The sequence below is a fragment of the Anomalospiza imberbis genome, unplaced genomic scaffold (genome assembly GCF_031753505.1).
Source record: "Anomalospiza imberbis isolate Cuckoo-Finch-1a 21T00152 unplaced genomic scaffold, ASM3175350v1 scaffold_192, whole genome shotgun sequence".
Taxonomy (NCBI): Eukaryota; Metazoa; Chordata; class Aves; order Passeriformes; family Viduidae; genus Anomalospiza; species Anomalospiza imberbis.
The window spans coordinates 86,303-155,855 of NW_027099825.1; the positions used below are offsets into that span (position 1 = coordinate 86,303).

General features: G+C 55.4%; 2 long non-coding RNA genes across 5 annotated transcripts; both read left to right on the forward strand.

The window, feature by feature from the left end:
* The first annotated feature begins 26,131 nt into the window (after positions 1 to 26,131).
* On the forward strand, positions 26,132 to 39,814 carry LOC137466374 (uncharacterized). 3 transcript variants are annotated; one of them, XR_010995135.1, is made up of 4 exons: positions 26,132 to 26,716; positions 38,726 to 38,797; positions 38,885 to 38,986; positions 39,445 to 39,814. It is a non-coding gene; the product is annotated as an uncharacterized lncRNA (long non-coding RNA). The 3 variants fall into 3 exon arrangements; XR_010995134.1 differs by having other exon boundaries at positions 39,448 to 39,813; XR_010995136.1 differs by lacking the exon at positions 26,132 to 26,716 and adding an exon at positions 28,350 to 28,674 and having other exon boundaries at positions 39,448 to 39,814.
* An 11,405-nt stretch (positions 39,815 to 51,219) lies between these two features.
* Positions 51,220 to 52,655, forward strand: LOC137466375 (uncharacterized). Of its 2 annotated transcripts, none has more exons than XR_010995138.1 (3): positions 51,220 to 51,323; positions 51,782 to 51,889; positions 52,566 to 52,655. It is a non-coding gene; the product is annotated as an uncharacterized lncRNA (long non-coding RNA). The 2 variants fall into 2 exon arrangements; XR_010995137.1 differs by having other exon boundaries at positions 51,221 to 51,323; positions 51,785 to 51,889.
* The last annotated feature ends 16,898 nt before the right edge of the window (positions 52,656 to 69,553 follow it).

Consider the following 69,553-nt stretch of genomic DNA (forward strand, 5'->3'; position numbering starts at 1 on the left):
AGAAGAGGTGGACAACTCATTCTATAAGCAGCTAGAGAATGTTTCAGGATCATCAGCCCTTGTTCTTGTAGGCGACTTCAACTTGCCAGACATCTGCTGGGAACTCAATACAGCAGAAAAAAAGCAGCCCAGGAAATCTGTAGAGTGTGTGGAGGACAACTGTTTGTTGCAGCTGGTGGGCGAGCCCCCCAGGGGAGGAACTATGTTAGATCTGCTGTTTGCAAATGGAGGTGGACTGGGGAGAGATGTGGTGGTTGGAGGCTGCTTGGGCCACAGTGATCATGAAATGATAGAATTTGTTGCATGGCAAGCTGATCTGTAGTCAGCATTAATCAAGTTATAATAAGCAGTCCAGCTCTGCTCCGTGTACCAGCCTCTGTGTTTGACTGACAGAAGCACACAGCCAGTGGGAGCTCTCCTAGGATGCAGGCATTGTATAGGTTCAGAGTCTCGGGGCACACAGATAGACCAATGAGCTGTCTCGACCTGGGAGCTTTGAATGGGCTATAAAAGAAAGCTCCGGACAATAAACAAGGCTGTTTTTCTGAGGAAACACGAGTGGTCTGCCTTATGTTACGTCTCAGACATGGGAACACCGTGGTATCAAGATGTCTTGCTATTTTGTGAAATCAGGAGGAACGTCAATAAGACTTTTACATTGGACTTCCAGAGGGCAGACTTTGGCCTGTTTCGGAGACTTGTTCAGAGAGTTCCTTGGGAAGCAGCCCTTAAAAACAAAGGAGTCCAGGAAAAGTGGGCATGCTTCCAAACAGAGATCTTGAGGGCACAGGAGCAGGGCGCCCCTGGGTGCCGAAAGATGAGTCGACGAGGCAAATGCCCAGCCTGGATGGGCAAGGAGGTTTTGGAGGAATTTAGGAATAAAAGGAGGATGTATCATCTTTGGAAGGAGGGTCGGGTCTCCCCGGAAGAATTTAAGGGGGCTGCTAAAGCATGTAGGAAAAAAAAATTAGGGAGGCCAAAGCTCAGTTTGAACTTAAAATGACAACTTCTGTAAAGGGTAATAAAACTGTTTTTGCAAATGCATCACTGGTAAAAGGAAGGGTAAGACCAACCTTTGTTCTTTATTAGATGTGGGAGGGAACTTAGTAACTGCAGATCAGGAGAAGGCAGAGGTGGTTAACGCCTTCTTTGCCTCAGTCCTTAGTGGGAATGACTTGTCCCCAGGACAGCTGTCCTCCTGGGTTGGTTGATGGAGCCAGGGAGCAGAATGGGCCCCCTGTTATCCAGGAGGAGGCAGTCAGAACTGCTGAGCTGTTTAGACGTTCATAAGTCCATGGGAACAGATGGGATGCAGCCCAGGGTGATGAGGGAGTTGGCAGATGAGCTTGCAAAGCCACTCTCCATCATTTACCAGCAGTCCTGGCTCACTGGTGAGGTTCCAGATGGCTGGAAGCTGCACAGTGTCACACCCATTCACAACAAGGGCAGGAAGGAGGGTCCTGGTAATTACAGGCCACTCAGCCTGACCTCAGTACCCGGTAAGGTCATGGAACAGTTTATATCGAGTGTCATCACACAGCATCTACAGGATGGCCAGGGTATCAGACCCAGCCAGCAGGGGTTTAGGAGGGGTAGGTCATGTCTGACCAACCTGATCTCCTTTTATGACCAAGTGACCCACCTGGTGGATGCAGGAAAGGCTGCGGATGTTGTCTGTTTGGACTCCAGCACGGCCTTTGACACTGTCTCCCACTGCACACTCCTGGAAGAGCTGCAGCCCACGGCTGGGACAGGAGCACTCTGAGCTGGGTTCAGAACTGGCTGGATGGCCGGGCCCAGAGAGTGGTGGGGAGCGGTGCTGCATTCCAGCTGGCAGCCAGCCAGCAGTGGTGTCCTCCAGGGCTCTGTGCTGGGGCCAGCTCTGTTCAATGTTTCTATTGACCCCATGGATGAGGGGATTGAGTCTTTCACCAGTAAATCTGCAGACCACACCAAGCTGGGAGTGTGTGTCGATCTGTTGGAAGGCAGGAGGGCTCTGCAGGGAGACCTGGAACGGCTGGATGGATGGGCAGAGTCCAGTAGGATGAAGTTTAGTAAGTCCAAGTACCCACTCCTGCATTTTGGCCACAATAACCCCCTGCGGCGTTATAGGCTGGGGACGGTGTGGCTGGGCAGTGCCCAGGCAGAAAGGGACCTGGGGGGAACTGGTTGACAGCCGGCTGAACATGAGCCAGCAGTGTGCCCTGGTGGCCAAGAAGGCCAATGGCTCCTGGCCTGGATCAGCAGGAGCAGGGAGATCATTCTGCCCCTGTGCTTGGCGCTGGTCAGGGCACACCTTGAGTGCCGTGTCCGGTTCTGGGCCCTCCGTTTGGGACGGACATTGACACACTCGAGCACATCCAGAGGAGGCAACGAGGCTGGTGAGGGGCCAGGAACACAAGCCCTGTGAGGAGCAGCTGAGGGAGCTGGCGGTGTCCAGCCTGGAGAAAAGGAGACTCAAGGGTGGCCTTATCACTCTACAACTTCCTGAAAGGTGGCTGTGCTCAGGTGGGGTTGGGCTCTTTCTCCAGGCAGCAACTGACAGAACCAGAGGACACAGCCTCAAGCTGCACCAAGGGAAATGTAGATTGGACGTTAGGAAAAGGTTTTTCACGGAAAGAGTGATAAAGTACAGGCATGGCCTGCCCGGGGAGGTGGTGGAGTCACCGTCCCTGGACGTGTTTAAAAAAACACTGGACGTGGCACTCGGTGCCATGATTTAGTTCAAGTACTGGGACATGGGTTGGACTCGATGATCTTGAAGGTCTCTTCCAACATGGTCATTCTGTGAATTTTGTATGAATTCTGTGAATTCTGAGCAGCTTCAGGCACACAGCCTGACCAGCAATGTCAGCAGGCAAAACAAAGGTTTTGCTGAGAAATGGCCCTTTGATGAAACAAAACATTTACAGTCAGGGCAGTCCGTTTATATAGATGGGGGTACACTCTGGGGGTACAGCCAAGGCCATGAGGTCACAGCAGGCTCTGGGGTCACAGCAGGCTGAGGTCACAGCAGGCTCTGAGGTCACAGAGGTGCCAGAGCCCCGTGGTTGCACAGCACCACAACAACCGAGCAGTCAGTCCTTGAGCACAACTGTTGCGGCAGCAGCGGCGCTGGCAGCAGTGGTGCTGACACTGGGACAGCGGTGTCAGGACAGCGGTGGCAGCAAGAGCTGCGGGACTGGCAGAGGGCAAGGCAGCATGGCCCTTGCTCTGCGCCTCTTCCTCCTGCTCCTCCTGGCCGTGGCCCTGCCTGCCAGGGCTTCCCAGGCTGCTCCGCTGCAAGCGCGGGGAGCAGGTGAGCCGGCAGCCTGGCTCCCCTTTCCCGGGACAGCGCTCCCTGCTCCCCGGGAAGCACTGGGGGATGCTTTTCCCTGGGCTTTAGGGAGGGTTTCTGCTGTGGGAGGGAGAGAGACCCCGGGGACCCCGGCAGCCCCATTTTCCTCTCCAGAAATGTCACACAGGGCAGGGAAAGAGGGTGAGGTGTGACCAGGAGCCAGCCCAGAGTTTCCCAAGCCCCTATGCAGCTTTGGCCATGTCCATTCAAATCTGGATCCCATAGCCATACCTGACCCCCTTGCAGTGCCCAGTTCCCCAATGCAGAAGGGATCCCAGCACACCGTGGAAATGGGTCTGGTCGCTGCTTCCCTCTAGATTTGGATCGCAAATTGAATTATTTCCAAGTGCTGATGAAGGACACTTTAAAGATCGTGGAGAATGCTGGAGAGAAGTTCTAACTTTCTTTTTTTACTGACAGAATAATCAGAGTCAAGGAGGCAAGAGTTCACTCATCTGCCATTTTCATTAGGGTTAAGTCAGGGTTGAAGGATTCTGGAAGCCTTGGCCTGCTCCTTTCTGGAGCCCTGAGGGATCCCACAGGATCGCTGTCAGTGGGAGGAAGGAGCATTTAGCTGTTCATCTTCCTCCCGTGTGCAATGCCAGTGTGTGCTTCCATGAGCTCTGTGCAGCCACGGGGAAGAGCAGAGAGGGAAGGGGCCGGGCCCAGGGCTGTGCCCCGGGGCTGAGCCTTGGTGCAGCCTGAGGATCTCCTACAGCGCCACGGGAGCTGTTCTTTCCTGCCTTTCTTTGCAGCTGAAGCTGTTGGTGAAGGTGGTGCAGCTTCCCAACCCATACCCATTACTGAGCCTCTGGGAGGTGGTGAGGGTAGGTCAAGGCCTTTCCCCCTGGGAGAGCCGCCAGCTCAGAGCCCAAAGCTCGGCCAGGGGGCCATGGCTGCAGGTGCCAGGACAGAACCATGCGCGTGTGTGCCCTCGCCCTGTGCCATCCCCTCACGAGTTCTCCTGCGGCTCCGTGCTGCCCGTGCAGATCTGCAGAGATGACAGGAGCTTCTGTGGCTGTTGAGTTACAGGTGTGTCTGCAGGGAGGGCTGTCCCAGGTCCTTTGCTGGTTACTGCACGCAAGCCCAGCTCCCGTCGCAGGGGTGAGTAGTGTTTCCCTGGTGACCCCACAGGCTGAGCACTGGCTTTGTGGGATCCATTCCTGGGAAACGGAACTATGTTGCCCTAAGGTCCTCCGACGGGAAAGAACAAAGCTACAGGACACAAGAAACCCCATGGGCCATCCGAACACATGAGGCAAATCCTGAAAGGATTGCTCCAGGGAGGAAATGGTGAGAGCATTTTCCTTAGCCTTCCCCTGGGACTCAGCAGCCGGGGGCTTTCCCTGCACATCTGGACACGCCGTGCCCGGCACAGCGGGAAGGGATCCAGGGCAGTCTGGCTGCCCTGCTGCTGCTTTCACGGCCTGCAGGGCTGTTTGCCAGCCTGGCCTGGCTGCAGCTTCTCCCCGGCCTCTTCAGGAAGGCATTTGGCACCAGCTGACAGGAACCCCAACTGCACCATGGGCCATGCACTCCCTGAGATCCCCTGCAATTTCCCAGTGCCCAGGAAGATCACGAGGGGTGGTGGTTTGGAAAAGAGAGAGCCCTGTCACAGCCCCAAGTGCCCGGGCCTTATCCTGATCCTTTTCCATGTCTTTGACAAGTATTGCCTCCTGAAGTTTCCACCTTCCCGATGTGTAATGGCTCCATCTGATCCAGCTGTGCCTCTTCCTTTCTCAAGGGATGGACAGAGAGGCTTTATGGAAGGCAGCATTTCCTGAAGGGAGGGAGGCGATTCCAGGCATGGGCACAGTCACGGGAGGTAATTGCTGTGCTGGGCTCAGCCCTTGGTGAGGCTGTGTGGCAGAAGCTCTTCCCCAAGGCCCTGACCTGTGTGAGAGGGTCTGACTGTTCCTTGGCCTGCCTGAGCTGACCGAGCAGAGATAGGCAAGAAGGGAGAGTTGTGGCACTGCCTGCTGCAGATTACCTCAGGGATTTAGTGACGGTTTCCTCTGTGGGAGGGACAGAACCACCATGGGCCCCGGGCAGGTCCAGCCACTCCTCCAGGGATGTGGCACAGGGCCTGCAAAGAGGGTGGAGAGTTGCCAGGAGCCAGTCCAGAGCTCCCCAGGCCCCTGTGCATCTTTGGCCATGGCCATTCACATCTGGCTCCCATGGCCTTACCCGACCCCCTCGCAGTGCCCATTTCCCTGAGGCAGAGGGGGACTCCAGCACACCATGGAAATGGTTCTGATCTCTGCTCCTCTCTAGACTGGGATCGTGACATGGCTTATCTGGGAGGCCTAGCACAAGACAGTGTGAAATCCATGGAAAATTCTGCAGGCAAGTTCTCAATGTCCTTTTCCTGAGAGAATAATCAGTGTCAGTGTGGCAAGACCTCACTCATGTGCCATTTACCTTAACAGTCTGAAGTTTGTTGAGACTGGGAAAACCTGCCCTGCTCCATTCTCAAGCCCTGAGTGATCCCACAGGATCGCTGTCAGTGGGAGGAAGGAGCATTTAGCTGTTCATCTTCCTCCCGTGTGCAATGCCAGTGTGTGCTTCCATGAGCTCTGTGCAGCCACGGAGAAGAGCAGAGAGGGAAGGGGCCGGGCCCAGGGCTGTGCCCCAGGGCTGAGCCTTGGTGCAGCCTGAGGATCTTCTACAGCGCCACGGGAGCTGTTCTGTCCTGCCTTTCTTTGCAGCTGAAGCTGTTGGTGAAGGTGGTGCAGCTTCCCAACCCATAGCCATTACTGAGCCTCTGGGAGATGGTGAGGGTAGGTCAAGGCCTTTCCCCCTGGGAGAGCCGCCAGCTAAGAGTCCAAAGCTGGGCTGCAGGTGCCAGGACAGAACCATGCACGTGTGTGCCCTCGCCCTGCGCCATCCCCTCACGAGTTCTGCTCAGGCACAGCAGCTGTTTGGAGGTGGGAGGGTGCTGGCCCAGTCTCAAAAACCCCGATGTTTGTCTGATCCTTAACCATGACTTTGAAAAGCTTTGCCTCCTGAAGATGCCCCCTCCCTGAATGGTGGATGGTTCCATCTGATCCTGCTGTCCTTTTTCCTTTCTCAAGTGATGCACACAACATCTCTGCAGAAGGAGGCGCATCCCGGAGGAAGCAGTGGCTCAGTGCCCACCTCTGCTGGAGGAAGGAAGGCAATGCCAGGCACGGACACAGGCACGGGCACAGGCACAGGAGGTAATTGCTGTGCCGGGCTCAGCCGGGCTCAGCCCTCGGCAGGGCTGTGTGGCAGCAGCTCTTCCCCCAGGCCCTGCCCTTGCACGGCCCGGCAGCAGCCAAAGCTGGAGGCGCCTCGGCTTCGAGGCCTCTGGAGCTCATTCCCAGCCCCGGGGAATCGGGACTCGGGCACCAAGGCCCCTCCCGCGGCAGCTGCTCCCGCAGCTGGCCCTGAGCGCCCAGAGGCCCAAGGCACAGGAGCAGCCCCGAGCGGGAGCCCTGCTGCGAGCCCAGGGCCAGAGCCAGCCCTGGCTCCTGACTGGGCAGGGGCTGCACTGGCTCCTGACAGGGCCTGACTCTGTCCCCTGGGGCTGGGGGAGCTGTCACGGGGCAGGGAGGGCCAGGGCTGGCAGGGGCTGCTCAGGGATGGGTTTGGCCCGGGTCCCTCCAAGCAGCGACTGCCCAAGCAGCTGTGCTGGCCCCGGGCTCTCCTCCCGGCCGGCTGGGCTTTGCTGGGTGGCACAGCCTGTGCCGAGGGGCGGCAAGGTGCCTGCAGGCCCCAGCTCTGGGGGAAGCAGAGAACGTCCTGGCCGTATCCACCGTGCTGCCAGCTCAGCAGTGCAGCACAGCGCTGGCTCACGCTCCCCACTGCTCCCACAGATGCAGCCGGCACCACAACACGGGTTCCCGATTCCCAGAACGGCCTCAGACATGGTTGCTATTGGGAAACACACTGTTTGCTACCGTTAATGGCAGGTCTGCTTTTTTTGGAGCTGGTCTTTATTTTATGCTGTGTTGGAATCTGGTGTTGCTGGAAGAGAAAATGGTGAGTGTTTTTATAACCTTTCCCTCAAACAGCTTCTTTAAAAATCGAATATGGATGGGAAACATTTCCAGTGAGGCTGCAGTGGAGTTGTGGCCGGTCTGTGGTTGTCCAAAGAGCTCTGCTGAGGGTTCTGCTGCTGCCCAGTGCTTTCATTGGCCTCTTCATTGCTGGGCCTTGTCCTGGGGGGCCCGCTGGGGCTGCAGCCAGTGCTGGCTCCCACTGAGGCTGCCTGGCCAAGAGCAGCCCCAGGGCCACAGGGCAGAGGCAAGGCAAGGTGGGGAGCAGAAAGAGCGGGGACGAGATTGCCCTTGAAAGGCAGACGCGATCTGGGGCCCGCTCCTGGCCAGGGAGCCTGCCCAGAGCCGTCCCCTGCTTGCCGGGGCCTTGAGGGGCAGCTGTCCAGCTGGGCCAAGCTGTGCCAGCCGCTCCAGCCGTGCTGGGGAGCCTTGCCAGCTCTGGGCCCTGCTGTGCAGGAGGGTCCCAGTGTGCCAAAGGCAGCCGGGGGCCTCAGCCGCTCCTCTCTGCACAGGAGCGCCTCTGCAGCTTCACAAGAACAGCCAAACACCTCAGTCTAGGAGAACTGGACCTGTCATCCTGCACCTCCTTACCAGTGTCTATTGTCCCTTCCACCGCTGCATTGCGAGCCTATTGATGGAAGTACACTGCAACTACCACCCAGAACAGGACCCTCTCTCCCAGAAGGGACTGGCCCTGCTGTCCTGCCAGGGCAAGAGGTGCAGCCCTCCAACCAGGGAATGGTTCGTCAGAAAAGTTATACTGACTGCTAAAAATGCAGGAGGTTTATTAAAAATTTATTAAAAATACAACCGGAGACTGAATACATAAAATATTAGAGTGCCCAGCATAGAGGATTTTCCCCTCCATGTGCTCATCCGCACAATGGAGGGTTTGCCTTTTCATTCTTTTGCCCTTCTTAAAGTTCTGTCCATCAACTCCTTTTTTACTGTCCAGTGGTGGAGTTTACTTCCTTACATCTCGATTGGAGCTCAGGTGCTGCTCTTGTAACAAGGTGACCCTCTTCAATGTCCCGAACTCAGGTCGCTCCATGAGAACAACACAAAGGGGGGTAAAACAGAACTCTGTAAAACTTCTCTTAACATACATACATTATATTTGTCTTTTAATTGTGAGAGTCAACTATCACATTACTCATCTGTCACAGGCTTGATTCCAGCAACATATTTGGGCTTCAGCTCATGTGTCTGTGTGCTACCTCCAGCACTGGCGCAGCTGCTTGTCTGGTGGACAGGCAGCAGCCAGGCATGGGGCTCCAGAGGCTAACAACAACCTCATGTTATCTTTGTTTTGCATTTTGAAACATTTAGATAAGTTTTTCATTTGTAGCATCTAATAAAAGTTTTTCATGGAATGGAGACGCCAGATGTTTGTTCCACTTTACTTCAAGAGTTCTGTGTTTGTCAAAGGAGTTTTACAGTTGCAGATACCTAGAATCTTCTGACACTTTGGCAATACAAACATAAAAATTGTTTTTAATTCATAATGTTTACTCTTGCCCAGCCGGGACAAGACCAGCCCAGCCCACGGGAATTGTTATGCTCCGGGCACTTGGGTACTGAGCAGTCCTGCTGGGGTCCCTCTGGGGGAGATGCGTCCCAAAACCTGGGAGAGACTGCACGGGGTGCCCATGGTGGGGAAAGGGCAGAGGGCGAGAGCAAGGCTCCAGTGTGTCCTGAGAGGGCCTGGCTATGTGCCCTTAGGCTGGAGGAGCTGTCACAGGGCAGGGAGGGCCAGGGCTGGCAGGGGCTGCTCAGGGATGGGTTTGCCCCGGGTCCCTCCAAGCAGCGACTGCCCAAGCAGCTGCGCTGGCCCCGGGCTCTCCTCCCGGCCGGCTGGGCTTTGCTGGGTGGCACAGCCTGTGCCGAGGGGCGGCAAGGTGCCTGCAGGCCCCAGCTCTGGGGGAAGCAGAGAACGTCCTGGCCGTATCCACCGTGCTGCCAGCTCAGCAGTGCAGCACAGCGCGGGCTCACGCTCCCCACCGAACCTGTAGAGGCTCAAAGCAAGACAGGAACACATGCCCTGAATCCACTTTGATGAATCTCAAGGATTTTCTGCTCGCAGCATGGACACAAGCAGTGCATGATAGGTACAGCATAGACTCTGTTCACTGTGTCACTTGCCATGGCCTCTTTCACAGTCATATCCTTCCCCCTTCACATGTCCTGCCAAACACCTAAGGGAGAACTGGACCTCTAATCGCACATCTCCATGCCCATGCGTAATGTCCCTGTCACAGCTGCTTTATCAACTTGCTGCTGTGCGGATGCTGCCACCAGCCAAACAAGGTCCTCTACCCCTGAAGGCACTGGCCCCGCTCTCAGGCCCTTACTGAAGGTGAGTAGGGCTTGGCCCAACTCCTCTGTTACCATAAAGACATGGAGCTGTCACCCCAGTGTCCGGGTGGTACCACCAGCAAAGCCCAGCCGGCACCAGCTCTGGCTGAGCTCCATGCCCAGGAGCAGCCGTGGATGCCCACGGTGAGGGCAGGCAGGAGCCAGGCAGGGGCTGCTGTGAGCAGCAGCGGGGCCCCGAGGGGCTGGGCGAGCCCATGCTGAGCGTCCCTGGGCTGAGGGCCCATTTCCTTCAGTGGGATCATCTGGGCCTGCAGCTCCTCCAGTGGCATGCCCAGGAAAAGAGGGAAGCCATCAAGAGCCTGTGAGTCACAGGGACGGGGTGTGGCTTCCTCCCTCCTTGGGTAGCGGGCTGGTTAAAAGAGGCCTCTAGGGAGCGCGGCGAACAGGAGCGGGCAAACAGGGCTGTGGCTCGCCTCTGAAGGGCAGTTCGCGAGGCAGTTGGCACAGGCAGGGCAAGCAGGAAGGGTTGCAGCTTTTCTTTCTAGTCAGGTTTACTGTGTGTTGTTTGCAGCGTTTCTGTTGGTTGATTGGTTTTGGGGTTACTGGTAGTAATGGTTTTTACGTGATTGAAAAGTGTAGATAATACGAGTGTATGTAATCAGATGGAACCCTCCAAAAAGGATGCATCTGTCCAGACCCATTCCTGTGCAGAGTGTTTGAGCTCAGCGGTGGATTCAGGGGGAGTTGTGGAGAAAACCTGCCTGCGGTGTGAACAGGTGAACAATCTCCTTTCACTGGTGGCCGAGCTTAGGGAGCAAGTTGAAAGACTCAGGAGTATCAGGGAAAGAGAAAGGGAAATAGATTGGTGGAGTTCAGCCCTTCCATCCTTAAGGGAGACCCAGCAAGAGTCAGAGGACTCCCATGCCTCTCCCTGTCAGGCAATAGAGGGGCACCTGGTAGATGAAGGAGAGTGGAAATGGGTCCCTGCCCAGGGAGGGTATGATAAAAATTCCTCCCGACCCCCATCCCCTAGCCAGGTGCCACTTCAGAATAGGTATGCGCCCCTGGATCTAGAGACTCAGCCAGATGATTTAGAAGAAGCTTATCTGCCCAGTCAGCCTCCCAGTTATCATTAATCTATAAGATGGATCTAATATCAAAAAGATAAGAAGGGTAATAGTAGTGGCTGATTCCCTTCTGAGGGGAGCAGGGGGCCCCGTACGTCGACCGAACCCACCCCACAGGGAGGTCTGCTGCCTCCCTGGGGCCCGGGGACGAAAGATCACTGAGACACTGCCTGGGCTGATTCAGTCCTCTGATTATTACCCACTGCTGATACTCCAGGCTGGCAGCGATGAGATTGAAAAGAGGAGTGTCAGGACAATTAAAAGGGACTTTAGGGCACTGGGACAAGTGGTTGATGGGACGGGGGCACAGGTAGTCCTTTCCTCAGACCCTTTGGTGGCTGGGAAAAACGGTGAAAGGAACAGGAGAGCTCAAACTATCAATGAGTGTTGCAAGGGTTGGTGTCAGCAGCAGAATTTTGGATTCTTTGATCATGGGGCAACTTTTATGGCACCTGGCCTGCTGTAAACCAGATGCTCTCCATCTCTCTGTTAAAGGCAGAAGGCTTTTAGCTGATGAGCTAGCAGACCTTGTTGAGAGGGCTTTAAACTAGGTTTCAAGGGGGAAGGGGATATAGCTGGGCTCTCTGGAAGCAGGCCCAAGGATGGTAAGCCTGAGTTAGGGATGGAATCAGCAGCCCAGCTGAGGTGCATGCACACCAATGCACACAGCATGGGCAACAAACAAGAAGAGCTGGAGGCCATGGTGCAGCAGCAGAGCTGCAGAGCTATGCTATGATTGCCATCACAGAAACAGGGTGGGATGACTCACATGGCTGGAGCACTGCCCTGGATAGCTACAAGCTCTTCAGGAGAGACACGAGAGGGAGAAGAGGTGGAGGGGTGGCCCTTTATTTAAAGAATAAAAAAGGGAGGCTTTGGACACCATGGATATTGGAACTAATTGGCAGAATGTTGAATGCCTATGGTAAGAATTAGGGGGAAGGCCAACAAGGCTGACATCCTACTGAGAGTCTGTTATCATCCACCCAGGCAGGAAGAAGAGGTGGACAACTCATTCTATAAGCAGCTAGAGAATGTTTCAGGATCATCAGCCCTTGTTCTTGTAGGCGACTTCAACTTGCCAGACATCTGCTGGGACTTCAATACAGCAGAAAAAAAGCAGCCCAGGAAATCTGTAGAGTGTGTGGAGGACAACTGTTTGTTGCAGCTGGTGGGCGAGCCCCCCAGGGGAGGGACCATGTTAGATCTGCTGTTTGCAAATAGAGGTGGACTGGGGAGAGATGTGGTGGTTGGAGGCTGCTTGGGCCACAGTGATCATGAAATGATAGAATTTGTTGCATGGCAAGCTGATCTGTAGTCAGCATTAATCAAGTTATAATAAGCAGTCCAGCTCTGCTCCGTGTACCAGACTCTGTGTTTGACTGGCAGAAGCTCAGAGCCAGTGGGAGCTCTCCTAGGATGCAGGCATTGTATAGGTTCAGAGTCTCGGGGCACACAGATAGACCAATGAGCTGTCTCGACCTGGGAGCTTTGAATGGGCTATAAAAGAAAGCTCCGGACAATAAACAAGGCTGTTTTTCTGAGGAAACACGAGTGGTCTGCCTTATGTTACGTCTCAGACATGGGAACACCGTGGTATCAAGATGTCTTGCTATTTTGTGAAATCAGGAGGAACGTCAATAAGACTTTTACATTGGACTTCCAGAGGGCAGACTTTGGCCTGTTTCGGAGACTTGTTCAGAGAGTTCCTTGGGAAGCAGCCCTTAAAAACAAAGGAGTCCAGGAAAAGTGGGCATGCTTCCAAACAGAGATCTTGAGGGCACAGGAGCAGGGCGCCCCTGGGTGCCGAAAGATGAGTCGACGAGGCAAATGCCCAGCCTGGATGGGCAAGGAGGTTTTGGAGGAATTTAGGAATAAAAGGAGGATGTATCATCTTTGGAAGGAGGGTCGGGTCTCTCCGGAAGAATTTAAGGGGGTTGCTAAAGCATGTAGGAAAAAAAAAATAGGGAGGCCAAAGCTCAGTTTGAACTTAAAATGACAACTTCTGTAAAGGGTAATAAAACTGTTTTCGCAAATGCATCACTGGTAAAAGGAAGGGTAAGACCAACCTTTGTTCTTTATTAGATGTGGGAGGGAACTTAGTAACTGCAGATCAGGAGAAGGCAGAGGTGCTTAACGCCTTCTTTGCCTCAGTCCTTAGTGGGAATGACTTGTCCCCAGGACAGCTGTCCTCCTGGGTTGGTTGATGGAGCCAGGGAGCAGAATGGGCCCCCTGTTATCCAGGAGGAGGCAGTCAGAACTGCTGAGCTGTTTAGACGTTCATAAATCCATGGGAACAGATGGGATGCAGCCCAGGGTGATGAGGGAGTTGGCAGATGAGCTTGCAAAGCCACTCTCCATCATTTACCAGCAGTCCTGGCTCACTGGTGAGGTTCCAGATGGCTGGAAGCTGCACAGTGTCACACCCATTCACAACAAGGGCAGGAAGGAGGATCCTGGTAATTACAGGCCAGTCAGCCTGACCTCAGTACCCGGTAAGGTCATGGAACAGTTTATACCGAGTGTCATCACACAGCATCTACAGGATGGCCAGGGTATCAGACCCAGCCAGCAGGGGTTTAGGAGGGGTAGGTCATGTCTGACCAACCTGATCTCCTTTTATGACCAAGTGACCCACCTGGTGGATGCAGGAAAGGCTGCGGATGTTGTCTGTTTGGACTCCAGCACGGCCTTTGACACTGTCTCCCACAGCACACTCCTGGAAGAGCTGCAGCCCACGGCTGGGACAGGAGCACTCTGAGCTGGGTTCAGAACTGGCTGGATGGCCGGGCCCAGAGAGTGGTGGGGAGCGGTGCTGCATTCCAGCTGGCAGCCAGCCAGCACTGGTGTCCTCCAGGGCTCTGTGCTGGGGCCAGCTCTGTTCAATGTTTCTATTGACCCCATGGATGAGGGGATTGAGTCTTTCATCAGTAAATCTGCAGACAACACCAAGCTGGGAGTGTGTGTTGATCTGTTGGAAGGCAGGAGGGCTCTGCAGGGAGACCTGGAACAGCTGGATGGATGGGCAGAGTCCAGTAGGATGAAGTTTAGTAAGTCCAAGTACCCACTCCTGCATTTTGGCCACAATAACCCCCTGCGGCGTTATAGGCTGGGGACGGTGTGGCTGGGCAGTGCCCAGGCAGAAAGGGACCTGGGGGGAACTGGTTGACAGCCGGCTGAACATGAGCCAGCAGTGTGCCCTGGTGGCCAAGAAGGCCAATGGCTCCTGGCCTGGATCAGCAGGAGCAGGGAGATCATTCTGCCCCTGTGCTTGGCGCTGGTCAGGGCACACCTTGAGTGCCGTGTCCGGTTCTGGGCCCTCCGTTTGGGACGGACATTGACACACTCGAGCACATCCAGAGGAGGCAACGAGGCTGGTGAGGGGCCAGGAACACAAGCCCTGTGAGGAGCAGCTGAGGGAGCTGGCGGTGTCCAGCCTGGAGAAAAGGAGACTCAAGGGTGGCCTTATCACTCTACAACTTCCTGAAAGGTGGCTGTGCTCAGGTGGGGTTGGGCTCTTTCTCCAGGCAGCAACTGACAGAGGCAGAGGACACAGCCTCAAGCTGCACCAAGGGAAATATAGGTTGGACGTTAGGAAAAGGTTTTTCACGGAAAGAGTGATAAAGTACTGGCATGGCCTGCCCGGGGAGGTGGTGGAGTCACCGTCCCTGGACGTGTTTAAAAAAACACTGGACGTGGCACTCGGTGCCATGATTTAGTTCAAGTACTGGGACATGGGTTGGACTCGATGATCTTGAAGGTCTCTTCCAACATGGTCATTCTGTGAATTTTGTATGAATTCTGTGAATTCTGAGCAGCTTCAGGCACACAGCCTGACCAGCAATGTCAGCTGGCAAAACAAAGGTTTTGCTGAGAAATGGCCCTTTGATGAAACAAAACATTTACAGTCAGGGCAGTCCGTTTATATAGATGGGGGTACACTCTGGGGGTACAGCCAAGGCCATGAGGTCACAGCAGGCTCTGGGGTCACAGCAGGCTGAGGTCACAGCAGGCTCTGAGGTCACAGAGGTGCCAGAGCCCCGTGGTTGCACAGCACCACAACGACCGAGCAGTCAGTCCTTGAGCACAACTGTTGCGGCAGCAGCGGCGCTGGCAGCAGTGGTGCTGACACTGGGACAGCGGTGTGAGCACAGCGGTGGCTGCAAGAGCTGCGGGACTGGCAGAGGGCAAGGCACCATGGCCCTTGCTCTGCGCCTCTTCCTCCTGCTCCTCCTGGCCGTGGCCCTGCCTGCCAGGGCTGCCCAGGCTGCTCCGCTGCAAGCGCGGGGAGCAGGTGAGCTGGCAGCCTGGCTCCCCTTTCCCGGGACAGCGCTCCCTGCTCCCCGGGAAGCACTGGGGGATGCTTTTCCCTGGGCTTTAGGGAGGGTTTCTGCTGTGGGAGGGAGAGAGACCCCGGGGACCCCGGCAGCCCCATTTTCCTCTCCAGAAATGTCACACAGGGCAGGGAAAGAGGGTGGGGTGTGACCAGGAGCCAGCCCAGAGTTTCCCAAGCCCCTATGCAGCTTTGGCCATGTCCATTCAAATCTGGATCCCTTAGCCTTACCTGACCCCCTTGCAGTGCCCAGTTCCCCAATGCAGAAGGGATCCCAGCACACCGTGGAAATGGGTCTGGTCGCTGCTTCCCTCTAGATTTGGATCGCAAATTGAATTATTTCCAAGTGCTGATGAAGGACACTTTAAAGATCATGGAGAATGCTGGAGAGAAGTTCTAACTTTCTCTTTTTACTGACAGAATAATCAGAGTCAAGGAGGCAAGAGTTCACTCATCTGCCATTTTCATTAGGGTTAAGTCGGGGTTGAAGGATTCTGGAAGCCTTGGCCTGCTCCTTTCTGGAGCCCTGAGTGATCCCACAGGATCGCTGTCAGTGGGAGGAAGGAGCATTTAGCTGTCCACCTTCCTCCCGTATGCATTGCCTGTGTGTGCTTCCATGAGCTCTGTGCAGCCACGGGGAAGAGCAGAGAGGGAAGGGGCTGGCCCAGGGCTGTGCCCCGGCCTGAGCCTTGGTGCAGCCTGAGGATCTCCTACAGCGCCACGGGAGCTGTTCTGTCCTGCCTTTCTTTGCAGCTGAAGCTGTTGGTGAAGGTGGTCCAGCTTCCCAACCCATAGCCATTACTGAGCCTCTGGGAGGTGGTGAGGGTAGGTCAAGGCCTTTCCCCCTGGGAGAGCTGCCAGCTCAGAGCCCAAAGCTCGGCCAGGGGGCCATGGCTGCAGGTGCCAGGACAGAACCATGCACGTGTGTGCCCTCGCCCTGCGCCATCCCCTCACGAGTTCTCCTGCGGCTCCGTGCTGCCCGTGCAGATCTGCAGAGATGACAGGAGCTTCTGTGGCTGTTGTGTTACAGGTGTGTCTGCAGGGAGGACTTTCCCAGGTCCTTTGGTGGATGTTGCAAGCAAGCCCAGCTCCCGTCGCAGGGGTTAGTAGCGTGTCCCTGGTGACCCCACAGGCTAAACAATGATTTTGTGGGATCCATTCCTGGGAAACGGAACTATGTTGCTTGAAGGTCCTCCGACGGGAAAGAACAAAGCTACAGGACACAAGAAACCCCATGGGCCATCCGAATACATGAGGCAAATGCTGAAAGGATTGCTGCAGGGAGGAAATGGTGAGAGCATTTTCCTCAGCCTTCCCCTGGGACTCAGCAGCCGGGGCCTTTCCCTGCACATCTGGACACGCCGTGCCCGGCACAGCGGGAAGGGATCCAGGGCAGCCTGGCTGCCCTGCTGCTGCTTTCACGGCCTGCAGGGCTGTTTGCCAGCCTGGCCTGGCTGCAGCTTCTCCCCAGCCTCTGCAGGAAGGCATTTGGCACCAGCTGACAGGGAGCGCAAACTGCAGCATGGACCATGCACTCCCTGAGATCCCCTGCAATTTCCCAGTCCCCAGGCAGATTAGGAGGAGCAGTGGTTTGGAGGAGGGAGTGGGTCGTAGCCTACCCAAAAAGTTTATAGGGATTTCCTGATCCTTAACCATGCTTGCCTTTCACAAGCATTGCCTCCTGAAGATGCCACCTCCACAATGGGCAGCAGTCCCACCTGATCCAGCTGTCCCTCTTCCTTTCTGCAGAAGTGGATGGAGAGGCTGTGCTGAAGGCTGAGTTTCCCGGAGGAAGCAGTGGCTCATTGGCAGCCTCTGCTGCAGGAAGGGAGGCGATGCCAGGCACAGGCACAGGAGGTAATTGCTGTGCCTCTGGGCCTGCTGAGCCCTGCTGAGGCTTGAGCTGCCCTCTCTGCTGCTTGGCAGTGCGGGCACAGCCCGGACAAGACCGGCACAGCCCAGAGGAATTGTTATGCTCAGGGCACTCGGGTACTGAGCAGTCCTGCTGGGGTCCCTCCGTGGGAGACACGTCCCTAAACCTGGGAGAGACTGCACGGGGTGCCCATGGTGGGGAAAGGGCAGAGGGCGAGAGCACGGCTCCAGTGTGTCCTGATAGGGCCTGGCTATGTGCCCTTGGGCTGGGGCAGGTGTGCCAGCAGAAGGAGGGCGGGTGGTTGGTAGGACAGGAGGGAGGGAGGGAGGGAGGGCGTTGGGGAGGGATATTTGCGGCACTGCCTGCTGCAGTTTTCCCAAGGGATTAAAAGAAAGTTTCCTTTGTACAAGTGAGAGAATCCCCATGGGCCGTGGGCTGCTCCAGTTTCCTCTCCAGGGATGCTGCACTGGGCCTGCAAAGAGGATGGGGGTTGACCAGCAGCCAGCCCTGAGCTCCCCAGGCCCCTGTGCAGTTTTGGCCATCTCCATTCTCCTCTGGCTCCCACAGACTTACCTGACCCCCTTGCAGTGCCCAGTTCTGTGAGTGAGTAGGGGATCCCAACACACCATGGAAATGGCTCTGATCTTTGCTCCCTTCTAGACTGGGATCAGGACACGGATTATCTGGAAGCCCTGCTGGATTATGGCTTGAGACTCTTGGGAAATGCTGGAGGCAAGTTCTCAATGTACCATCTTGTCAGAATAAGCAGAGACAAGGAGGCCAGAGCTCACACATTTGCCCTTTCCCTTAAGGCACTCTCAGGGCAGATGGATTCAGGAAAATTTGCCCGGCTCCCTTCTCAAGCCCTGAGGGATCCCACAGGATCGCTGTCAGTGGGAGGAAGGAGCATTTAGCTGTCCAACTTCCTCCCGTGTGCAATGCCAGTGTGTGCTTCCGTGTGCTCTGTGCAGCCACAGAGAAGAGCAGAGAGGGAAGGGGCCGGGCCCAGGGCTGTTCCCCGGGGCTGTGCCTTTCGCAGCTCCTTTGCTGGCCCCAGGGAGCCTGAGCTGCTCCTGCTGCTGCTGCCAAGCCCTGGCCCAGGCTGGGGCTGGGTTTAGAGCTGCTGGCAGCTCCAGGGAGTCCTTTCTCCCCTGTCTGTCCTGCAAGGGGCTCCTTCCATCCCAGTGTGGGGCCACCGCAGGCACATGGTCCCCCTGCCCCTGCTGCTGAGTGGAAGGCAGAGCTGAGGGAGTGCCTTGGAGGGCACCAATCACCCAGGGACACTCACTGCCACTCTGGCCTGAAGGAGAATCTTCAGCAGAGTCACAGGAGCTGTTCTGTCCTGCCTTTCTTTGCAGCTGAACCTGTTGCTAAAAGTGATCTGGCTTCCCAACCCACGTTCAGGACTGAGCCTCTGGGATATGGTGAGGGTAGGTCAAGGCCTTTCCCCCTGGGAGAGCTGCCAGCTCAGAGCCCAAAGCTGGGCTGCAGGTGCCAGGACAGAACCATGCACGTGTGTGCCCTCGCCCTGCGCCATCCCCTCAGGAGTTCTGCTCAGGCACAGCAGCTGTTTGGAGGTGGGAGGGTACTGGCCCAGTCTCAAAAACCCCGATGTTTTTCTGATCCTTAACTATGACTTTGAAAAGCTTTGCCTCCTGAAGATGCCCCCTCCCTGAATGGTGGATGATTCCATCTGATCCTGCTGTCCTTTTTCCTTTCTCAAGTGGTGGACACAACATCTCTGCAGAAGGAGGCGCATCCCGGAGGAAGCAGTGGCTCAGTGCCCACCTCTGCTGGGGGAAGGAAGGCAATGCCAGGCACGGACACAGGCACGGGCACAGGCACAGGAGGTAATTGCTGTGCCGGGCTCAGCCGGGCTCAGCCCTCAGCGGGGCTGTGTGGCAGCAGCTCTTCCCCCAGGCCCTGCCCTTGCACGGCCCGGCAGCAGCCAAAGCTGGAGGCGCCTCGGCTTCGAGGCCTCTGGAGCTCGTTCCCAGCCCCGGGGAATCGGGACTCGGGCACCAAGGCCCCTCCCGCGGCAGCTGCTCCCGCAGCTGGCCCTGAGCGCCCAGAGGCCCAAGGCACAGGAGCAGCCCCGAGCGGGAGCCCTGCTGCGAGCCCAGGGCCAGAGCCAGCCCTGGCTCCTGACTGGGCAGGGGCTGCACTGGCTCCTGACAGGGCCTGACTCTGCCCCCTGGGGCTGGGGGAGCTGTCACGGGGCAGGGAGGGCCAGGGCTGGCAGGGGCTGCTCAGGGATGGGTTTGCCCCGGGTCCCTCCAAGCAGCGACTGCCCAAGCAGCTGTGCTGGCCCCGGGCTCTCCTCCCGGCCGGCTGGGCTTTGCTGGGTGGCACAGCCTGTGCCGAGGGGCGGCAAGGTGCCTGCGGGCCCCAGCTCTGGGGGAAGCAGAGAACATCCTGGCCGTATCCACCATGCTGCCAGCTCAGCAGTGCAGCACAGCACGGACTCATGCTCCCCATTGCTCCCACAGATGCAGCCGGCACCACAACACGGGTTCCCGATTCCCAGAAGGACATCAGAACGGGTGTCTGTAAGGGAACAGGCTGCTGGCTAGGGTTAACGGCAGGCCTGTTTCTTTTGGAGCTGGTCTTTATTTTATGCTGTGTTGGAATCTGGTGTTGCTGGAAGAGAAAATGGTGGGTGTTTTGTTCATCATTCTTTCAAATAGTTTCTTTTGAAAGCCTAATGTAGACAGGGAACGTTCCCAGTCAGGCTGCAGTGGAGTTGTGGCCGGTCCGTGGTTGTCCAAAGAGCTCTGCTGAGGGTTCTGCTGCTGCCCAGGGCTTTCATTGGCCTCTTCATTGCTGGGCCTTGTCCTGGGGGGCCCACTGGGGCTGCAGCCAGTGCTGGCTCCCACTGAGGCTGCCTGGCCAAGAGCAGCCCCAGGGGCACAGGGCGGAGGCAAGGCAAGGTGGGGAGGAGAAAGAGCGGGGACGAGATTGCCCTCAATAGGCAGACGCGCTCTGGGGCCCGCTCCTGGCCAGGGAGCCTGCCCAGAGCCGTCCCCTGCTCGCCGGGGCCTTGAGGGGCAGCTGTCCAGCTGGGCCAAGCTGTGCCAGCCGCTCCAGCCGTGCTGGGGAGCCTTGCCAGCTCTGGGCCCTGCTGTGCAGGAGGGTCCCAGTGTGCCGCTGGCAGCCGGTGGCCTCAGCCGCTCCTCTCTGCACAGGAGCGCCTCTGCAGCTTCACAAGAACAGCCAAACACCTCATTCTGGGAGAACTGGACCTGTCATCCTGCACCTCCTTACCAGTGTCTATTGTCCCTTCCACCGCTGCATTACGAGCCTTTTGATGGAAGTACACTGCAACTACCACCCAGAACAGGACCCTCTCTCCCAGAAGGGACTGGCCCTGCTGTCCTGCCAGGGCAAGAGGTGCAGCCCTCCAACCAGGGAATGGTTTGTTAGAAAAGTTATACTGACTGCTAAAAATGTAGGAGGTTTATTAAAAATTTATTAAAAATACAACCGGAGACTGAATACATAAAATATTAGAGTGCCCGGCGTAGTGGATTTTCCCTGTCCATGTGCTCATCCACACAATGGAGGTTTTGCCTTTTAATTATTTTGCCCTTCTTAAAGTTCTGTCCATCAACTCCTTTTTTGCTGTCCAGCGGTGGAGTTTACTTCCTTACATCTCAATTGGAGCTCAGGTGCTGCTCTTGTAACAAGGTGACCCTCTTCAATGTCCCGAACTCAGGTCGCTCCATGAGAACAACACAAAGGGGGGATAAAACAGAACTCTGTAAAACTTCTCTTAACATACATACATTATATTTGTCTTTTACTTGTGAGAGTCAACTATCACATTACTCATCTGTCACAGGCTTGATTCCAGCAACATATTTGGGCTTCAGCTCATGTGTCTGTGTGCTACCTCCAGCACTGGCGCAGCTGCTTGTCTGGTGGACAGGCAGCAGCCAGGCATGGGGCTCCTGGGGCTAACAGCAACCTCATGTTATCTTTGTTTTTCATTTTGAAAAAGTTATATAAGTGTTTCATTTGTAGCATCTAATAAAAGTTTTTCATAGAATGGAGACCCCAGATATTTGTTCCACTTTACTTCAAGAGTTCTGTGTTTGTCAAAGGAGTTTTACAGTTGCAGATACCTAGAATCTTCTGACACTTTGGCAATACAAACAAAAAAAAAAATTGTTTTTAATTCATAATGTTTACTCTTGCCCAGCCGGGACAAGACCAGCTCAGCCCAGCCCACGGGAATTGTTATGTTCCTGGCACTTGGGTACTGAGCAGTCCTGCAGGGGAACCTTCGTGGGAGAGATGTCCCAAAACCTGGGAGAGATTGCACGGGGTGCCCATGGTGCGGAAAGGGCAGAGGGCATGAGCAAGGCTCCAGTGTGTCCTGAGAGGGCCTGGCTATGTGTTCTTGAGCTGGAGGAGCTGTCACAGGGCAGGGAGGGCCAGGGCTGGCAGGGGCTGCTCAGGGATGGGTTTGGCCCGTGTCCCTCCAAGCAGCGACTGCCCAAGCAGCTGCGCTGGCCCCGGGCTCTCCGGCCCCGGCGGTGAATGGCCGCGGCCCCGGGCTCCGATGGGGCTGCTGAGCAACGCCGGGGGCACGACAAGGGCCTCGCTACGCCCTGGCCTTGTGCTGCAGCCAAACACCTTTACAGCCACGGCGGTTCTCTGGGGCACAGGAGGCTACAAGTCAGGCCGTGCCTTCTCGCACTGACGAAGGAGCTCCTTGCATTGCCCAGTTCCCTAAAGCACGCCGGGAACCCAGCACAGCATGAAAACGGTTCTGGACTGCGCTCCCGTCTACACTGGGATCGAGATATGGATTGACTGAAAGTGCTGGCTGGTCACAGTGTGAAGATCATGGTGCATGCTGGAGCAACTTCTCCATGTCCCTTTCCTGACAGAACAATCACGGATTATTAATTCTGGCCAAGAGCAGCCCCAGGGGCACAGGGCAGAGGCAAGGAAAGGTGGGGAGGAGAAAGAGCGGGGACGAGATCGCCCTCGAAAGGCAGACGCGCTCTGGGGCCCGCTCCTGGCCAGGGAGCCTGCCCAGAGCCGTCCCCTGCTCGCCGGGGCCTTGAGGGGCAGCTGTCCAGCTGGGCCAAGCTGTGCCAGCCGCTCCAGCCGTGCTGGGGAGCCTTGCCAGCTCTGGGCCCTGCTGTGCAGGAGGGTCCCAGTGTGCCGCTGGCAGCCGGGGGCCTCAGCCGCTCCTCTCTGCACAGGAGCGCCTCTGCAGCTTCACAAGACCGGCCAAACACCTCAGTCTGGGAGAACTGGACCTGTCATCCTGCATCTCGAAGCACGTGTCCATTGTCACTGCCACATGTGTATTATTATTGCTCAGGACATGCTGCCACCACCACCACCCAGAACAAGACCCTCTGTCCCCGATTGCGCTGGCCCTGTTCACCAGCCAGGACAGGAGGCGCAGCCCTCCTGACAGGGAAGGGCCTGAGTCCAGCAACGTCTTTGTGCTTCAGCTCAGGTGTCTGTGTGCTGCCACCAGCACTGGCAGAGCTGCTTGTCTGGGCACGGCCAGGTTGGGCAGGCAGCAGCCCCACATGGGGCTCCTGAGAAATAGGGACCCCATTTTGTCCTTGTTTTTCATTTTTACACATTAGAAATTTTTAGAAATATTCAGAAATATTTTTTGTAGGAAAAAATCCTTAAATAGTTCTTCCTTTTTTCCACAAATCTCAGTATTCTTCAAAGTAGATTTAGAATTCAGAAAAATTTAGAACACTTTTAAACTTCTAGAATAAAAACTAAAATTACATTTAATTGGTCATCTTTACTCTTAGAAGAACTAATTCATCCCAAGACACCCAGCATACTGGAGAGGCTCATTTCCCACTGGAGATTTGTACCTTGTGGCAGCAACCAACTTAAAACCTTTTCCCAGTTGTTTTCAGGGATTTCTGACAAGCTCACCTCTCAGTCTTCAGAGGCAAACTTTGAGCACAGCGGGAATCTCCTGCTGTGCAGGAGGGTCTCTGTGTTCCAGCTGCAACTGGAGCCTCAGCCTCCTCCTCTCTCAAACGGCGTCCCTCTGCAGCTTCACAGGAACGGCCAAACACCTCAGTCTGGGACACCTGTACCAGACATTTCCCATCTCCGTGTCCATGCGCAAAGTCCCTGTCACAGCTGCTTTACCAGCTTGTTGCTGTGCAGATGCTGCCACCACCCAAACAAGGTCCTCTCCCCCTGAAGGAACTTTTGCAAATGTTTCGCATCTCCAAGGGCCAAGCAAAAGCCGTTATTGGTGCTTGCCCTGTCAACTTCTACAACCTCCTGTTTCTACGGGAGCTGTTAACCCTCAAGGATTGCCAAGTTTGCAGCTATGGCAAACCATAGATAGAACCAAAGGCCCATCTTCCGGAAAATTCAAAACTACTCGTGTGTCTGCTGATGCTTTTTCAGGTGCAGTTTTTGCTTCTGCACACACAGGGGAAACAGCCAATCATGCTTGCCAACATTTTCTGCAATCATTTGCTTCATCGGATGAACCCCAAGAAGTAAAACCGGACAATGGCCCCACATACATAGCTCCAAAATTGGCCACATTTTTGAAGGATGAGAATTGCCCAGTCCCCCACAAGTCAGGCAATTATTAAAAAGATACCACACACACAAAAATGCACTCGAGATCAACAGAGAGGGGGAGAGGCCCAAGCAACACCTCAGATGAGGTTGAGCAAAGCTTTATATGGCTTCCATTTTTTGAATAGCTCATTTGCAGAACCTAATCCTCCAGTTTTTAGGCACTTTTCAAATAGCACACAGGCAAAAATGGAAGAAAATCCTCCAGTTTTAATCAGAAACCCTGAGACAGGACAAATTGAAGGACCATTGCCACTAGCAACCTGGGGCAAAGGCTATGCTTGTGTTTCCACAGGTGCCGGACCTAAGTGGGTCCCAGCAAGAAACGTGAAACCATATCACACACAAGAGCTCACCGACAATTCCACGAGCAGGGAAACGAGCACACCGACGTGAGCCGCACAGAGACTGTGGTTCATGCCAGACATTCCCTGTTCAACACACAAAAACTACAAATCTTGAGTTTTATGTGGATGCTTGGACTGTGAAAATTGTTAATATCACAGAGCTCTTGTTGCAAAAGTGTGGTGTGTGTCGTGTTAAAAAGAATCCAACTATATCCAAATTTGTAAAAATTGACTGTTAGAGGGTCAGTTTAGAGCCTTAGAGTTAGCCAGTCCCTAAACAAATGCTAAAAGATTTGTGTGAGAACCATATGAGAAAGCTTTTACCAAAAAGCAGCTGAACAAGAACATAGAGTTTGATCAAATGATATACTGGCACTTATTTGTTTTACTTACTTACTTTTACAGTGCAGCTATGTCTGTAGATCAGCTAAAAATGAATGTTTAGGTTGCTTTAGCCAAGTCAGCAGGCTCAGACACCACGTCTGACCAATTGGAACCCAGACAAACCCTTTGCGACCCGTTTAGTCAGTGTACCGATACCAGTTAAGAGTGGCCAGTAGCTGATTGTGACAAATATTAATGTGAAGCTACCAACGCGACAAAGCACATAATCAATTAACATCCTTAGGCCCCTGATCTTCTTAAAGCACCCCCTGAACCTCAAGTATTCGAAGTTCTTGCTTCTTTAGCAATAGAATTTTGTGCTGAGTTTCAGTACCAGGGAGATCCACAATTAAGTGTCACGCCCCATCATCCTGGATACACAGCAGCTCAAGTTTGTGGTGCAATTGCACTACCCCAGTGCCCTCTAAGGGTATGAGTCCCCACAGCAACTGCCAAAAAGACATTGGCTCATTTATAGAAATCGAGCCTAACAGGGCATTCCCTGAAAAGTTAAAGGCAGCCCACGTACCCATGTAGCATCAGACAGCTCACTGAAATGGCACCTACCTAATGGCAAAAAATTATCAAGAGAAAACATAGAAAAAAAAAGATTTACCCATCATTATAAAGAAAACTGTAATAACAATTTCAGTCCCTGGGGCCCTGCAAAACGAATTACAGCAGCTTTATTTCTACCTCAAATTGCCTCAAGTAAAGCATTACAACTATTCTACCAGTTAGGGCGTTAGTCAAGAAGTCAGTACTTACTTCCATTACAATTAGTGACATCATGACAGATGTTAGTGCTGTCAAACATACAACCTTACAAAACAGAACCACCATCAATTTTCTTGTACGAGCATATAGACATAGTTGTGAAGATTTTGAAAGACTGTGGTATATAAACTTATCTGACCATTCAGTGTCCATCCACAAACAACTTCAGAAACTGAGAGATTTGACAAATCAAATTAAAATAAATGCTAGATCATAGTTAGACGACTTGTTGGAAGGATAGAGTTTGACACAACGACCGGGCAATCAGTCCCTGAGCACAACTGTTGCGGCAGCAGCGGCGCTGGCAGCAGTGGTGCCGACACTGGGACAGCGGTGTCAGGACAGCGGTGGCAGCAAGAGCTGCGGGACTGGCAGAGGGCAAGGCAGCATGGCCCTTGCTCTGCGCCTCTTCCTCCTGCTCCTCCTGGCCGTGGCCCTGCCTGCCAGGGCTGCCCAGGCTGCTCCGCGGGAAGCAGGTGAGCCGGAAGCCTGGCTCCCCTTTCCTGGGATAGCGCTCCCTGCTCCCCGGGAAGCGCTGGGGGATGCTTTTCCCCAGGGCTTTAGGGAGGGTTTCTGCTGTGGGAGGAAGAGAGACCCCGGGGACCCTGGGCAGCCCCATTTTCCTCCCCAGAAATGTTACATAGGGCAGGGAAAGAGGGTGGGGAATGGCCAGGAGCCAGCCCAGAGCTCCCCAGGCCGCTGTGCAGCTTTGGCCATGTCCATTCACATCTGGCTGCCTTGGCCTTACCCGAGCCCCTTGCAGTGCCCAGTTGCCAAAGGCAGAAGGAAACCCCAGCACCTCATGGAAATGGTTCTGATCTGTGCTCCCTTCTAGATTGGGATGGTAACTTGCAATGTCTGGATGCCCTGCTGGATGAGAGCTTGAAAATGTTGGAGAATGCTGCAGGCAAGTTCACCCTGTGCCTTTCCTGAGAGAAAAACCAGTGTAAATGTGGCAACAGCTAACTCAGGAGCCATTTCCTTTAACATAATCACATGGCTGAAGGAATCTGGAAAACATGCCTTGCTCCTTTCTAGAGCCCTGAGGGATCCCACAGGATCGCTGTCAGTGGGAGGAAGGAGCATTTAGCTGTCCAACTTCCTCCCGTGTACAATGCCAGTGTGTGCTTCCGTGTGCTCTGTGCAGCCACGGAGAAGAGCAGAGAGGGAAGGGGCCAGGCCCAGGGCTGTTCCCCGGGGCTGTGCCTTTCGCAGCTCCTTTGCTGGCCCCAGGGAGCCTGAGCTGCTCCTGCTGCTGCTGCCAAGCCCTGGCCCAGGCTGGGGCTGGGTTTAGAGCTGCTGGCAGCTCCAGGGAGTCCTTTCTCCCCTGACTGCCCTGCAAGGGGCTCCTTCCATCCCAGTGTGGGGCCACCGCAGGCACATGGTCCCCCTGCCCCTGCTCCTGAGTGGAAGGCAGAGCTGAGGGAGTGCCTTGGAGGGCACCAATCACCCAGGGACACTCACTGCCACTCTGGCCTGAAGGAGAAACTTCAGCAGAGTCACAGGAGCTGTTCTGTCCTGCCTTTCTTTGCAGATACCCCTGTTGGTGAAAGTGATCTGGCTTCCCAACCCACTTTCAGGATTGAGCCTCTGGGAGATGGTGAGGGTAGGTCAAGGCCTTTCCCCCTGGGAGAGCCGCCAGCTCAGAGCCCAAAGCTCGGCCAGGGGGCCATGGCTGCAGGTGCCAGGACAGAACCATGCACGTGTGTGCCCTCGCCCTGCGCCATCCCCTCACGAGTTCTCCTGCGGCTCCGTGCTGCCCGCGCAGATCTGCAGAGATGACAGGAGCTTCTGTGGCTGTTGAGTTACAGGTGTGTCTGCAGGGAGGGAGGGCTGTCCCAGGTCCTTTGCTGGTTACTGCACGCAAGCCCAGCTCCCGTCGCAGGGGTGAGTAGTGTTTCCCTGGTGACCCCACAGGCTGAGCACTGGCTTTGTGGGATCCATTCCTGGGAAACGGAACTATGTTGCCCTAAGGTCCTCCAATGGGAAAGAACAAAGCTACAGGACACAAGAAACCCCATGGGCCATCCGAACACATGAGGCAAATTCTGAAAGGATTGCTGCAGGGAGGAAATGGTGAGAGCATTTTCCTTAGCCTTCCCCTGGGACTCAGCAGCCGGGGGCTTTCCCTGCACATCTGGACACGCCGTGCCCGGCACAGCGGGAAGGGATCCAGGGCAGCCTGGCTGCCCTGCTGCTGCTTTCACGGCCTGCAGGGCTGTTTTCCAGCCTGGCCTGGCTGCAGCTTCTCCCCGGCCTCTGCAGGAAGGCATTTGGCACCAGATGACAGGGAGCCCAAACTGCACCATGGGCCATGCACTCCCTGAGATCCCCTGCAATTTCCCAGTCCCCAGGAAGATCACGAGGGGTGGTGGTTTGGAAAAGAGAGAGCCCTGTCACAGCCCCAAGTGCCCGGGCCTTATCCCGATTCTTATCCATGTCTTTGACAAGTATTGCCTCCTGAAGTTTCCACCTTCCCGATGTGTAATGGCTCCATCTGATCCAGCTGTGCCTCTTCCTTTCTCAAGGGATGGACAGAGAGGCTTTATGGAAGGCAGCATTTCCTGAAGGGAGGGAGGCGATTCCAGGCATGGGCACAGTCACGGGAGGTAATTGCTGTGCTGGGCTCAGCCCTTGGTGAGGCTGTGTGGCAGAAGCTCTTCCCCAAGGCCCTGACCTGTGTGAGAGGGTCTGACTGTTCCTTGGCCTGCCTGAGCTGACCGAGCAGAGATAGGCAAGAAGGGAGAGTTGTGGCACTGCCTGCTGCAGATTACCTCAGGGATTTAGTGACGGTTTCCTCTGTGGGAGGGACAGAACCACCATGGGCCCCGGGCAGGTCCAGCCACTCCTCCAGGGATGTGGCACAGGGCCTGCAAAGAGGGTGGAGAGTTGCCAGGAGCCAGTCCAGAGCTCCCCAGGCCCCTGTGCATCTTTGGCCATGGCCATTCACATCTGGCTCCCATGGCCTTACCCGACCCCCTCGCAGTGCCCATTTCCCTGAGGCAGAGGGGGACTCCAGCACACCATGGAAATGGTTCTGATCTCTGCTCCTCTCTAGACTGGGATCGTGACATGGCTTATCTGGGAGGCCTAGCACAAGACAGTGTGAAATCCATGGAAAATTCTGCAGGCAAGTTCTCAATGTCCTTTTCCTGAGAGAATAATCAGTGTCAGTGTGGCAAGACCTCACTCATGTGCCATTTCCCTTAACAGTCTGAAGTTTGTTGAGACTGGGAAAACCTGCCCTGCTCCATTCTCAAGCCCTGAGTGATCCCACAGGATCGCTGTCAGTGGGAGGAAGGAGCATTTAGCTGTTCATCTTCCTCCCGTGTGCAATGCCAGTGTGTGCTTCCATGAGCTCTGTGCAGCCACGGAGAAGAGCAGAGAGGGAAGGGGCCGGGCCCAGGGCTGTGCCCCAGGGCTGAGCCTTGGTGCAGCCTGAGGATCTTCTACAGCGCCACGGGAGCTGTTCTGTCCTGCCTTTCTTTGCAGCTGAAGCTGTTGGTGAAGGTGGTGCAGCTTCCCAACCCATAGCCATTACTGAGCCTCTGGGAGATGGTGAGGGTAGGTCAAGGCCTTTCCCCCTGGGAGAGCTGCCAGCTCAGAGCCCAAAGCTGGGCTGCAGGTGCCAGGACAGAACCATGCACGTGTGTGCCCTCGCCCTGCGCCATCCCCTCACGAGTTCTGCTCAGGCACAGCAGCTGTTTGGAGGTGGGAGGGTGCTGGCCCAGTCTCAAAAACCCCGATGTTTTTCTGATCCTTAACCATGACTTTGAAAAGCTTTGCCTCCTGAAGATGCCCCCTCCCTGAATGGTGGATGGTTCCATCTGATCCTGCTGTCCTTTTTCCTTTCTCAAGTGATGCACACAACATCTCTGCAGAAGGAGGCGCATCCCGGAGGAAGCAGTGGCTCAGTGCCCACCTCTGCTGGAGGAAGGAAGGCAATGCCAGGCACGGGCACAGGCACGGGCACAGGCACAGGAGGTAATTGCTGTGCCGGGCTCAGCCGGGCTCAGCCCTCGGCAGGGCTGTGTGGCAGCAGCTCTTCCCCCAGGCCCTGCCCTTGCACGGCCCGGCAGCAGCCAAAGCTGGAGGCGCCTCGGCTTTGAGGCCTCTGGAGCTCATTCCCAGCCCCGGGGAATCGGGACTCGGGCACCAAGGCCCCTCCCGCGGCAGCTGCTCCCGCAGCTGGCCCTGAGCGCCCAGAGGCCCAAGGCACAGGAGCAGCCCCGAGCGGGAGCCCTGCTGCGAGCCCAGGGCCAGAGCCAGCCCTGGCTCCTGACTGGGCAGGGGCTGCACTGGCTCCTGACAGGGCCTGACTCTGTCCCCTGGGGCTGGGGGAGCTGTCACGGGGCAGGGAGGGCCAGGGCTGGCAGGGGCTGCTCAGGGATGGGTTTGGCCCGTGTCCCTCCAAGCAGCGACTGCCCAAGCAGCTGCGCTGGCCCCGGGCTCTCCTCCCGGCCGGCTGGGCTTTGCTGGGTGGCACAGCCTGTGCCGAGGGGCGGCAAGGTGCCTGCAGGCCCCAGCTCTGGGGGAAGCAGAGAACGTCCTGGCCGTATCCACCATGCTGCCAGCTCAGCAGTGCAGCACAGCGCTGGCTCACGCTCCCCACTGCTCCCACAGATGCAGCTGGCACCACAACACGGGTTCCCGATTCCCAGAACGGCCTCAGACATGGTTGCTATTGGGAAACACACTGTTTGCTACCATTAATGGCAGGTCTGCTTTTTTTGGAGGTGGTCTTCATTTTATGCTGTGTTGGAATCTGGTGTGGCTGGAAGAGAAAATGGTGAGTGTTTTTATCACCTTTCCCTCAAACAGCTTCTTTAAAAATCTAATATGGATGGGAAACATTTCCAGTGAGGCTGCAGTGGAGTTGTGGCCGGTCCGTGGTTGTCCAAAGAGCTCTGCTGAGGGTTCTGCTGCTGCCCAGGGCTTTCATTGGCCTCTTCATTGCTGGGCCTTGTCCTGGGGGGCCCGCTGGGGCTGCAGCCAGTGCTGGCTCCCACTGAGGCTGCCTGGCCAAGAGCAGCCCCAGGGGCACAGGGCAGAGGCAAGGCAAGGTGGGGAGCAGAAAGAGCGGGGACGAGATTGCCCTTGAAAGGCAGACGCGCTCTGGGGCCCGCTCCTGGCCAGGGAGCCTGCCCAGAGCCGTCCCCTGCTCGCCGGGGCCTTGAGGGGCAGCTGTCCAGCTGGGCCAAGCTGTGCCAGCCGCTCCAGCCGTGCTGGGGAGCCTTGCCAGCTCTGGGCCCTGCTGTGCAGGAGGGTCCCAGTGTGCCAAAGGCAGCCGGGGGCCTCAGCCGCTCCTCTCTGCACAGGAGCGCCTCTGCAGCTTCACAAGAACAGCCAAACACCTCAGTCTAGGAGAACTGGACCTGTCATCCTGCACCTCCTTACCAGTGTCTATTGTCCCTTCCACCGCTCCATTACGAGCCTTTTGATGGAAGTACACTGCAACTACCACCCAGAACAGGACCCTCTCTCCCAGAAGGGACTGGCCCTGCTGTCCTGCCAGGGCAAGAGGTGCAGCCCTCCAACCAGGGAATGGTTCGTCAGAAAAGTTATACTGACTGCTAAAAATGCAGGAGGTTTATTAAAAATTTATTAAAAATACAACCGGAGACTGAATACATAAAATATTAGAGTGCCCAGCATAGAGGATTTTCCCCTCCATGTGCTCATCCGCACAATGGAGGGTTTGCCTTTTCATTCTTTTGCCCTTCTTAAAGTTCTGTCCATCAACTCCTTTTTTACTGTCCAGTGGTGGAGTTTACTTCCTTACATCTCGATTGGAGCTCAGGTGCTGCTCTTGTAACAAGGTGACCCTCTTCAATGTCCCGAACTCAGGTCGCTCCATGAGAACAACACAAAGGGGGGTAAAACAGAACTCTGTAAAACTTCTCTTAACATACATACATTATATTTGTCTTTTAATTGTGAGAGTCAACTATCACATTACTCATCTGTCACAGGCTTGATTCCAGCAACATATTTGGGCTTCAGCTCATGTGTCTGTGTGCTACCTCCAGCACTGGCGCAGCTGCTTGTCTGGTGGACAGGCAGCAGCCAGGCATGGGGCTCCTGAGGCTAACAACAACCTCATGTTATCTTTGTTTTGCATTTTGAAACATTTAGATAAGTTTTTCATTTGTAGCATCTAATAAAAGTTTTTCATGGAATGGAGACGCCAGATGTTTGTTCCACTTTACTTCAAGAGTTCTGTGTTTGTCAAAGGAGTTTTACAGTTGCAGATACCTAGAATCTTCTGACACTTTGGCAATACAAACATAAAAATTGTTTTTAATTCATAATGTTTACTCTTGCCCAGCCGGGACAAGACCAGCCCAGTCCACGGGAATTGTTATGCTCCGGGCACTTGGGTACTGAGCAGTCCTGCCGGGGAACCTCTGGGGGAGATGCGTCCAAAAACCTGGGAGAGACTGCACGGGGTGCCCATGGTGGGGAAAGGGCAGAGGGGGAGAGCAAGGCTCCAGTGTGTCCTGAGAGGGCCTGGCTATGTGCCCTTAGGCTGGAGGAGCTGTCACAGGGCAGGGAGGGCCAGGGCTGGCAGGGGCTGCTCAGGGATGGGTTTGGCCGGGGTCCCTCCAAGCAGCGACTGCCCAAGCAGCTGCGCTGGCCCCGGGCTCTCCTCCCGGCCTGCTGGGCTTTGCTGGGTGGCACAGCCTGTGCCGAGGGGCGGCAAGGTGCCTGCAGGCCCCAGCTCTGGGGGAAGCAGAGAACGTCCTGGCCGTATCCACCATGCTGCCAGCTCAGCAGTGCAGCACAGCGCGGGCTCACGCTCCCCACCGAACCTGTAGAGCTTCAAAGCAAGACAGGAACACATGCCCTGAATCCACTTTGATGAATCTCAAGGATTTTCTGCTCGCAGCATGGACACAAGCAGTGCATGATAGGTACAGCATAGACTCTGTTCACTGTGTCACTTGCCATGGCCTCTTTCACAGTCATATCCTTCCCCCTTCACATGTCCTGCCAAACACCTAAGGGAGAACTGGACCTCTAATCGCACATCTCCATGCCCATGCGTAATGTCCCTGTCACAGCTGCTTTATCATCTTGCTGCTGTGCGGATGCTGCCACCAGCCAAACAAGGTCCTCTACCCCTGAAGGCACTGGCCCCGCTCTCAGGCCCTTGCTGAAGGTGAGTAGGGCTTGGCCCAACTCCTCTGTTACCATAAAGACATGGAGCTGTCACCCCAGTGTCCGGGTGGTACCACCAGCAAAGCCCAGCCGGCACCAGCTCTGGCTGAGCTCCATGCCCAGGAGCAGCCGTGGATGCCCACGGTGAGGGCAGGCAGGAGCCAGGCAGGGGCTGCTGTGAGCAGCAGCGGGGCCCCGAGGGGCTGGGCGAGCCCATGCTGAGCGTCCCTGGGCTGAGGGCCCATTTCCTTCAGTGGGATCATCTGGGCCTGCAGCTCCTCCAGTGGCATGCCCAGGAAAAGAGGGAAGCCATCAAGAGCCTGTGAGTCACAGGGACGGGGTGTGGCTTCCTCCCTCCTTGGGTAGCGGGCTGGTTAAAAGAGGCCTCTAGGGAGCGCGGCGAACAGGAGCGGGCAAACAGGGCTGTGGCTCGCCTCTGAAGGGCAGTTCGCGAGGCAGTTGGCACAGGCAGGGCAAGCAGGAAGGGTTGCAGCTTTTCTTTCTAGTCAGGTTTACTGTGTGTTGTTTGCAGCGTTTCTGTTGGTTGATTGGTTTTGGGGTTACTGGTAGTAATGGTTTTTACGTGATTGAAAAGTGTAGATAATACGAGTGTATGTAATCAGATGGAACCCTCCAAAAAGGATGCATCTGTCCAGACCCATTCCTGTGCAGAGTGTTTGAGCTCAGCGGTGGATTCAGGGGGAGTTGTGGAGAAAACCTGCCTGCGGTGTGAACAGGTGAACAATCTCCTTTCACTGGTGGCCGAGCTTAGGGAGCAAGTTGAAAGACTCAGGAGTATCAGCGAAAGAGAAAGGGAAATAGATTGGTGGAGTTCAGCCCTTCCATCCTTAAGGGAGACCCAGCAAGAGTCAGAGGACTCCCATGCCTCTCACTGTCAGGCAATAGAGGGGCACCTGGTAGATGAAGGAGAGTGGGAATGGGTCCCTGCCCAGGGAGGGTATGATAAAAATTCCTCCCGACCCCCATCCCCTAGCCAGGTGCCACTTCAGAATAGGTATGCGCCCCTGGATCTAGAGACTCAGCCAGATGATTTAGAAGAAGCTTATCTGCCCAGTCAGCCTCCCAGTTATCATTAATCTATAAGATGGATCTAATATCAAAAAGATAAGAAGGGTAATTGTAGTGGCTGATTCCCTTCTGAGGGGAGCAGGGGGCCCCGTACGTCGACCGAACCCACCCCACAGGGAGGTCTGCTGCCTCCCTGGGGCCCGGGGACGAAAGATCACTGAGACACTGCCTGGGCTGATTCAGTCCTCTGATTATTACCCACTGCTGATACTCCAGGCTGGCAGCGATGAGATTGAAAAGAGGAGTGTCAGGACAATTAAAAGGGACTTTAGGGCACTGGGACAAGTGGTTGATGGGACGGGGGCACAGGTAGTCCTTTCCTCAGACCCTTTGGTGGCTGGGAAAAACGGTGAAAGGAACAGGAGAGCTCAAACTATCAATGAGTGTTGCAAGGGTTGGTGTCAGCAGCAGAATTTTGGATTCTTTGATCATGGGGCAACTTTTATGGCACCTGGCCTGCTGTAAACCAGATGCTCTCCATCTCTCTGTTAAAGGCAGAAGGCTTTTAGCTGATGAGCTAGCAGACCTTGTTGAGAGGGCTTTAAACTAGGTTTCAAGGGGGAAGGGGATATAGCTGGGCTCTCTGGAAGCAGGCCCAAGGATGGTAAGCCTGAGTTAGGGATGGAATCAGCAGCCCAGCTGAGGTGCATGCACACCAATGCACACAGCATGGGCAACAAACAAGAAGAGCTGGAGGCCATGGTGCAGCAGCAGAGCTGCAGAGCTATGCTATGATTGCCATCACAGAAACAGGGTGGGATGACTCACATGGCTGGAGCACTGCCCTGGATAGCTACAAGCTCTTCAGGAGAGACACGAGAGGGAGAAGAGGTGGAGGGGTGGCCCTTTATTTAAAGAATAAAAAAGGGAGGCTTTGGACACCATGGATATTGGAACTAATTGGCAGAATGTTGAATGCCTATGGTAAGAATTAGGGGGAAGGCCAACAAGGCTGACATCCTACTGAGAGTCTGTTATCATCCACCCAGGCAGGAAGAAGAGGTGGACAACTCATTCTATAAGCAGCTAGAGAATGTTTCAGGATCATCAGCCCTTGTTCTTGTAGGCGACTTCAACTTGCCAGACATCTGCTGGGACTTCAATACAGCAGAAAAAAAGCAGCCCAGGAAATCTGTAGAGTGTGTGGAGGACAACTGTTTGTTGCAGCTGGTGGGCGAGCCCCCCAGGGGAGGGACCATGTTAGATCTGCTGTTTGCAAATAGAGGTGGACTGGGGAGAGATGTGGTGGTTGGAGGCTTCTTGGGCCACAGTGATCATGAAATGATAGAATTTGTTGCATGGCAAGCTGATCTGTAGTCAGCATTAATCAAGTTATAATAAGCAGTCCAGCTCTGCTCCGTGTACCAGCCTCTGTGTTTGACTGGCAGAAGCACACAGCCAGTGGGAGCTCTCCTAGGATGCAGGCATTGTATAGGTTCAGAGTCTCGGGGCACACAGATAGACCAATGAGCTGTCTCGACCTGGGAGCTTTGAATGGGCTATAAAAGAAAGCTCCGGACAATAAACAAGGCTGTTTTTCTGAGGAAACACGAGTGGTCTGCCTTATGTTACGTCTCAGACATGGGAACACCGTGGTATCAAGATGTCTTGCTATTTTGTGAAATCAGGAGGAACGTCAATAAGACTTTTACATTGGACTTCCAGAGGGCAGACTTTGGCCTGTTTCGGAGACTTGTTCAGAGAGTTCCTTGGGAAGCAGCCCTTAAAAACAAAGGAGTCCAGGAAAAGTGGGCATGCTTCCAAACAGAGATCTTGAGGGCACAGGAGCAGGGCGCCCCTGGGTGCCGAAAGATGACTCGATGAGGCAAATGCCCAGCCTGGATGGGCAAGGAGGTTTTGGAGGAATTTAGGAATAAAAGGAGGATGTATCATCTTTGGAAGGAGGGTCGGGTCTCTCCGGAAGAATTTAAGGGGGTTGCTAAAAGCATGTAGGAAAAAAAAATTAGGGAGGCCAAAGCTCAGTTTGAACTTAAAATGACAACTTCTGTAAAGGGTAATAAAACTGTTTTCGCAAATGCATCACTGGTAAAAGGAAGGGTAAGACCAACCTTTGTTCTTTATTAGATGTGGGAGGGAACTTAGTAACTGCAGATCAGGAGAAGGCAGAGGTGGTTAACGCCTTCTTTGCCTCAGTCCTTAGTGGGAATGACTTGTCCCCAGGACAGCTGTCCTCCTGGGTTGGTTGATGGAGCCAGGGAGCAGAATGGGCCCCCTGTTATCCAGGAGGAGGCAGTCAGAACTGCTGAGCTGTTTAGACGTTCATAAATCCATGGGAACAGATGGGATGCAGCCCAGGGTGATGAGGGAGTTGGCAGATGAGCTTGCAAAGCCACTCTCCATCATTTACCAGCAGTCCTGGCTCACTGGTGAGGTTCCAGATGGCTGGAAGCTGCACAGTGTCACACCCATTCACAACAAGGGCAGGAAGGAGGATCCTGGTAATTACAGGCCAGTCAGCCTGACCTCAGTACCCGGTAAGGTCATGGAACAGTTTATACCGAGTGTCATCACACAGCATCTACAGGATGGCCAGGGTATCAGACCCAGCCAGCAAGGGTTTAGGAGGGGTAGGTCATGTCTGACCAACCTGATATACTTTTATGACCAAGTGACCCACCTGGTGGATGCAGGAAAGGCTGCGGATGTTGTCTGTTTGGACTCCAGCACGGCCTTTGACACTGCCTCCCACAGCACACTCCTGGAAGAGCTGCAGCCCACGGCTGGGACAGGAGCACTCTGAGCTGGGTTCAGAACTGGCTGGATGGCCGGGCCCAGAGAGTGGTGGGGAGCGGTGCTGCATTCCAGCTGGCAGCCAGCCAGCACTGGTGTCCTCCAGGGCTCTGTGCTGGGGCCAGCTCTGTTCAATGTTTCTATTGACCCCATGGATGAGGGGATTGAGTCTTTCATCAGTAAATCTGCAGACAACACCAAGCTGGGAGTGTGTGTCGATCTGTTGGAAGGCAGGAGGGCTCTGCAGGGAGACCTGGAACGGCTGGATGGATGGGCAGAGTCCAGTAGGATGAAGTTTAGTAAGTCCAAGTACCCACTCCTGCATTTTGGCCACAATAACCCCCTGCGGCGTTATAGGCTGGGGACGGTGTGGCTGGGCAGTGCCCAGGCAGAAAGGGACCTGGGGGGAACTGGTTGACAGCCGGCTGAACATGAGCCAGCAGTGTGCCCTGGTGGCCAAGAAGGCCAATGGCTCCTGGCCTGGATCAGCAGGAGCAGGGAGATCATTCTGCCCCTGTGCTTGGCGCTGGTCAGGGCACACCTTGAGTGCTGTGTCCGGTTCTGGGCCCTCCGTTTGGGACGGACATTGACACACTCGAGCACATCCAGAGGAGGCAACGAGGCTGGTGAGGGGCCAGGAACACAAGCCCTGTGAGGAGCAGCTGAGGGAGCTGGCGGTGTCCAGCCTGGAGAAAAGGAGACTCAAGGGTGGCCTTATCACTCTACAACTTCCTGAAAGGTGGCTGTGCTCAGGTGGGGTTGGGCTCTTTCTCCAAGCAGCAACTGACAGAACCAGAGGACACAGCCTCAAGCTGCACCAAGGGAAATGTAGATTGGACGTTAGGAAAAGGTTTTTCACGGAAAGAGTGATAAAGTACAGGCATGGCCTGCCCGGGGAGGTGGTGGAGTCACCGTCCCTGGACGTGTTTAAAAAAACACTGGACGTGGCACTCGGTGCCATGATTTAGTTCAAGTACTGGGACATGTGTTGGACTCGATGATCTTGAAGGTCTCTTCCAACATGGTCATTCTGTGAATTTTGTATGAATTCTGTGAATTCTGAGCAGCTTCAGGCACACAGCCTGACCAGCAATGTCAGCTGGCAAAACAAAGGTTTTGCTGAGAAATGGCCCTTTGATGAAACAAAACATTTACAGTCAGGGCAGTCCGTTTATATAGATGGGGGTACACTCTGGGGATACAGCCAAGGCCATGAGGTCACAGCAGGCTCTGGGGTCACAGCAGGCTGAGGTCACAGCAGGCTCTGAGGTCACAGAGGTGCCAGAGCCCCGTGGTTGCACAGCACCACAACAACCGAGCAGTCAGTCCTTGAGCACAACTGTTGCGGCAGCAGCGGCGCTGGCAGCAGTGGTGCTGACACTGGGACAGCGGTGTCAGGACAGCGGTGGCAGCAAGAGCTGCGGGACTGGCAGAGGGCAAGGCAGCATGGCCCTTGCTCTGCGCCTCTTCCTCCTGCTCCTCCTGGCCGTGGCCCTGCCTGCCAGGGCTGCCCAGGCTGCTCCGCTGCAAGCGCGGGGAGCAGGTGAGCCGGCAGCCTGGCTCCCCTTTCCCGGGACAGCGCTCCCTGCTCCCCGGGAAGCACTGGGGGATGCTTTTCCCTGGGCTTTAGGGAGGGTTTCTGCTGTGGGAGGGAGAGAGACCCCGGGGACCCCGGCAGCCCCATTTTCCTCTCCAGAAATGTCACACAGGGCAGGGAAAGAGGGTGGGGTGTGACCAGGAGCCAGCCCAGAGTTTCCCAAGCCCCTATGCAGCTTTGGCCATGTCCATTCAAATCTGGATCCCATAGCCATACCTGACCCCCTTGCAGTGCCCAGTTCCCCAATGCAGAAGGGATCCCAGCACACCGTGGAAATGGGTCTGGTCGCTGCTTCCCTCTAGATTTGGATCGCAAATTGAATTATTTCCAAGTGCTGATGAAGGACACTTTAAAGATCATGGAGAATGCTGGAGAGAAGTTCTAACTTTCTCTTTTTACTGACAGAATAATCAGAGTCAAGGAGGCAAGAGTTCACTCATCTGCCATTTTCATTAGGGTTAAGTCGGGGTTGAAGGATTCTGGAAGCCTTGGCCTGCTCCTTTCTGGAGCCCTGAGTGATCCCACAGGATCGCTGTCAGTGGGAGGAAGGAGCATTTAGCTGTCCACCTTCCTCCCGTATGCATTGCCTGTGTGTGCTTCCATGAGCTCTGTGCAGCCACGGAGAAGAGCAGAGAGGGAAAATGCCGGGCCCAGGGCTGTGCCTCGGGGCTGAGCCTTGGTGCAGCCTGAGGATCTCCAACAGCGCCACGGGAGCTGTTCTGTCCTGCCTTTCTTTGCAGCTGAAGCTGTTGGTGAAGGTGGTCCAGCTTCCCAACCCATACCCATTACTGAGCCTCTGGGAGGTGGTGAGGGTAGGTCAAGGCCTTTCCCCCGGGAAGAGCCGCCAGCTCAGAGCCCAAAGCTCGGCCAGGGGGCCATGGCTGCAGGTGCCAGGACAGAACCATGCACGTGTGTGCCCTCGCCCTGCGCCATCCCCTCACGAGTTCTCCTGCGGCTCCGTGCTGCCCGTGCAGATCTGCAGAGATGACAGGAGCTTCTGTGGCTGTTGAGTTACAGGTGTGTCTGCAGGGAGGACTTTCCCAGGTCCTTTGGTGGATGTTGCACGCAAGCCCAGCTCCCGTCGCAGGGGTGAGTAGCGTGTCCCTGGTGACCCCACAGGCTAAACAATGATTTTGTGGGATCCATTCCTGGGAAACGGAACTATGTTGCTTGAAGGTCCTCCGACGGGAAAGAACAAAGCTACAGGACACAAGAAACCCCATGGGCCATCCGAATACATGAGGCAAATGCTGAAAGGATTGCTGCAGGGAGGAAATGGTGAGAGCATTTTCCTCAGCCTTCCCCTGGGACTCAGCAGCCGGGGGCTTTCCCTGCACATCTGGACATGCCGTGCCCGGCACAGCGGGAAGGGATCCAGGGCAGCCTGGCTGCCCTGCTGCTGCTTTCACGGCCTGCAGGGCTGTTTGCCAGCCTGGCCTGGCTGCAGCTTCTCCCCAGCCTCTGCAGGAAGGCATTTGGCACCAGCTGACAGGGAGCGCAAACTGCAGCATGGACCATGCACTCCCTGAGATCCCCTGCAATTTCCCAGTCCCCAGGCAGATTAGGAGGAGCAGTGGTTTGGAGGAGGGAGTGGGTCGTAGCCTACCCAGAAATTTTATAGGGATTTCCTGATCCTTAACCATGCTTGCCTTTCACAAGCATTGCCTCCTGAAGATGCCACCTCCACAATGGGCAGCAGTCCCACCTGATCCAGCTGTCCCTCTTCCTTTCTCCAGAAGTGGATGGAGAGGCTGTGCTGAAGGCTGAGTTTCCCGGAGGAAGCAGTGGCTCATTGGCAGCCTCTGCTGCAGGAAGGGAGGCGATGCCAGGCACAGGCACAGGAGGTAATTGCTGTGCCTCTGGGCCTGCTGAGCCCTGCTGAGGCTTGAGCTGCCCTCTCTGCTGCTTGGCAGTGCGGGAACAGCCCAGACAAGACCGGCACAGCCCAGAGGAATTGTTATGCTCAGGGCACTCGGGTACTGAGCAGTCCTGCTGGGGTCCCTCCGTGGGAGACACGTCCCTAAACCTGGGAGAGACTGCACGGGGTGCCCATGGTGGGGAAAGGGCAGAGGGTGAGAGCACGGCTCCAGTGTGTCCTGAGAGGGCCTGGCTATGTGCCCTTGGGCTGGGGCAGGTGTGCCAGCAGAAGGAGGGCGGGTGGTTGGTAGGACAGGAGGGAGGGAGGGAGGGAGGGCGTTGGGGAGGGATATTTGCGGCACTGCCTGCTGCAGTTTTCCCAAGGGATTAAAAGAAAGTTTCCTTTGTACAAGTGAGAGAATCCCCATGGGCCGTGGGCTGCTCCAGTTTCCTCTCCAGGGATGCTGCACTGGGCCTGCAAAGAGGATGGGGGTTGACCAGCAGCCAGCCCTGAGCTCCCCAGGCCCCTGTGCAGTTTTGGCCATCTCCATTCTCATCTGGCTCCCACAGACTTATCTGACCCCCTTGCAGTGCCCAGTTCTGTGAGTGAGTAGGGGATCCCAACACACCATGGAAATGGCTCTGATCTTTGCTCCCTTCTAGACTGGGATCGGGACACGGATTATCTGGAAGCCCTGCTGGATTATGGCTTGAGACTCTTGGGAAATGCTGGAGGCAAGTTCTCAATGTACCATCTTGTCAGAATAAGCAGAGACAAGGAGGCCAGAGCTCACACATTTGCCCTTTCCCTTAAGGCACTCTCAGGGCAGATGGATTCAGGAAAATTTGCCCGGCTCCCTTCTCAAGCCCTGAGGGATCCCACAGGATCGCTGTCAGTGGGAGGAAGGAGCATTTAGCTGTCCAACTTCCTCCCGTGTGCAATGCCAGTGTGTGCTTCCGTGTGCTCTGTGCAGCCACGGAGAAGAGCAGAGAGGGAAGGGGCCGGGCCCAGGGCTGTGCCCCGGGGCTGTGCCTTTCGCAGCTCCTTTGCTGGCCCCAGGGAGCCTGAGCTGCTCCTGCTGCAGCTGCCAAGCCCTGGCCCAGGCTGGGGCTGGGTTTAGAGCTGCTGGCAGATCCAGGGAGTCCTTTCTCCCCTGTCTGTCCTGCAAGGGGCTCCTTCCATCCCAGTGTGGGGCCACCGCAGGCACATGGTCCCCCTGCCCCTGCTCCTGAGTGGAAGGCAGAGCTGAGGGAGTGCCTTGGAGGGCACCAATCACCCAGGGGCACTCACTGCCACTCTGGCCTGAAGGAGAATCTTCAGCAGAGTCACAGGAGCTGTTCTGTCCTGCCTTTCTTTGCAGCTGAACCTGTTGCTAAAAGTGATCTGGCTTCCCAACCCACATTCAGGACTGAGCCTCTGGGAGATGGTGAGGGTAGGTCAAGGCCTTTCCCCCTGGGAGAGCTGCCAGCTCAGAGCCCAAAGCTCGGCTGCAGGTGCCAGGACAGAACCATGCACGTGTGTGCCCTCGCCCTGCGCCATCCCCTCAGGAGTTCTGCTCAGTCACAGCAGCTGTTTGGAGGTGGGAGGGTACTGGCCCAGTCTCAAAAACGCCGATGTTTTTCTGATCCTTAACCATGACTTTGAAAAGCTTTGCCTCCTGAAGATGCCCCCTCCCTGAATGGTGGATGATTCCATCTGATCCTGCTGTCCTTTTTCCTTTCTCAAGTGATGCACACAACATCTCTGCAGAAGGAGGCGCATCCCGGAGGAAGCAGTGGCTCAGTGCCCACCTCTGCTGGAGGAAGGAAGGCGATGCCAGGCACGGACACAGGCACGGGCACAGGCACAGGAGGTAATTGCTGTGCCGGGCTCAGCCGGGCTCAGCCCTCAGCGGGGCTGTGTGGCAGCAGCTCTTCCCCCAGGCCCTGCCCTTGCACGGCCCGGCAGCAGCCAAAGCTGGAGGCGCCTCGGCTTCGAGGCCTCTGGAGCTCGTTCCCAGCCCCGGGGAATCGGGACTCGGGCACCAAGGCCCCTCCCGCGGCAGCTGCTCCCGCAGCTGGCCCTGAGCGCCCAGAGGCCCAAGGCACAGGAGCAGCCCCGAGCGGGAGCCCTGCTGCGAGCCCAGGGCCAGAGCCAGCCCTGGCTCCTGACTGGGCAGGGGCTGCACTGGCTCCTGACAGGGCCTGGCTCTGTCCCCTGGGGCTGGGGGAGCTGTCACGGGGCAGGGAGGGCCAGGGCTGGCAGGGGCTGCTCCGGGATGGGTTTGGCCCGGGTCCCTCCAAGCAGCGACTGCCCAAGCAGCTGCGCTGGCCCCGGGCTCTCCTCCCGGCCGGCTGGGCTTTGCTGGGTGGCACAGCCTGTGCCGAGGGCCGGCAAGGTGCCTGCAGGCCCCAGCTCTGGGGGAAGCAGAGAACGTCCTGGCCGTATCCACCATGCTGCCAGCTCAGCAGTGCAGCACAGCGCGGGCTCACGCTCCCCATTGGTCTCACAGATGCAGCCGGCACCACAACACGGGTTCCCGATTCCCAGAAGGACATCAGAACGGGTGTCTGTAAGGGAACAGGCTGCTGGCTAGGGTTAACGGCAGGCCTGTTTCTTTTGGAGCTGGTCTTTATTTTATGCTGTGTTGGAATCTGGTGTTGCTGGAAGAGAAAATGGTGGGTGTTTTGTTCATCATTCTTTCAAATAGTTTCTTTTGAAAGCCTAATGTAGACAGGGAACGTTCCCAGTGAGGCTGCAGTGGAGTTGTGGCCGGTCCGTGGTTGTCCAAAGAGCTCTGCTGAGGGTTCTGCTGCTGCCCAGGGCTTTCATTGGCCTCTTCATTGCTGGGCCTTGGCCTGGGGGGCCCGCTGGGGCTGCAGCCAGTGCTGGCTCCCACTGAGGCTGCCTGGCCAAGAGCAGCCCCAGGGGCACAGGGCGGAGGCAAGGCAAGGTGGGGAGGAGAAAGAGCGGGGACGGGTTCGCCCTCGAAAGGCAGACGCGCTCTGGGGCCCGCTCCTGGCCAGGGAGCCTGCCCAGAGCCGTCCCCTGCTCGCCGGGGCCTTGAGGGGCAGCTGTCCAGCTGGGCCAAGCTGTGCCAGCCGCTCCAGCCGTGCTGGGGAGCCTTGCCAGCTCTGGGCCCTGCTGTGCAGGAGGGTCCCAGTGTGCCAAAGGCAGCCGGGGGCCTCAGCCGCTCCTCTCTGCACAGGAGCGCCTCTGCAGCTTTACAAGACCGGCCAAACACCTCAGTCTGGGAGAACTGGACCTGTCATCCTGCACCTCCTTATCAGTGTCTATTGTCCCTTCCACCGCTCCATTACGAGCCTTTTGATGGAAGTACACTGCAACTACCACCCAGAACAGGACCCTCTCTCCCAGAAGGGACTGGCCCTGCTGTCCTGCCAGGGCAAGAGGTGCAGCCCTCCAACCAGGGAATAGTTTGTTAGAAAAGTTATACTGACTGCTAAAAATGTAGGAGGTTTATTAAAAATTTATTAAAAATACAACCGGAGACTGAATACATAAAATATTAGAGTGCCCGGCGTAGTGGATTTTCCCTGTCCATGTGCTCATCCACACAATGGAGGTTTTGCCTTTTCATTCTTTTGCCCTTCTTAAAGTTCTGTCCATCAACTCCTTTTTTGCTGTCCAGCGGTGGAGTTTACTTCCTTACATCTCAATTGGAGCTCAGGTGCTGCTCTTGTAACAAGGTGACCCTCTTCAATGTCCCGAACTCAGGTCGCTCCATGAGAACAACACAAAGGGGGGTAAAACAGAACTCTGTAAAACTTCTCTTAACATACATACATTATATTTGTCTTTTACTTGTGAGAGTCAACTATCACATTACTCATCTGTCACAGGCTTGATTCCAGCAACATATTTGGGCTTCAGCTCATGTGTCTGTGTGCTACCTCCAGCACTGGCACAGCTGCTTGTCTGGTGGACAGGCAGCAGCCAGGCATGGGGCTCCTGGGGCTAACAGCAACCTCATGTTATCTTTGTTTTTCATTTTGAAAAAGTTATATAAGTGTTTCATTTGTAGCATCTAATAAAAGTTTTTCATAGAATGGAGACCCCAGATATTTGTTCCACTTTACTTCAAGAGTTCTGTGTTTGTCAAAGGAGTTTTACAGTTGCAGACACCTAGAATCTTCTGACACTTTGGCAATACAAACAAAAAAAAAAAATTGTTTTTAATTCATAATGTTTACTCTTGCACAGCCGGGACAAGACCAGCCCAGCCCACGGGAATTGTTATGCTCCGGGCACTTGGGTACTGAGCAGTCCTGCTGGGGAACCTCCGTGGGAGAGATGTCCCAAAACCTGGGAGAGACTGCACGGGGTGCCCATGGTGGGGAAAGGGCAGAGGGCGAGAGCAAGGCTCCAGTGTGTCCTGAGAGGGCGTGGCTATGTGTCCTTGGGCTGGAGGAGCTGTCACAGGGCAGGGAGGGCCAGGGCTGGCAGGGGCTGCTCAGGGATGGGTTTGGCCCGGGTCCCTCCAAGCAGCGACTGCCCAAGCAGCTGCGCTGGCCCCGGGCTCTCCTCCCGGCCGGCTGGGCTTTGCTGGGTGGCACAGCCTGTGCCGAGGGGCGGCAAGGTGCCTGCAGGCCCCAGCTCTGGGGGAAGCAGAGAACGCCCTGGCCGTATCCACCGTGCTGCCAGCTCAGCAGCGCAGCACAGCGCGGGCTCACGCTCCCCACCGAACCTGTAGAGCTTCAAAGCAAGACAGGAACACATGCCCTGAATCCACTTTGATGAATCTCAAGGATTTTCTGCTCGCAGCATGGACACAAGCAGTGCATGATAGGTACAGCATAGACTCTGTTCAGTGTGTCACTTGCCATGGCCTCTTTCACAGTCATATCCTTCCCCCTTCACATGTCCTGCCAAACACCTAAGGGAGAACTGGACCTCTAATCGCACATCTCCATGCCCATGCGTAATGTCCCTGTCACAGCTGCTTTATCAACTTGCTGCTGTGCGGATGCTGCCACCAGCCAAACAAGGTCCTCTACCCCTGAAGGCACTGGCCCCGCTCTCAGGCCCTTGCTGAAGGTGAGTAGGGCTTGGCCCAACTCCTCTGTTACCATAAAGACATGGAGCTGTCACCCCAGTGTCCGGGTGGTACCACCAGCAAAGCCCAGCCGGCACCAGCTCTGGCTGAGCTCCATGCCCAGGAGCAGCCGTGGATGCCCACGGTGAGGGCAGGCAGGAGCCAGGCAGGGGCTGCTGTGAGCAGCAGCGGGGCCCCGAGGGGCTGGGCGAGCCCATGCTGAGCGTCCCTGGGCTGAGGGCCCATTTCCTTCAGTGGGATCATCTGGGCCTGCAGCTCCTCCAGTGGCATGCCCAGGAAAAGAGGGAAGCCATCAAGAGCCTGTGAGTCACAGGGACGGGGTGTGGCTTCCTCCCTCCTTGGGTAGCGGGCTGGTTAAAAGAGGCCTCTAGGGAGCGCGGCGAACAGGAGCGGGCAAACAGGGCTGTGGCTCGCCTCTGAAGGGCAGTTCGCGAGGCAGTTGGCACAGGCAGGGCAAGCAGGAAGGGTTGCAGCTTTTCTTTCTAGTCAGGTTTACTGTGTGTTGTTTGCAGCGTTTCTGTTGGTTGATTGGTTTTGGGGTTACTGGTAGTAATGGTTTTTACGTGATTGAAAAGTGTAGATAATACGAGTGTATGTAATCAGATGGAACCCTCCAAAAAGGATGCATCTGTCCAGACCCATTCCTGTGCAGAGTGTTTGAGCTCAGCGGTGGATTCAGGGGGAGTTGTGGAGAAAACCTGCCTGCGGTGTGAACAGGTGAACAATCTCCTTTCACTGGTGGCCGAGCTTAGGGAGCAAGTTGAAAGACTCAGGAGTATCAGCGAAAGAGAAAGGGAAATAGATTGGTGGAGTTCAGCCCTTCCATCCTTAAGGGAGGCCCAGCAAGAGTCAGAGGACTCCCATGCCTCTCACTGTCAGGCAATAGAGGGGCACCTGGTAGATGAAGGAGAGTGGGAATGGGTCCCTGCCCAGGGAGGGTATGATAAAAATTCCTCCCGACCCCCATCCTCTTGCCAGGTGCCACTTCAAAATAGGTATGCGCCCCTGGATCTAGAGACTCAGCCAGATGATTTAGAAGAAGCTTATCTGCCCAGTGAGCCTCCCAGTTATCATTAACCTATAAGATGGATCACTACCTCTAATATCAAAAAGATAAGAAGGGTAATTGTAGTGGCTGATTCCCTTCTGAGGGGAGCAGGGGGCCCCGTACGTCGACCGAACCCACCCCACAGGGAGGTCTGCTGCCTCCCTGGGGCCCGGGGACGAAAGATCACTGAGACACTGCCTGGGCTGATTCAGTCCTCTGATTATTACCCACTGCTGATACTCCAGGCTGGCAGCGATGAGATTGAAAAGAGGAGTGTCAGGACAATTAAAAGGGACTTTAGGGCACTGGGACAAGTGGTTGATGGGACGGGGGCACAGGTAGTCCTTTCCTCAGACCCTTTGGTGGCTGGGAAAAACGGTGAAAGGAACAGGAGAGCTCAAACTATCAATGAGTGTTGCAAGGGTTGGTGTCAGCAGCAGAATTTTGGATTCTTTGATCATGGGGCAACTTTTATGGCACCTGGCCTGCTGTAAACCAGATGCTCTCCATCTCTCTGTTAAAGGCAGAAGGCTTTTAGCTGATGAGCTAGCAGACCTTGTTGAGAGGGCTTTAAACTAGGTTTCAAGGGGGAAGGGGATATAGCTGGGCTCTCTGGAAGCAGGCCCAAGGATGGTAAGCCTGAGTTAGGGATGGAATCAGCAGCCCAGCTGAGGTGCATGCACACCAATGCACACAGCATGGGCAACAAACAAGAAGAGCTGGAGGCCATGGTGCAGCAGCAGAGCTGCAGAGCTATGCTATGATTGCCATCACAGAAACAGGGTGGGATGACTCACATGGCTGGAGCACTGCCCTGGATAGCTACAAGCTCTTCAGGAGAGACACGAGAGGGAGAAGAGGTGGAGGGGTGGCCCTTTATTTAAAGAATAAAAAAGGGAGGCTTTGGACACCATGGATATTGGAACTAATTGGCAGAATGTTGAATGCCTATGGTAAGAATTAGGGGGAAGGCCAACAAGGCTGACATCCTACTGAGAGTCTGTTATCATCCACCCAGGCAGGAAGAAGAGGTGGACAACTCATTCTATAAGCAGCTAGAGAATGTTTCAGGATCATCAGCCCTTGTTCTTGTAGGCGACTTCAACTTGCCAGACATCTGCTGGGAACTCAATACAGCAGAAAAAAAGCAGCCCAGGAAATCTGTAGAGTGTGTGGAGGACAACTGCTTGTTGCAGCTGGTGGGCGAGCCCCCCAGGGGAGGAACTATGTTAGATCTGCTGTTTGCAAATGGAGGTGGACTGGGGAGAGATGTGGTGGTTGGAGGCTGCTTGGGCCACAGTGATCATGAAATGATAGAATTTGTTGCATGGCAAGCTGATCTGTAGTCAGCATTAATCAAGTTATAATAAGCAGTCCAGCTCAGCTCCGTGTACCGGCCTCTGTGTTTGACTGACAGAAGCACACAGCCAGTGGGAGCTCTCCTAGGATGCAGGCATTGTATAGGTTCAGAGTCTCGGGGCACACAGATAGACCAATGAGCTGTCTCGACCTGGGAGCTTTGAATGGGCTATAAAAGAAAGCTCCGGACAATAAACAAGGCTGTTTTTCTGAGGAAACACGAGTGGTCTGCCTTATGTTACGTCTCAGACATGGGAACACCGTGGTATCAAGATGTCTTGCTATTTTGTGAAATCAGGAGGAACGTCAATAAGACTTTTACATTGGACTTCCAGAGGGCAGACTTTGGCCTGTTTCGGAGACTTGTTCAGAGAGTTCCTTGGGAAGCAGCCCTTAAAAACAAAGGAGTCCAGGAAAAGTGGGCATGCTTCCAAACAGAGATCTTGAGGGCACAGGAGCAGGCCGCCCCTGGGTGCCGAAAGATGAGTCGACGAGGCAAATGCCCAGCCTGGATGGGCAAGGAGGTTTTGGAGGAATTTAGGAATAAAAGGAGGATGTATCATCTTTGGAAGGAGGGTCGGGTCTCTCCGGAAGAATTTAAGGGGGTTGCTAAAGCATGTAGGAAAAAAAAATTAGGGAGGCCAAAGCTCAGTTTGAACTTAAAATGACAACTTCTGTAAAGGGTAATAAAACTGTTTTCGCAAATGCATCACTGGTAAAAGGAAGGGTAAGACCAACCTTTGTTCTTTATTAGATGTGGGAGGGAACTTAGTAACTGCAGATCAGGAGAAGGCAGAGGTGGTTAACGCCTTCTTTGCCTCAGTCCTTAGTGGGAATGACTTGTCCCCAGGACAGCTGTCCTCCTGGGTTGGTTGATGGAGCCAGGGAGCAGAATGGGCCCCCTGTTATCCAGGAGGAGGCAGTCAGAACTGCTGAGCTGTTTAGACGTTCATAAATCCATGGGAACAGATAGGATGCAGCCCAGGGTGATGAGGGAGTTGGCAGATGAGCTTGCAAAGCCACTCTCCATCATTTACCAGCAGTCCTGGCTCACTGGTGAGGTTTCAGATGGCTGGAAGCTGCACAGTGTCACACCCATTCACAACAAGGGCAGGAAGGAGGATCCTGGTAATTACAGGCCACTCAGCCTGACCTCAGTACCCGGTAAGGTCATGGAACAGTTTATACCGAGTGTCATCACACAGCATCTACAGGATGGCCAGGGTATCAGACCCAGCCAGCAAGGGTTTAGGAGGGGTAGGTCATGTCTGACCAACCTGATCTCCTTTTATGACCAAGTGACCCACCTGCTGGATGCAGGAAAGGCTGTGGATGTTGTCTGTTTGGACTCCAGCACGGCCTTTGACACTGTCTCCCACAGCACACTCCTGGAAGAGCTGCAGCCCACGGCTGGGACAGGAGCACTCTGAGCTGGGTTCAGAACTGGCTGGATGGCCGGGCCCAGAGAGTGGTGGGGAGCGGTGCTGCATTCCAGCTGGCAGCCAGCCAGCACTGGTGTCCTCCAGGGCTCTGTGCTGGGGCCAGCTCTGTTCAATGTTTCTATTGACCCCATGGATGAGGGGATTGAGTCTTTCATCAGTAAATCTGCAGACAACACCAAGCTGGGAGTGTGTGTCGATCTGTTGGAAGGCAGGAGGGCTCTGCAGGGAGACCTGGAACGGCTGGATGGATGGGCAGAGTCCAGTAGGATGAAGTTTAGTAAGTCCAAGTACCCACTCCTGCATTTTGGCCACAATAACCCCCTGCGGCGTTATAGGCTGGGGACGGTGTGGCTGGGCAGTGCCCAGGCAGAAAGGGACCTGGGGGGAACTGGTCGACAGCCGGCTGAACATGAGCCAGCAGTGTGCCCTGGTGGCCAAGAAGGCCAATGGCTCCTGGCCTGGATCAGCAGGAGCAGGGAGATCATTCTGCCCCTGTGCTTGGCGCTGGTCAGGGCACACCTTGAGTGCCGTGTCCGGTTCTGGGCCCTCCGTTTGGGATGGACATTGACACACTCGAGCACATCCAGAGGAGGCAACGAGGCTGGTGAGGGGCCAGGAACACAAGCCCTGTGAGGAGCAGCTGAGGGAGCTGGCGGTGTCCAGCCTGGAGAAAAGGAGACTCAAGGGTGGCCTTATCACTCTACAACTTCCTGAAAGGTGGCTGTGCTCAGGTGGGGTTGGGCTCTTTCTCCAAGCAGCAACTGACAGAACCAGAGGACACAGCCTCAAGCTGCACCAAGGGAAATGTAGATTGGACGTTAGGAAAAGGTTTTTCACGGAAAGAGTGATAAAGTACTGGCATGGCCTGCCCGGGGAGGTGGTGGAGTCACCGTCCCTGGACGTGTTTAAAAAAACACTGGACGTGGCACTCGGTGCCATGATTTAGTTCAAGTACTGGGACATGGGTTGGACTCGATGATCTTGAAGGTCTCTTCCAACATGGTCATTCTGTAAATTTTGTATGAATTCTGTGAATTCTGAGCAGCTTCAGGCACACAGCCTGGCCAGCAATGTCAGCTGGCAAAACAAAGGTTTTGCTGAGAAATGGCCCTTTGATGAAACAAAACATTTACAGTCAGGGCAGTCCGTTTATATAGATGGGGGTACACTCTGGGGGTACAGCCAAGGCCATGAGGTCACAGCAGGCTCTGGGGTCACAGCAGGCTGAGGTCACAGCAGGCTCTGAGGTCACAGAGGTGCCAGAGCCCCGTGGTTGCACAGCACCACAACGTCCGAGCAGTCAGTCCTTGAGCACAACTGCTGTGGCAGCAGCGGCGCTGGCAGCAGTGGTGCTGACATTGGGACAGCGGTGTCAGGACAGCGGTGGCAGCAAGAGCTGCGGGACTGGCAGAGGGCAAGGCACCATGGCCCTTGCTCTGCGCCTCTTCCTCCTGCTCCTCCTGGCCGTGGCCCTGCCTGCCAGGGCTGCCCAGGCTGCTCCGCTGCAAGCGCTGGAAGCAGGTGAGCCGGCAGCCTGGCTCCCCTTTCCCGGGACAGCGCTCCCTGCTCCCCGGGAAGCACTGGGGGATGCTTTTCCCTGGGCTTTAGGGAGGGTTTCTGCTGTGGGAGGGAGAGAGACCCCGGGGACCCTGGGCAGCCCCATTTTCCTCTCCAGAAATGTCACACAGGGCAGGGAAAGAGGGTGGGGTGTGACCAGGAGCCAGCCCAGAGTTTCCCAAGCCCCTATGCAGCTTTGGCCATGTCCATTCAAATCTGGATCCCATAGCCATACCTGACCCCCTTGCAGTGCCCAGTTCCCTAATGCAGAAGGGATCCCAGCACACCGTGGAAATGGGTCTGGTCGCTGCTTCCCTCTAGATTTGGATCGCAAATTGAATTATTTCCAAGTGCTGATGAAGGACACTTTAAAGATCATGGAGAATGCTGGAGAGAAGTTCTAACTTTCTCTTTTTACTGACAGAATAATCAGAGTCAAGGAGGCAAGAGTTCACTCATCTGCCATTTTCATTAGGGTTAAGTCGGGGTTGAAGGATTCTGGAAGCCTTGGCCTGCTCCTTTCTGGAGCCCTGAGTGATCCCACAGGATCGCTGTCAGTGGGAGGAAGGAGCATTTAGCTGTCCACCTTCCTCCCGTATGCATTGCCTGTGTGTGCTTCCATGAGCTCTTCCTCCACGGGGAAGAGCAGAGAGGGAAGGGGCCGGGCCCAGGGCTGTGCCCCGGGGCTGAGCCTTGGTGCAGCCTGAGGATCTCCTACAGCGCCACGGGAGCTGTTCTGTCCTGCCTTTCTTTGCAGCTGAAGCTGTTGGTGAAGGTGGTGCAGCTTCCCAACCCATAGCCATTACTGAGCCTCTGGGAGGTGGTGAGGGTAGGTCAAGGCCTTTCCCCCTGGGAGAGCTGCCAGCTCAGAGCCCAAAGCTCGGCCAAGGGGCCATGGCTGCAGGTGCCAGGACAGAACCATGCACGTGTGTGCCCTCGCCCTGCGCCATCCCCTCACGAGTTCTCCTGCGGCTCCGTGCTGCCCGTGCAGATCTGCAGAGATGACAGGAGCTTCTGTGGCTGTTGTGTTACAGGTGTGTCTGCAGGGAGGACTTTCCCAGGTCCTTTGGTGGATGTTGCAAGCAAGCCCAGCTCCCGTCGCAGGGGTTAGTAGCGTGTCCCTGGTGACCCCACAGGCTAAACAATGATTTTGTGGGATCCATTCCTGGGAAACGGAACTATGTTGCTTGAAGGTCCTCCGACGGGAAAGAACAAAGCTACAGGACACAAGAAACCCCATGGGCCATCCGAATACATGAGGCAAATGCTGAAAGGATTGCTGCAGGGAGGAAATGGTGAGAGCATTTTCCTCAGCCTTCCCCTGGGACTCAGCAGCCGGGGCCTTTCCCTGCACATCTGGACACGCCGTGCCCGGCACAGCGGGAAGGGATCCAGGGCAGCCTGGCTGCCCTGCTGCTGCTTTCACGGCCTGCAGGGCTGTTTGCCAGCCTGGCCTGGCTGCAGCTTCTCCCCAGCCTCTGCAGGAAGGCATTTGGCACCAGCTGACAGGGAGCGCAAACTGCAGCATGGACCATGCACTCCCTGAGATCCCCTGCAATTTCCCAGTCCCCAGGCAGATTAGGAGGAGCAGTGGTTTGGAGGAGGGAGTGGGTCGTAGCCTACCCAGAAATTTTATAGGGATTTCCTGATCCTTAACCATGCTTGCCTTTCACAAGCATTGCCTCCTGAAGATGCCACCTCCACAATGGGCAGCAGTCCCACCTGATCCAGCTGTCCCTCTTCCTTTCTCCAGAAGTGGATGGAGAGGCTGTGCTGAAGGCTGAGTTTCCCGGAGGAAGCAGTGGCTCATTGGCAGCCTCTGCTGCAGGAAGGGAGGCGATGCCAGGCACAGGCACAGGAGGTAATTGCTGTGCCTCTGGGCCTGCTGAGCCCTGCTGAGGCTTGAGCTGCCCTCTCTGCTGCTTGGCAGTGCGGGAACAGCCCGGACAAGACCGGCACAGCCCAGAGGAATTGTTATGCTCAGGGCACTCGGGTACTGAGCAGTCCTGCTGGGGTCCCTCCGTGGGAGACACGTCCCTAAACCTGGGAGAGACTGCACGGGGTGCCCATGGTGGGGAAAGGGCAGAGGGCGAGAGCACGGCTCCAGTGTGTCCTGAGAGGGCCTGGCTATGTGCCCTTGGGCTGGGGCAGGTGTGCCAGCAGAAGGAGGGCGGGTGGTTGGTAGGACAGGAGGGAGGGAGGGAGGGAGGGCGTTGGGGAGGGATATTTGCGGCACTGCCTGCTGCAGTTTTCCCAAGGGATTAAAAGAAAGTTTCCTTTGTACAAGTGAGAGAATCCCCATGGGCCGTGGGCTGCTCCAGTTTCCTCTCCAGGGATGCTGCACTGGGCCTGCAAAGAGGATGGGGGTTGACCAGCAGCCAGCCCTGAGCTCCCCAGGCCCCTGTGCAGTTTTGGCCATCTCCATTCTCATCTGGCTCCCACAGACTTACCTGACCCCCTTGCAGTGCCCAGTTCTGTGAGTGAGTAGGGGATCCCAACACACCATGGAAATGGCTCTGATCTTAGCTCCCTTCTAGACTGGGATCAGGACACGGATTATCTGGAAGCCCTGCTGGATTATGGCTTGAGACTCTTGGGAAATGCTGGAGGCAAGTTCTCAATGTACCATCTTGTCAGAATAAGCAGAGACAAGGAGGCCAGAGCTCACACATTTGCCCTTTCCCTTAAGGCACTCTCAGGGCAGATGGATTCAGGAAAATTTGCCCGGCTCCCTTCTCAAGCCCTGAGGGATCCCACAGGATCGCTGTCAGTGGGAGGAAGGAGCATTTAGCTGTCCAACTTCCTCCCGTGTGCAATGCCAGTGTGTGCTTCCGTGTGCTCTGTGCAGCCACAGAGAAGAGCAGAGAGGGAAGGGGCCGGGCCCAGGGCTGTTCCCCGGGGCTGTGCCTTTCGCAGCTCCTTTGCTGGCCCCAGGGAGCCTGAGCTGCTCCTGCTGCTGCTGCCAAGCCCTGGCCCAGGCTGGGGCTGGGTTTAGAGCTGCTGGCAGCTCCAGGGAGTCCTTTCTCCCCTGTCTGTCATGCAAGGGGCTCCTTCCATCCCAGTGTGGGGCCACCGCAGGCACATGGTCCCCCTGCCCCTGCTGCTGAGTGGAAGGCAGAGCTGAGGGAGTGCCTTGGAGGGCACCAATCACCCAGGGGCACTCACTGCCACTCTGGCCCGAAGGAGAATCTTCAGCAGAGTCACAGGAGCTGTTCTGTCCTGCCTTTCTTTGCAGCTGAACCTGTTGCTAAAAGTGATCTGGCTTCCCAACCCACGTTCAGGACTGAGCCTCTGGGATATGGTGAGGGTAGGTCAAGGCCTTTCCCCCTGGGAGAGCTGCCAGCTCAGAGCCCAAAGCTCGGCTGCAGGTGCCAGGACAGAACCATGCACGTGTGTGCCCTCGCCCTGCGCCATCCCCTCAGGAGTTCTGCTCAGTCACAGCAGCTGTTTGGAGGTGGGAGGGTACTGGCCCAGTCTCAAAAACCCCGATGTTTTTCTGATCCTTAACTATGACTTTGAAAAGCTTTGCCTCCTGAAGATGCCCCCTCCCTGAATGGTGGATGATTCCATCTGATCCTGCTGTCCTTTTTCCTTTCTCAAGTGGTGGACACAACATCTCTGCAGAAGGAGGCGCATCCCGGAGGAAGCAGTGGCTCAGTGCCCACCTCTGCTGGAGGAAGGAAGGCAATGCCAGGCACGGGCACAGGCACGGGCACAGGCACAGGAGGTAATTGCTGTGCCGGGCTCAGCCGGGCTCAGCCCTCAGCGGGGCTGTGTGGCAGCAGCTCTTCCCCCAGGCCCTGCCCTTGCACGGCCCGGCAGCAGCCAAAGCTGGAGGCGCCTCGGCTTCGAGGCCTCTGGAGCTCGTTCCCAGCCCCGGGGAATCGGGACTCGGGCACCAACGCCCCTCCCGCGGCAGCTGCTCCCGCAGCTGGCCCTGAGCGCCCAGAGGCCCAAGGCACAGGAGCAGCCCCGAGCGGGAGCCCTGCTGCGAGCCCAGGGCCAGAGCCAGCCCTGGCTCCTGACTGGGCAGGGGCTGCACTGGCTCCTGACAGGGCCTGACTCTGTCCCCTTGGGCTGGAGGAGCTGTCACGGGGCAGGGAGGGCCAGGGCTGGCAGGGGCTGCTCAGGGATGGGTTTGGCCCGGGTCCCTCCAAGCAGCGACTGCCCAAGCAGCTGCGCTGGCCCCGGGCTCTCCTCCCGGCCTGCTGGGCTTTGCTGGATGGCACAGCCTGTACCGAGGGGCGGCAAGGTGCCTGCAGGCCCCAGCTCTGGGGGAAGCAGAGGACGTCCTGGCCGTATCCACCGTGCTGCCAGCTCAGCAGCGCAGCACAGCGCGGGCTCACGCTCCCCATTGCTCCCACAGATGCAGCCGGCACCACAACACGGGTTCCCGATTCCCAGAAGGGCATTGGAACGGGTGTCTGTAAGGGAACAGGCTGCTGGCTAGGGTTAACGGCAGGCATGCTTTTTTTGGAGCTGGTCTTTATTTTATGCTGTGTTGGAATCTGGTGTTGCTGGAAGAGAAAATGGTGAGTGTATTGTTCATCATTCCCTCAAACAGCTTCTTTTGAAAGCCTAATGTAGACAGGGAACGTTCCCAGTGAGGCTGCAGTGGAGTTGTGGCCGGTCCGTGGTTGTCCAAAGAGCTCTGCTGAGGGTTCTGCTGCTGCCCAGGGCTTTCATTGGCCTCTTCATTGCTGGGCCTTGTCCTGGGGGGCCCGCTGGGGCTGCAGCCAGTGCTGGCTCCCACTGAGGCTGCCTGGCCAAGAGCAGCCCCAGGGGCACAGGGCGGAGGCAAGGCAAGGTGGGGAGGAGAAAGAGCGGGGACGGGTTCGCCCTCGAAAGGCAGACGCGCTCTGGGGCCCGCTCCTGGCCAGGGAGCCTGCCCAGAGCCGTCCCCTGCTCGCCGGGGCCTTGAGGGGCAGCTGTCCAGCTGGGCCAAGCTGTGCCAGCCGCTCCAGCCGTGCTGGGGAGCCTTGCCAGCTCTGGGCCCTGCTGTGCAGGAGGGTCCCAGTGTGCCGCTGGCAGCCGGGGGCCTCAGCCGCTCCTCTCTGCACAGGAGCGCCTCTGCAGCTTCACAAGACCGGCCAAACACCTCAGTCTGGGAGAACTGGACCTGTCATCCTGCACCTCCTTACCAGTGTCTATTGTCCCTTCCACCGCTCCATTACGAGCCTTTTGATGGAAGTACACTGCAACTACCGCCCAGAACAGGACCCTCTCTCCCAGAAGGGACTGGCCCTGCTGTCCTGCCAGGGCAAGAGGTGCAGCCCTCCAACCAGGAAATGGTTTGTTAGAAAAGTTATACTGACTGCTAAAAATGTAGGAGGTTTATTAAAAATTTATTAAAAATACAACCGGAGACTGAATACATAAAATATTAGAGTGCCCGGCGTAGTGGATTTTCCCTGTCCATGTGCTCATCCACACAATGGAGGTTTTGCCTTTTCATTCTTTTGCCCTTCTTAAAGTTCTGTCCATCAACTCCTTTTTTGCTGTCCAGCGGTGGAGTTTACTTCCTTACATCTCAATTGGAGCTCAGGTGCTGCTCTTGTAACAAGGTGACCCTCTTCAATGTCCCGAACTCAGGTCGCTCCATGAGAACAACACAAAGGGGGGTAAAACAGAACTCTGTAAAACTTCTCTTTACATACATACATTATATTTGTCTTTTACTTGTGAGAGTCAACTATCACATTACTCATCTGTCACAGGCTTGATTCCAGCAACATATTTGGGCTTCAGCTCATGTGTCTGTGTGCTACCTCCAGCACTGGCGCAGCTGCTTGTCTGGTGGACAGGCAGCAGCCAGGCATGGGGCTCCTGAGGCTAACAGCAACCTCATGTTATCTTTGTTTTTCATTTTGAAAAAGTTATATAAGTGTTTCATTTGTAGCATCTAATAAAAGTTTTTCATAGAATGGAGACCCCATATATTTGTTCCACTTTACTTCAAGAGTTCTGTGTTTGTCAAAGGAGTTTTACAGTTGCAGATACCTAGAATCTTCTGACACTTTGGCAATACAAACAAAAAAAAAAATTGTTTTTAATTCATAATGTTTACTCTTGCCCAGCCGGGACAAGACCAGCTCAGCCCAGCCCACGGGAATGGTTATGTTCCTGGCACTTGGGTACTGAGCAGTCCTGCAGGGGAACCTTCGTGGGAGAGATGTCCCAAAACCTGGGAGAGATTGCACGGGGTGCCCATGGTGCGGAAAGGGCAGAGGGCATGAGCAAGGCTCCAGTGTGTCCTGAGAGGGCCTGGCTATGTGTTCTTGAGCTGGAGGAGCTGTCACAGGGCAGGGAGGGCCAGGGCTGGCAGGGGCTGCTCAGGGATGGGTTTGGCCCGTGTCCCTCCAAGCAGCGACTGCCCAAGCAGCTGCGCTGGCCCCGGGCTCTCCGGCCCCGGCGGTGAATGGCCGCGGCCCCGGGCTCCGATGCGGCTGCTGAGCAACGCCGGGGGCACGACAAGGGCCTCGCTACGCCCTGGCCTTGTGCTGCAGCCAAACACCTTTACAGCCACGGCGGTTCTCTGGGGCACTGGAGGCTACAAGTCAGGCCGTGCCTTCTCGCACTGACGAAGGAGCTCCTTGCATTGCCCAGTTCCCTAAAGCACGCAGGGAACCCAGCACAGCATGAAAACGGTTCTGGACTGCGCTCCTGTCTACACTGGGATCGAGATATGGATTGACTGAAAGTGCTGGCTGGTCACAGTGTGAAGACCATGGTGCATGCTGGAGCAACTTCTCCATGTCCCTTTCCTGACAGAACAATCACGGATTATTAATTCTGGCCAAGAGCAGCCCCAGGGGCACAGGGCAGAGGCAAGGAAAGGTGGGGAGGAGAAAGAGCGGGGACGAGATCGCCCTCGAAAGGCAGACGCGCTCTGGGGCCCGCTCCTGGCCAGGGAGCCTGCCCAGAGCCGTCCCCTGCTCGCCGGGGCCTTGAGGGGCAGCTGTCCAGCTGGGCCAAGCTGTGCCAGCAGCTCCAGCCGTGCTGGGAAGCCTTGCCAGCTCTGGGCCCTGCTGTGCAGGAGGGTCCCAGTGTGCCGCTGGCAGCCGGGGGCCTCAGCCGCTCCTCTCTGCACAGGAGCGCCTCTGCAGCTTCACAAGACCGGCCAAACACCTCAGTCTGGGAGAACTGGACCTGTCATCCTGCATCTCGAAGCACGTGTCCATTGTCACTGCCACATGTGTATTATTATTGCTCAGGACATGCTGCCACCACCACCACCCAGAACAAGACCCTCTGTCCCCGATTGCGCTGGCCCTGTTCACCAGCCAGGACAGGAGGCGCAGCCCTCCTGACAGGGAAGGGCCTGAGTCCAGCAACGTCTTTGTGCTTCAGCTCAGGTGTCTGTGTGCTGCCACCAGCACTGGCAGAGCTGCTTGTCTGGGCACGGCCGGGTTGGGCAGGCAGCAGCCCCACATGGGGCTCCTGAGAAATAGGGACCCCATTTTGTCCTTGTTTTTCATTTTTACACATTAGAAATTTTTAGAAATATTCAGAAATATTTTTTTGTGGAAAAAAATCCTCAAATAGTTCTTCCTTTATTCCACAGAAGCTCAGTATTCTTCAAAGTAGATTTAGAATTCAGAATAATTTAGAACACTTTTAAACTTCTAGAATAAAGACTAAAATTACATTTAATTGGTCATCTTTACTCTTAGAAGAACTAATTCATCCCAAGACACCCAGCATACTGGAGAGGCTCATTTCCCACTGGAGATTTGTACCTTGTGGCAGCAACCAACTTAAAACCTTTTCTCAGTTATTTTCCGGGATTTCTGACAAGCTCACCTCTCAGTCTTCAGAGGCAAACTTTGAGCACAGCGGGAATCTCCTGCTGTGCAGGAGGGTCTCTCTGTTCCAGCTGCAACTGGGGCCTCAGCCTCCTCCTCTCTCAAACGGCGTCCCTCTGCAGCTTCACAGGAACGGCCAAACACCTCAGTCTGGGACACCTGTACCAGACATTTCCCATCTCCGTGTCCATGCGCAAAGTCCCTGTCACAGCTGCTTTACCAGCTTGTTGCTGTGCAGATGCTGCCACCACCCAAACAAGGTCCTCTCCCCCTGAAGGAACTTTTGCAAATGTTTCGCATCTCCAAGGGCCAAGCAAAAGCCGTTATTGGTGCTTGCCCTGACTGTCAACTTCTACAACCTCCTGTTTCTACGGGAGCTGTTAACCCTCAAGGATTGCCAAGTTTGCAGCTATGGCAAACCATAGATAGAACCAAAGGCCCATCTTCCGGAAAATTCAAAACTACTCGTGTGTCTGCTGATGCTTTTTCAGGTGCAGTTTTTGCTTCTGCACACACAGGGGAAACAGCCAATCATGCTTGCCAACATTTTCTGCAATCATTTGCTTCATCGGATGAACCCCAAGAAGTAAAACCGGACAATGGCCCCACATACATAGCTCCAAAATTGGCCACATTTTTGAAGGATGAGAATTGCCCAGTCCCCCACAAGTCAGGCAATTATTAAAAAGATACCACACACACAAAAATGCACTCGAGATCAACAGAGAGGGGGAGAGGCCCAAGCAACACCTCAGATGAGGTTGAGCAAAGCTTTATATGGCTTCCATTTTTTGAATAGCTCATTTGCAGAACCTAATCCTCCAGTTTTTAGGCACTTTTCAAATAGCACACAGGCAAAAATGGAAGAAAATCCTCCAGTTTTAATCAGAAACCCTGAGACAGGACAAATTGAAGGACCATTGCCACTAGCAACCTGGGGCAAAGGCTATGCTTGTGTTTCCACAGGTGCCGGACCTAAGTGGGTCCCAGCAAGAAACGTGAAACCATATCACACACAAGAGCTCACCGACAATTCCACGAGCAGGGAAACGAGCACACCGACGTGAGCCGCACAGAGACTGTGGTTCATGCCAGACATTCCCTGTTCAACACACAAAAACTACAAATCTTGAGTTTTATGTGGATGCTTGGACTGTGAAAATTGTTAATATCACAGAGCTCTTTTGGCAGAAGTGTGGTGTGCGTCGTGTTAAAAAGAATTCAACTATATCCAAATTTGTAAAAATTGACTGTTAGAGGGTCAGTTTAGAGCCTTAGAGTTAGCCAGTCCCTAAACAAATGCTAAAAGATTTGTGTGAGAACCATATGAGAAAGCTTTTACCAAAAAGCAGCTGAACAAGAACATAGAGTTTGATCAAATGATATACTGGCACTTATTTGTTTTACTTACTTACTTTTACAGTGCAGCTATGTCTGTAGATCAGCTAAAAATGAATGTTTAGGTTGCTTTAGCCAAGTCAGCAGGCTCAGACACCACGTCTGACCAATTGGAACCCAGACAAACCCTTTGCAACCCGTTTAGTCAGTGTACCGATACCAGTTAAGAGTGGCCAGTAGCTGATTGTGACAAATATTAATGTGAAGCTACCAACGCGACAAAGCACATAATCAATTAACATCCTTAGGCCCCTGATCTTCTTAAAGCACCCCCTGAACCTCAAGTATTCGAAGTTCTTGCTTCTTTAGCAATAGAATTTTGTGCTGAGTTTCAGTACCAGGGAGATCCACAATTAAGTGTTACGCCCCATCATCCTGGATACACAGCAGCTCAAGTTTGTGGTGCAATTGCACTACCCCAGTGCCCTCTAAGGGTATGAGTCCCCACAGCAACTGCCAAAAAGACATTGGCTCATTTATAGAAATCGAGCCTAACAGGGCATTCCCTGAAAAGTTAAAGGCAGCCCACGTACCCATGTAGCATCAGACAGCTCACTGAAATGGCACCTACCTAATGGCAAAAAATTATCAAGAGAAAACATAGAAAAAAAAAGATTTACCCATCATTATAAAGAAAACTGTAATAACAATTTCGGTCCCTGGGGCCCTGCAAAACGAATTACAGCAGCTTTATTTCTACCTCAAATTGCCTCAAGTAAAGCATTACAACTATTCTACCAGTTAGGGCGTTAGTCAAGAAGTCAGTACTTACTTCCATTACAATTAGTGACATCATGACAGATGTTAGTGCTGTCAAACATACAACCTTACAAAACAGAACCACCATCAATTTTCTTGTACGAGCATATAGACATAGTTGTGAAGATTTTGAAAGACTGTGGTATATAAACTTATCTGACCATTCAGTGTCCATCCACAAACAACTTCAGAAACTGAGAGATTTGACAAATCAAATTAAAATAAATGCTAGATCATAGTTAGATGACTTGTTGGAAGGATAGAGTTTGACACAACGACCGGGCAATCAGTCCCTGAGCACAACTGTTGCGGCAGCAGCGGCGCTGGCAGCAGTGGTGCCGACACTGGGACAGCGGTGTGAGGACAGCGGTGGCAGCAAGAGCTGCGGGACTGGCAGAGGGCAAGGCAGCATGGCCCTTGCTCTGCGCCTCTTCCTCCTGCTCCTCCTGGCCGTGGCCCTGCCTGCCAGGGCTGCCCAGGCTGCTCCGTGGGAAGCAGGTGAGCCGGAAGCCTGGCTCCCCTTTCCTGGGATAGCGCTCCCTGCTCCCCGGGAAGCGCTGGGGGATGCTTTTCCCCAGGGCTTTAGGGAGGGTTTCTGCTGTGGGAGGAAGAGAGACCCCGGGGACCCTGGGCAGCCCCATTTTCCTCCCCAGAAATGTTACATAGGGCAGGGAAAGAGGGTGGGGAATGGCCAGGAGCCAGCCCAGAGCTCCCCAGGCCGCTGTGCAGCTTTGGCCATGTCCATTCACATCTGGCTGCCTTGGCCTTACCCGAGCCCCTTGCAGTGCCCAGTTGCCAAAGGCAGAAGGAAACCCCAGCACCTCATGGAAATGGTTCTGATCTGTGCTCCCTTCTAGATTGGGATGGTAACTTGCAATGTCTGGATGCCCTGCTGGATGAGAGCTTGAAAATGTTGGAGAATGCTGCAGGCAAGTTCACCCTGTGCCTTTCCTGAGAGAAAAACCAGTGTAAATGTGGCAACAGCTAACTCAAGAGCCCTTTCCTTTAACATAATCACATGGCTGAAGGAATCTGGAAAACATGCCTTGCTCCTTTCTAGAGCCCTGAGGGATCCCACAGGATCGCTATCAGTGGGCGGAAGGAGCATTTAGCTCTCCATCTTCCACCCAGGTGCCATGCCAGTGTGTCCTTCCGGGTGCTCTGTGCAGCCACGGAGAAGAGCAGAGAGGGAAGGGGCCGGGTCCAGGGCTGTTCCCCGGGGCTGTGCCTTTCACAGCTCCTTTGCTGGCCCCAGGGAGCCTGAGCTGCTCCTGCTGCTGCTGCCAAGCCCTGGCCCAGGCTGGGGCTGGGTTTAGAGCTGCTGGCAGCTCCAGGGAGTCCTTTCTCCCCTGACTGCCCTGCAAGGGGCTCCTTCCATCCCAGTGTGGGGCCACCGCAGGCACATGGTCCCCCTGCCCCTGCTGCTGAGTGGAAGGCAGAGCTGAGGGAGTGCCTTGGAGGGTACCAATCACCCAGGGACACTCACTGCCACTCTGGCCTGAAGGAGAAACTTTAGCAGAGTCACAGGAGCTGTTCTGTCCTGCCTTTCTTTGCAGATTCCCCTGTTGGTGAAAGTGATCTGGCTTCCCAACCCACTTTCAGGATTGAGCCTTTGGGATATGGTGAGGGTAGGTCAAGGCCTTTCCCCCTGGGAGAGCTGCCAGCTCAGAGCCCAAAGCTCGGCCAGGGGGCCATGGCTGCAGGTGCCAGGACAGAACCATGCACGTGTGTGCCCTCGCCCTGCGCCATCCCCTCACGAGTTCTCCAGCGGCTCCGTGCTGCCCGTGCAGATCTGCAGAGATGACAGGAGCTTCTGTGGCTGTTGAGTTACAGGTGTGTCTGCAGGGAGGGAGGGCTGTCCCAGGTCCTTTGCTGGTTACTGCACGCAAGCCCAGCTCCCGTCGCAGGGGTGAGTAGTGTTTCCCTGATGACCCCACAGGCTGAGCACTGGCTTTGTGGGATCCATTCCTGGGAAACGGAACTATGTTGCCCTAAGGTCCTCCAACGGGAAAGAACAAAGCTACAGGACACAAGAAACCCCATGGGCCATCCGAATACATGAGGCAAATGCTGAAAGGATTGCTGCAGGGAGGAAATGGTGAGAGCATTTTCCTCAGCCTTCCCCTGGGACTCAGCAGCCGGGGGCTTTCCCTGCACATCTGGACACGCCGTGCCCGGCACAGCGGGAAGGGATCCAGGGCAGCCTGGCTGCCCTGCTGCTGCTTTCACGGCCTGCAGGGCTGTTTGCCAGCCTGGCCTGGCTGCAGCTTCTCCCCAGCCTCTGCAGGAAGGCATTTGGCACCAGATGACAGGGAGCCCAAACTGCACCATGGGCCATGCACTCCCTGAGATCCCCTGCAATTTCCCAGTGCCCAGGAAGATCACGAGGGGTGGTGGTTTGGAAAAGAGAGAGCCCTGTCACAGCCCCAAGTGCCCGGGCCTTATCCCGATTCTTATACATGTCTTTGACAAGTATTGCCTCCTGAAGTTTCCACCTTCCCGATGTGTAATGGCTCCATCTGATCCAGCTGTGCCTCTTCCTTTCTCAAGGGATTGACAGAGAGGCTTTATGGAAGGCAGCATTTCCTGAAGGGAGGGAGGCGATTCCAGGCATGGGCACAGTCACGGGAGGTAATTGCTGTGCTGGGCTCAGCCCTTGGTGAGGCTGTGTGGCAGAAGCTCTTCCCCAAGGCCCTGACCTGTGTGAGAGGGTCTGACTGTTCCTTGGCCTGCCTGAGCTGACCGAGCAGAGATAGGCAAGAAGGGAGAGTTGTGGCCCTGCCTGCTGCAGATTACCTCAGGGATTTAGTGGCGGTTTCCCCTGTGGGAGGGACAGAACCACCATGGGCCCCGGGCAGGTCCAGCCACTCCTCCAGGGATGTGGCACAGGGCCTGCAAAGAGGGTGGAGAGTTGCCAGGAGCCAGTCCAGAGCTCCCCAGGCCCCTGTGCATCTTTGGCCATGGCCATTCACATCTGGCTCCCATGGCCTTACCCGACCCCCTCGCAGTGCCCATTTCCCTGAGGCAGAGGGGGACTCCAGCACACCATGGAAATGGTTCTGATCTCTGCTCCTCTCTAGACTGGGATCGTGACATGGCTTATCTGGGAGGCCTAGCACAAGACAGTGTGAAATCCATGGAAAATTCTGCAGGCAAGTTCTCAATGTCCTTTTCCTGAGAGAATAATCAGTGTCAGTGTGGCAAGATCTCACTCATGTACCATTTACCTTAACGGTCTGAAGGTTGTTGAGACTGGGAAAATGTGCCCTGCTCCCTTCTTAAGCCCTGAGTGATCCCACAGGATCGCTGTCAGTGGGAGGAAGGAGCATTTAGCTGTTCATCTTCCACCCGTGTTCAATGACAGTGTGTGCTTCCATGTGCTCTGTGCAGCCACGGAGAAGAGCAGAGAGGGAAGGGGCCGGGCCCAGGGCTGTGCCCCAGGGCTGAGCCTTGGTGCAGCCTGAGGATCTCCTACATGGCCACGGGAGCTGTTCTGTCCTGCCTTTCTTTGCAGATACCCCTGTTGGTGAAAGTGATCTGGCTTCCCAACCCACGTTCAGGATTGAGCCTCTGGGAGATGGAGAGGGTAGGTCAAGGCCTTTCCCCCTGGGAGAGCTGCCAGCTCAGAGCCCAAAGCTGGGCTGCAGGTGCCAGGACAGAACCATGCACGTGTGTGCCCTCGCCCTGCGCCATCCCCTCAGGAGTTCTGCTCAGGCACAGCAGCTGTTTGGAGGTGGGAGGGTACTGGCCCAGTCTCAAAAACCCCGATGTTTTTCTGATCCTTAACCATGACTTTGAAAAGCTTTGCCTCCTGAAGATGCCCCCTCCCTGAATGGTGGATGATTCCACCTGATCCTGCTGTCCTTTTTCCTTTCTCAAGTGATGCACACAACATCTCTGCAGAAGGAGGCGCATCCCGGAGGAAGCAGTGGCTCAGTGCCCACCTCTGCTGGAGGAAGGAAGGCGATGCCAGGCACGGGCACAGGCACGGGCACAGGCACAGGAGGTAATTGCTGTGCCGGGCTCAGCCGGGCTCAGCCCTCAGCGGGGCTGTGTGGCAGCATCTCTTCCCCCAGGCCCTGCCCTTGCACGGCCCGGCAGCAGCCAAAGCTGGAGGCGCCTCGGCTTTGAGGCCTCTGGAGCTCGTTCCCAGCCCAGGGGAATCGGGACTCGGGCACCAAGGCCCCTCCCGCGGCAGCTGCTCCCGCAGCTGGCCCTGAGCACCCAGAGGCCCAAGGCACAGGAGCAGCCCCGAGCGGGAGCCCTGCTGCGAGCCCAGGGCCAGAGCCAGCCCTGGCTCCTGACTGGGCAGGGGCTGCACTGGCTCCTGACAGGGCCTGACTCTGTCCCCTGGGGCTGGGGGAGCTGTCACGGGGCAGGGAGGGCCAGGGCTGGCAGGGGCTGCTCCGGGATGGGTTTGGCCCGGGTCCCTCCAAGCAGCGACTGCCCAAGCAGCTGCGCTGGCCCCAGGCTCTCCTCCCGGCCGGCTGGGCTTTGCTGGGTGGCACAGCCTGTGCCGAGGGGCGGCAAGGTGCCTGCAGGCCCCAGCTCTGGGGGAAGCAGAGAACGTCCTGGCCATATCCACCATGCTGCCAGCTCAGCAGTGCAGCACAGCGCTGGCTCACGCTCCCCATTGCTCCCACAGATGCAGCCGGCACCACAACACGGGTTCCCGATTCCCAGAACGGCCTCAGACATGGCTGCTATTGGGAAACACACTGTTTGCTACAGTTAATGGCAGGTCTGCTTTTTTTGGAGCTGGTCTTTATTTTATGCTGTGTTGGAATCTGGTGTTGCTGGAAGAGAAAATGGTGAGTGTTTATATCACCTCTCCCTCAAACAGCTTCTTTTAAAAGGCTAATATAGATGGGAAACATTTCCAGTGAGGCTGCAGTGGAGTTGTGGCCGGTCCATGGTTGTCCAAAGAGCTCTGCTGAGGGTTCTGCTGCTGCCCAGGGCTTTCATTGGCCTCTTCATTGCTGGGCCTTGTCCTGGGGGGCCCGCTGGGGCTGCAGCCAGTGCTGGCTCCCACTGAGGCTGCCTGGCCAAGAGCAGCCCCAGGGGCACAGGGCAGAGGCAAGGCAAGGTGGGGAGGAGAAAGAGCGGGGACGAGATTGCCCTCGAAAGGCAGACGCGCTCTGGGGCCCGCTCCTGGCCAGGGAGCCTGCCCAGAGCCGTCCCCTGCTCGCCGGGGCCTTGAGGGGCAGCTGTCCAGCTGGGCCAAGCTGTGCCAGCCGCTCCAGCCGTGCTGGGGAGCCTTGCCAGCTCTGGGCCCTGCTGTGCAGGAGGGTCCCAGTGTGCCAAAGGCAGCCGGGGGCCTCAGCCGCTCCTCTCTGCACAGGAGCGCCTCTGCAGCTTCACAAGACCGGCCAAACACCTCAGTCTGGGAGAACTGGACCTGTCATCCTGCACCTCCTTACCAGTGTCTATTGTCCCTTCCACCGCTGCATTACGAGCCTATTGATGGAAGTACACTGCAACTACCACCCAGAACAGGACCCTCTCTCCCAGAAGGGACTGGCCCTGCTGTCCTGCCAGGTCAAGAGGTGCAGCCCTCCAACCAGGAAATGGTTCGTCAGAAAAGTTATACTGACTGCTAAAAATGTAGGAGGTTTATTAAAAATTTATTAAAAATACAACCGGAGACTGAATAGGTAAAATATTAGAGTGCCCGGCGTAGAGGATTTTCCCCGTCCATGTGCTCATCCACACAATGGAGGTTTTGCCTATTCATTCTTTTGCCCTTCTTAAAGTTCTGTCCATCAACTCCTTTTTTGCTGTCCTGTGGTGGAGTTTACTTCCTTACATCTCAATTGGAGCTCAGGTGCTGCTCTTGTAACAAGGTGACCCTCTTCAATGTCCCGACCTCAGGTCGATCCATAAGAACAACACAAAGGGGGGATAAAACAGAACTCTGTAAAACTTCTCTTAACATACATACATTATATTTGTCTTTTACTTGTGAGAGTCAACTATCACATTACTCATCTGTCACAGGCTTGATTCCAGCAACATATTTGGGCTTCAGCTCATGTGTCTGTGTGCTACCTCCAGCGCTGGCACAGCTGCTTGTCTGGTGGACAGGCAGCAGCCAGGCATGGGGTTCCCGAGGCTAACAGCAACCTCATGTTATCATTGTTTTTCATTTTGAAACATTTAGATAAGTTTTTCATTTGTAGCATCTAATAAAAGTTTTTCATGGAATGGAGACCCCAGATGTTTGTTCCACTTTACTTCAAGAGTTCTGTGTTTGTCAAAGGAGTTTTACAGTTGCAGATACCTAGAATCTTCTGACACTTTGGCAATACAAACATAAAAATTGTTTTTAATTCATAATGTTTACTCTTGCCCAGCCGGGACAAGACCAGCCCAGCCCACGGGAATTGTTATGCTCTGGGCACTTGGGTACTGAGCAGTCCTGCTGGGGTCCCTCTGGGGGAGACGCGTCCCAAAACCTGGGAGAGATTGCACGGGGTGCCCATGGTGGGGAAAGGGCAGAGGGCGAGAGCAAGGCTCCAGTGTGTCCTGAGAGGGCCTGGCTATGTGTCCTTGGGCTGGAGGAGCTGTCACGGGGCAGGGAGGGCCAGGGCTGGCAGGGGCTGCTCAGGGATGGGTTTGGCCCGTGTCCCTCCAAGCAGCGACTGCCCAAGCAGCTGCGCTGGCCCCGGGCTCTCCTCCCGGCCGGCTGGGCTTTGCTGGGTGGCACAGCCTGTGCCGAGGGGCGGCAAGGTGCCTGCAGGCCCCAGCTCTGGGGGAAGCAGAGAACGTCCTGGCCGTATCCACCGTGCTGCCAGCTCAGCAGTGCAGCACAGCGCGGGCTCACGCTCCCCACCGAACCTGTAGAGGCTCAAAGCAAGACAGGAACACATGCCCTGAATCCACTTTGATGAATCTCAAGGATTTTCTGCTCGCAGCATGGACACAAGCAGTGCATGATAGGTACAGCATAGACTCTGTTCACTGTGTCACTTGCCATGGCCTCTTTCACAGTCATATCCTTCCCCCTTCACATGTCCTGCCAAACACCTAAGGGAGAACTGGACCTCTAATCGCACATCTCCATGCCCATGCGTAATGTCCCTGTCACAGCTGCTTTATCAACTTGCTGCTGTGCGGATGCTGCCACCAGCCAAACAAGGTCCTCTACCCCTGAAGGCACTGGCCCCGCTCTCAGGCCCTTACTGAAGGTGAGTAGGGCTTGGCCCAACTCCTCTGTTACCATAAAGACATGGAGCTGTCACCCCAGTGTCCGGGTGGTACCACCAGCAAAGCCCAGCCGGCACCAGCTCTGGCTGAGCTCCATGCCCAGGAGCAGCCGTGGATGCCCACGGTGAGGGCAGGCAGGAGCCAGGCAGGGGCTGCTGTGAGCAGCAGCGGGGCCCCGAGGGGCTGGGCGAGCCCATGCTGAGCGTCCCTGGGCTGAGGGCCCATTTCCTTCAGTGGGATCATCTGGGCCTGCAGCTCCTCCAGTGGCATGCCCAGGAAAAGAGGGAAGCCATCAAGAGCCTGTGAGTCACAGGGACGGGGTGTGGCTTCCTCCCTCCTTGGGTAGCGGGCTGGTTAAAAGAGGCCTCTAGGGAGCGCGGCGAACAGGAGCGGGCAAACAGGGCTGTGGCTCGCCTCTGAAGGGCAGTTCGCGAGGCAGTTGGCACAGGCAGGGCAAGCAGGAAGGGTTGCAGCTTTTCTTTCTAGTCAGGTTTACTGTGTGTTGTTTGCAGCGTTTCTGTTGGTTGATTGGTTTTGGGGTTACTGGTAGTAATGGTTTTTACGTGATTGAAAAGTGTAGATAATACGAGTGTATGTAATCAGATGGAACCCTCCAAAAAGGATGCATCTGTCCAGACCCATTCCTGTGCAGAGTGTTTGAGCTCAGCGGTGGATTCAGGGGGAGTTGTGGAGAAAACCTGCCTGCGGTGTGAACAGGTGAACAATCTCCTTTCACTGGTGGCCGAGCTTAGGGAGCAAGTTGAAAGACTCAGGAGTATCAGCGAAAGAGAAAGGGAAATAGATTGGTGGAGTTCAGCCCTTCCATCCTTAAGGGAGGCCCAGCAAGAGTCAGAGGACTCCCATGCCTCTCACTGTCAGGCAATAGAGGGGCACCTGGTAGATGAAGGAGAGTGGAAATGGGTCCCTGCCCAGGGAGGGTATGATAAAAATTCCTCCCGATCCCCATGCCCTAGCCAGGTGCCGCTTCAGAATAGGTATGCGCCCCTGGATCTAGAGACTCAGCCAGATGATTTAGAAGAAGCTTATCTGCCCAGTCAGCCTCCCAGTTATCATTAACCTATAAGATGGATCTAATATCAAAAAGATAAGAAGGGTAATTGTAGTGGCTGATTCTCTTCTGAGGGGAGCAGGGGGCCCCGTACGTCGACCGAACCCACCCCACAGGGAGGTCTGCTGCCTCCCTGGGGCCTGGGGACGAAAGATCACTGAGACACTGCCTGGGCTGATTCAGTCCTCTGATTATTACCCACTGCTGATACTCCAGGCTGGCAGCAATGAGATTGAAAAGAGGAGTGTCAGGACAATTAAAAGGGACTTTAGGGCACTGGGACAAGTGGTTGATGGGACGGGGGCACAGGTAGTCCTTTCCTCAGTCCCTTTGGTGGCTGGGAAAAATGGTGAAAGGAACAGGAGAGCTCAAACTATCAATGAGTGTTGCAAGGGTTGGTGTCATCAGCAGAACTTTGGATTCTTTGATCATGGGGCAACTTTTATGGCACCTGGCCTGCTGCAACCAGATGCTCTCCATCTCTCTGTTAAAGGCAGAAGGCTTTTAGCTCATGAGCTAGCAGACCTTGTTGAGAGGGCTTTAAACTAGATTTCAAGGGGGAAGGGGATATAGCTGGGCTCTCTGGAAGCAGGCCCAAGGATGGTAAGCCTGAGTTAGGGATGGAATCAGCAGCCCAGCTGAGGTGCATGCACACCAATGCACACAGCATGGGCAACAAACAAGAAGAGCTGGAGGCCATGGTGCAGCAGCAGAGCTGCAGAGCTATGCTATGATTGCCATCACAGAAACAGGGTGGGATGACTCACATGGCTGGAGCACTGCCCTGGATAGCTACAAGCTCTTCAGGAGAGACACGAGAGGGAGAAGAGGTGGAGGGGTGGCCCTTTATTTAAAGAATAAAAAAGGGAGGCTTTGGACACCATGGATATTGGAACTAATTGGCAGAATGTTGAATGCCTATGGTAAGAATTAGGGGGAAGGCCAACAAGGCTGACATCCTACTGAGAGTCTGTTATCATCCACCCAGGCAGGAAGAAGAGGTGGACAACTCATTCTATAAGCAGCTAGAGAATGTTTCAGGATCATCAGCCCTTGTTCTTGTAGGCGACTTCAACTTGCCAGACATCTGCTGGGAACTCAATACAGCAGAAAAAAAGCAGCCCAGGAAATCTGTAGAGTGTGTGGAGGACAACTGCTTGTTGCAGCTGGTGGGCGAGCCCCCCAGGGGAGGAACTATGTTAGATCTGCTGTTTGCAGATGGAGGTGGACTGGGGAGAGATGTGGTGGTTGGAGGCTGCTTGGGCCACAGTGATCATGAAATGATAGA